This window comes from Sceloporus undulatus, chromosome 4 (genome assembly GCF_019175285.1).
Source record: "Sceloporus undulatus isolate JIND9_A2432 ecotype Alabama chromosome 4, SceUnd_v1.1, whole genome shotgun sequence".
In the NCBI taxonomy this organism is placed as follows: domain Eukaryota; kingdom Metazoa; phylum Chordata; class Lepidosauria; order Squamata; family Phrynosomatidae; genus Sceloporus; species Sceloporus undulatus.
This window is the reverse complement of record NC_056525.1, coordinates 71,142,580-71,214,668: the sequence shown is the minus strand read 5'-3', so window position 1 is coordinate 71,214,668 and position 72,089 is coordinate 71,142,580. Positions and strand designations below refer to the sequence as shown.

Genomic DNA, 72,089 nt, shown 5'->3' with positions numbered 1-72,089 from the left:
ACGTGCCATTGAAAGCTATGTAGTGCAAACAGATCATCCAGTTTGGGATGTACCAGTAATTTGGAGGCACACCCTCATACAAACTATTAAAATGCTTCATGGCTTTACATTTTGTGAACATAAAACAATTATGAGATTAATGAGTAGAAGAAATAATCCCAGCATTTATGTGATGCAATGAATATCCTCATTGTTTCAAAGACTGAACCAACAGGAAATCCAAAATAGCATATTAATTAATACATAACAAGCAGATTAGTTATATTTTTCCTGTCTATGCAGTTTCCTGTCTATTTTTACATGGAAGAGATTCCCTGAATGGTAAAAGAAACGGAGGATGAAAAAAATATACAAAGGCAAATGGGAAAGCTGAGACTGGGTTGGGTCAGCACCAAGAAAGCCTGGGACTTCTAGCACTCTAATATAGATCAGTGGACAGGCCTGGAAAGCGTTCTCCAGCAGGTATGCACAAACGGGGAGTACAAGTTAGAGAACTCCTTCTCAGACTTCTGGAAAGTATGCACAGATTTCTGGACTGCGCATGGAAAGGCACCAATATGGTCATAGCAAATTGTTAAAATGCAAGTTCTTAAGAATGTGCTTGTGTCTGGACTCAGGCTTGAAGCCTAAATATTGCTCACATAAGTGTGGTCCTTACTTCTCTATCCCCTTCTTCATCTCTCTGATTCCCCCAGTGTCAAACGTTTGACTGTAAGCTATTTAGGGAGAGCACTACACCTTGGTCTATTTAGAAGAGCTTTGGGGATAGCAATACCAGGCATGACAGAGGTTTCCAAGTGGCGACCCCATACCTTTAAAACTCCCCCCTCAAGGTGATAATATATGGCCCCACCTTTCCTAGTTAAGGAAAATAACACCTGAAGACATTTGTATTAGACTGTATTAAAAATAGTGGTCTGAATTCTGTTGCTAGTTCCAAGTAGAGTACACCCAATTAATTCATGGGATTTACAGCATGGTTTAGTGGTTTGACTGTTGGACTACAACTCTGGAGATCAGGGTTTGGATTCCCCACTTGAGCATAAAAACCCATTGGGTGACCTTGAGCAGGTCACACTCTCTCAGCCTCAGAGGATAGCAATAGCAACCCCACCTCTGAAAAAACGTGCAATGATAGGGTCACCATAAATAAAAAAATGACTTTTTGTCATTGTGTGGAGGCACACAACAACAAAATCATTTTGTTATCTCACCATTCAACAGTTGATGATTCAATGGGTTCACTTTCTTTTGGGCTAACAGGATTTAAGTCAATAATAATTGTGACTACTGGTGGTCTTAATTATATGGTTTAAATGTTGGCACAGTAATATAATATTCATATGTGTTCTGTACATTTTTGTAAATTATCTTGTGAGAACAGTATACCTGGAAACAGTGGTTCCCAAACTTTGCTTCTCCAGATGTTTTGCACTTCAGCTGCCATTATTCCTGACTATTGGCTAAGCTGACTAAAGCTTCTGAGAATTGAAGTCCAAAACATCCGGACAACCAAAGTTTGGAACCACTACTCTGAAATGTTCTTTAGACATTTTAAAATAAATAAATATTGATTATGTTGTAAAATGGCATGTACACTAATAACAGCGAATGAGTAAATAAAGCAGCCATCCATTATTAATGATGAAAAAACAGTAAATGACACACCAACACATCAAAACTGGCCATAGAGCAGTGGTCCATGGCTTCCATGCCATTAGTGATTAGTGAACCAAATCTGGGTTTTAGTTAATGTTAGCTATCTAAAGTGCTAGATCAAGGTAAGTAATAGTGCCACTCTATTCTGCTTTGGTCAGGCCTCACCTGGAATGCATTGTCTAGTTCTGGGCACCACAGTTCAAAAAGGATGTTGACAAGCTGGTATGTGTCCAGAGGAGGGCGACCAAAATGGTGAAGGGTCTTGAAACCATGCCTTATGAGGAAGGGAGATGGGTATGTTTAGTCTGGAGAAGAGATGTTTAAGAGGTGATATGATAGCCCTGTTTAAGTATTTGAAGGGGTGTCACACTGAGGATGGAGCAAGCTTGCTTTCTGTTGTTCCAGAGATTAGAACACAGAAGAATGGATGCAAGCTACAGGAAAAGAGATTCCACCGCAACATTGGGAGGAACCTCCTGACACTAAGAGCTGTTCGACAGTGGAGACCCTCTCTTCACAAAAAAAAAAAAAAAAAAAAAAAAAAAAAAAAAAAAACAAAAAAAAAAACCAAAAACAAAAAAAAAAAAAAAAAAAAAAAAAAAAAAAAAAAAAAAAAAAAAAAAAAAAAACAGTGTGGTGGAGTCTTTCTTTGGAGGTTTTAACAGAGATTGAATGCTTGATTGTGATTTCCTGCATGGCAGGGGGTTGGACTGGATGGCTCTTGTGGTCTCTTCCAATTCTATGGCCTGTTACAGACAGCCAAAATAAGCTCTTCGAGTCACAGTGGAGGTACGGTGTTTCAATGATGCATGCGTCCTAAGAGTCCCGAAGTCGCACCAAAGCCACGCTCCAGCCCTAGGACTGGAGCATGGCTTTGGTGTGGCTTCCAGACTCTTAGGACGCATGCATAATTGAAACACCGTACCTCCACTGTGACTCGAAGCAGCTTTATTTTGGCTGTGTGTTAACAGGCCTATGATTCTATCCTATTTCTAAAATAGATTTGCCAACTTGCACAGCTCCTTTAAAGTTCAGACTCAAACCCCAGAGCGCTTCACTACCTCACTGACATGCAAGCTTAAGCCCTACTGTTGTACTGTAAATGAGAAGAAAAGTTCTGTGTCTTGGAGGTCTGTGAGGTCCAAAGTTGGTACACTTCAGTCTCAGCCAAAGCAAAAATATCTACAAAGAGCATTTTTTTAAGTCTGTAACCCCCCTTTGATCCACCAGGAGAGGCGGGGAAACATAATAAATTTATATTTTATTATTATATATTATTATTATGTTAATACAGGATTTGGCCAGAACAGTAGCATTCATTGTACAGCTAGGCCCTAATCTCACTGATTCGTTGGACTGATTCGTTCTTGACTGATTTGTTTCCCATTGTTTGGGAATTGCTTTTAATGTTAATTTTAGGTGGGGGAGTGAGTGGGAATCTGGAGTCTAGTGTACTTTTATCTACCTTTTATTTTTGTTTTCTCTTTTATATTGCTGTTACCCGCCTTGATCCAACATAGAGAGAGGCGGGTTATAAATAAATTATTATTATTATTATTATTATTACTACTACTATTATTAGGTACTGGTTGGAGCATGAGTGTATTTCAAGACAATACACAGCTGCTTTACACATTGCATGATCAAAATGGCCTTTCAAATCAGATAAGGCTTACCAACAGTCTCTACTAAGAGCTTCTGGGTGCGAGTGGTGTGATTGCTAATGACTTCTAATACTTCAATGCTGAGTTCACTGAAGAGCTTGATGCTATGATGGTCATTGGAAAAGTTGCAGGCATGGCGTAAGCCTCCATCAACATGTCCAACTGAGGTCAGTGTACATTCTCTTTTCTCTCCTCTGTAAGAAAGAACAAAATAGGACGTGGATCATCATACAAAGTTGAGACATATTTCCATAGCAACCTCCTAATCCTGCCTTAGGGCCAGTTTTGCTCTTAGGCAGACATCTCAGCAGAAGATTTTAGTTATCATGAAAGATCAATAAATTATTAGCTATTAAATGTGTTACTATTGTGTTTTTACTGAGTGGGATAGGGAAAGGTGCTTGTGGCATTTCATGTACCAGAATCACTGGGCTGGCTTTGGTTATTATGCACTTTGGCTTGGGTATACTGACGGGGGCATTTACTATTCTGTATCAGACAGTAAAATATGTTATGCTGGCCAGTCCTGAAAAGGAAAGTTGGCTTCAAAGTTGTCTTTCTATTGGCCCCGTACAGACAGGCCAAAATAAAGCTGCTTCAAGTCACTTTGGAGGTATGCTGTTTAAATGATGCATGCATCCTAAGAGTCTGGATGCCATGCCAAAGCCACTCTCCAGTCCTAAGGATTGGAGCATGGCTTTGGTGCAGCTTCTGGACACTTAGGATGCATGTATCATTTAAACAGCATACCTCCAAAGTGATCCAAAGCAGCTTTATTTTGGCCTTTCTGTACGGGCCCTATTGTATGCTGCAAACAATGATTCCTTCCAGGCTCTTAAAATCATCTGGCCAGAAATAACAGTCATGCTGATGTTTTGCAAGGCCCTCCATCCCAAACAGCCTGAGCCATGATCCTGGCTAGAGGAAATAAGCCAAGAAGAACATTTTAGCAATGCAAGATCTATTTAAAAAGCAACAAACCAACTAGAATGTTGAGATCTACCAACCTGAGTCTGTTGCAAAAAGATCTATCAACCAGACCCTGGTACAAAAGTCACAGAATTAAAGAAATATGAGCCTAGGGGTGTTTTGAATATCAGAATAGAGTTCTTTTCATGCAGAAACCCATTCCTAACTACCTCAGCTTTCTTCTTTACAGCAATGTCATTTAGGTTGGGGTAAGGGTGAGTAATTTTGCTGTTTCTCTTGTTAAATAACTGGAAGCCAGAAACTAATGCAATCCACTACAAATCATACAGAGATATAACAGTGATCCAAATTTACTTTCTGACTACCCTAATAATATAAGGAATTATCTCCTACCCTTTATATGTATAGAAGAAACGATATGACTGTTTCGCATCTGCTGGTTCATCCCAGAAACAGATGAGATCCTCAAAGGTTCGGGAAAAGCAGGAGATGTTCTGAGCTGCTTCAGCCAATAAAGCAGCCTCTGTATGGGGATAGTTTAAGAAATACAAAGTGGAAAAGAATGAGACCCACAGCAGTGTTCTGGTTGAGGCAAACAACATCAGTAGGCACAATACTGAAACATCCGCAAATTACTTTGCGCTATGGGATGGGAAGCTAAGAAGCAAACAGGAAGGTGACACAAAGATGACTTTGTGTGTTTCAGTCTGTCACTGCAAACAAAAGTGTCAACTGTGTAAGGGTACTGAGAGTTTTCCATTATTTTTGTTTTGACTGTACTTGTACATTCATGGGTTTTCCTGCTCCAGTCCTTTCTTGAAACATTTCAGTTTTCCCTCCCTTCTTTGCCCTTCCTCCTCCTACTGATCGACCAAAATTGTATATGGCATAGCATAATGTATTAGTTCTGCATGCTGACCTACTATGGGTTGAGCCATTTAACCATCCCTCCGATTTACCATAGAACTTCTGAGTCCTCCACCCCACAAATGGCCATTCTGTGTCTCATGGGGAGCAAGCAGGATTGCAGAAGTATCTGGCTACATCTCCTGCACCCCTAAGCTCCATGAATGTGGAGGGCTGACTACCATGCCAGCTCACAGTGTGAATGATGGCAATAGCCTCAGGACTTTATCACACAAGGCAGGTACAGTAAATCGCAATTACATAATAATTACATAATCTTCAGCTGGGGCTTCTTGCTCCTCTTCTTTTGTTCTCCCAGTGGGAGACTGTTTGGAAAGCATTTCTTTTTATTAACACAAAAATCTGTTAATTACATCCTTTCCAGCTGAATAGCCCAGAGTCTCTCTCTGTTCCTCATTGTTTCTCACTCTCACTCTCATTCTCTCACACACACCTGGAAATATAAGTGGGAAAGAATCGTAGAGTTTAAAAAAGGATTTATTTCATTAACCCTGTTCTGTCTGTTCTTGTTGCTTAGAGCTTCAGACTTAATTAATTCATGGCAGATAAAAGCCAGCAGCTATCATAGTTCAGTCTGATAAGAAAGCTCCCTATCAGAAGGGGAAAAGGCACTTCTGATAAATACCTTTAAAGACATGAAAATATTTTCATTTATTTTCATATTTCTGTCTGTGAGTTTCTATATCCATATTCCATATTCAATCCGTGTGGTACAATATTAAAAAAAACTATTCTAATGAGGGAGGAGGGAATTGAGGGTGACCTTCAAGGAAATTAAACAAAATTAGGAAAAGGGGCAGGGATAGGAGGTGCTACGTGGGCAATCCCAAATCCTGTGTGTGATAAACTCTTAGCACAATCCTGAAATGGTTCCCAAAGGTGCACAAGAAAAAGGGAGCAATCCCAATTGCATAGCATGTTTAGATACAACACTATTTTTACAGGAGAAGAGCCTCGTGTGATAAAGTTAGATTAGATTAAATTTGCCCTGCTAGAGTAAACCCACTGAATCGATGAGTATTTGTGAAACCAACATTTATGTAAGTTTAATTGGTTCAATGGATCTCTTCTTATTTGAGACGAACAATTGGATTTAGGCTTATAAATTGTTCTGATGGATATATCTGCCTCTTCCATAGGACCAACATTTCTGTCTGGTAGAAAAGCCTGCCACCTGAAATACATTTGTAGCACGTCAGTTAGAAATTTATATCTCAAGAATATTAAATACACAGTAAGATTCCTTGCTCTCAGTAGATGGTGGTGGTTTAGAAGCTGACAAACTAGTTTCTTGGAGGGAAACTTTAGATGACACCAAATGCCAGCTGATCTCATAAAGAGAACAAAGAAAATGGGTTGACTTCATCTTCAAAGAAAAGGAGTGGGTGATATTCCAAAAGTTTCTCCCTATTTTCTCCAAATGTTGAGGATGGCTATGTTTACTCAGAGAGCACCTCCCTTAGAGTTACTCCTGCCTTGAGCTTTATGGGTAAACTAGATATTTGAGAGAAGTTCTGAAAATAAGGGGTAAACATCAGGTTGCATGGGTTCCATCAAAACAATATTCCTTGTATGGACAGCACAGCCTACACTGGTTCTGTTGTGATCATTCCACAGAGCTATCCAGGGGATCAGCACAGGTTCAAAGCATGAGTGTCTTGCAAGTTCGAATTTAAGACATCTGCACTAAAGGAAATGTTCTCTATGGACTTGCCTTTAGAGCTGAGTAAAGCACCCAGCACATCTTAAAAAGCACTCACTATTAAAATATATATTTCTTGGTGAGGGGTCAGGGCAGTAGTTGCTATGTATTAACATTTTGGGATCTCTTATCTTGGCTCTCTTTGGACTCTGCCTTTCAGATGTCCTTGGTTGCAACTCACAGCATTCCTCACCATTGGCTATGCTGGCCAGGGACTGGGATTTGCAGTCCAATGATATCTGGAAAACTGCATGATTCTTGTGCTCTTCTTACTTTGGATATAAAAACATGTTTGGTTCAGCAGTTTTGTGCATCACTATGGCTTAGGAGACATTTTGTTAAAGAAGGAAGACAATTACAGGTTGAGGCCCCCCCATCCAGAATTCCCAAATCCAAAATATTCCCAAACAAAAGAAAGCAAAAATTCATAGGTGGCTGAAATAGTGACATTCTTGCTCTCTGACGCTTCAGTGTACACAAACAGTTTCATGCGCAAAATTATTAAAACTATTGTGTATGAATATAAGGTATATATGAAATATAAATAGAATCCAATTAAACTTGGATTCCAACTGCAAGATATCTCTGTATGTATGTATATATGTATATGCAAATATAGATATCTCCCCCCCCCCCACCCAATGAAATCTAAAACACTTCTGGTCCCAAGCATTTTGGATAAGGGAGACTCAACCTGTATTAGTTGCCATAGTGCCTCCACTGTATCTGCTGCCAAAGATGTAGAGGACACTTTCCCCACAAACAAACATCTCAAAATAGCCATGTGGTTTTGTTGCCGGATCCTGTGGGAGGAAGAGAAAGTACCCAGGAGATAAAATTCCCAGTTGAGAGTGGGAGGAAGCAAGATAAGAGAGTAAACTACACATTACAGGCAAATGCATGCAATTAATTACTTTTAAAATGTAATTGCAATTAATGTACTTTGTAACCTTGGAAGTACAACTACATCTAGTTATTTTAAAGTAACTTCTCAAAGTCTCCTCTAGCTATCGTCTTCCACTTGCTTGGCATTTAGATTGTACACTTCTGAAGGCAGGGACTTATTTTTAATTTCTTGTTGTGCTCCTTCATGTCATTTTCAACTTGTGGCAACCCTAAAATGAACCTATCACAGGGTTTTCTGGTCCTGAGAGGGTGTGACTCACCCAAGGACACCCAGTGAGTTACCATGGCTAGTGTGGAATCAAACCCCAATTTCCAGAATTCTAGCCCTCTGCTCAAACTACTGTGACATGCTGGCTCTCTGTTTTTAGTTTATCAGGTCAATAACCCTACACAACTCCACCAGGTACATAGATATGGCTGTAGGAAAATTTGATCAAGGAGAAGACAGACTTATAAAGAGAATGCAAGTTTGGTGCCATCTATTTTTCTATACCAAGCTTAAGAAACCACCATAGGGGAGGGGAATATTCTCAGACACAAGTAGAAACTATTGGCCTTCCAATTTGTTTTAGACTTGAACTCCGAGAAACCCCAGCCAACATGGTCAAAGGTAAGGGAATATGGGTGGGCTAATGTCTGCCCACACAGAGGAGGGTAAAGTGTGGTCTTCCAGTTGTTAATAGACTGCAGCATCCAGCATTCTTTACCATTGGTTAATGGTAGTGTAGTGTAATGATTTGAACAGATATTCTGGAGATCAGGGTTCAATTCCCTGCTCAACCATGGAAACATGTCTTGGGCAAGTCCACACTCTCAGCCTCAGAAGAAGGCAAGTGCAAAATGCCTCTGAACAAATCTTGCCAAGAAAACGCCATGATAGGTTTGCCTTATGGTCATCATAATCGGACACAGTTTAAAGACACACAACAAAAAGAAAGACACATCCCCCACCCATGCTTTAACACAGAGGGGAACAGTGTTCATTTCAATACTCTGATGCTTCTCATTGTACAACTTTCATTCACAGAAATGTACCTTTCCCCAGCTCCAAGAATTATTGCCTTATCAAGTGCAAATCACACATAAGAATACTGAGTTGTACTTCTGCCCATCAATGTCTAACTTGCTGGTAGATGGTTATATGTGTAAATATATCTTTTGTTTCAACATTAGTCATGAGAGTCTTTCAAGGGAGAAGTCCAGATCGGATACGTGATGCCTCCTACCTGGGCACAGAGGTGTGTGATAAAATCCACATACTAAAGTTTACATCTCCTGCCTAGCTGAGGAGGAAAGGATGGGGAAGGGCAGTAACAACAATATGGATATGAATAATAATAAAAAGTAGAAATGATGACAATGATGCCATGCATTCAATTGCCTCTCACATTTTATTTTGTGTTGGAGCTATACTGTTATCAGGACTGTGTCAAAGGTCTGCTTCTGCAGGAATTAGCCTGTCTTTCTGATTTCATTCATCAACCCACTGGCCAAATTTAATTCAAGAAATAACAAATTGGATTACTCTGAGGTTGTTCAGTTTTTACACTGCACTTCTTCTGCAAACGTATACTTACTCTCCCAACCTTAGTTTGATCCTGCTGAGAACTCTTGGACAAATTAAGATGACATCTCTTCAAAAAGACAATTGCTAATGTAATCTCTAAATCAAACGATTGGTCGCCAAGAAACATATTCAAAGTTAGCCATGTTGACTGTGCAGCAAAATACAAGAAAATCCAAAATCCACAAAAAAATGATAGTTTTATTGGCCAACCAAAATGCACAAAATACATCATGGATTTTAAAGCTCCACTGGCTTCTTCATTGGGCAAAAGATATTTAAAAATTCATACAAGAGAAGAAAAGTGACAAATATTAGATTTATAGGCCTACATTTTGTATCATTGTTGTTTCTGTTGTTGTTCAGTTGGTTTTCCACCACCACCACCGTTATCTAGTATGCTGCCCCTTTGGACACCTATTTTGGTATTCTCCCCCCCCCCCCGCCCCTTTCCAGTGGAGTTGCTTCTTTTGTATGTGATTCCTCACTGGGAATTATATTATGGAAGCACAAAGGCAGACAACCAAATTTGGTACTATAAATCACTAAGGATGAGTGTAACCAATTTAGAGAGGTATCAATGTTTTCTTTAGTACAGTTGTCCCTCCATAATCGCTAGGGTTAGGGGAACAAGACCCCCATGAATATGGAAAAAACGCAAATAACAAAAACATCTCTAGGTCCTTCAGTGCAACTTTGTGGTCAATGTCCAACATACACTGACCATAGAATGGTACTGGAGTAACTACAAATGGTCTTTCAGTGCAACTTTTAGTTAAAGTTGACCATAGAGTTGCACTGGAGGACCTAGACAGTCCTAGAGAGAACATATTAATGAAATCCGTGAATAAACAAGGCCGCAAATATCAAAGCCACAAATATGGAGGGATGACTGTACACTGCCTTCACTCTAAATTGGCAGGTAGAAGGAACACCAGTTGGATATCAATTTGGGAATCAAAGGGGAGTGTAGCTGCTATTGTGGCTATTGGGTCCTAAGTAACTAGGGTGAAACTTTGCAACTTTGTTCAAAGCCCCTCCCAAACTGCTGAGTGTGTAGTAGGTCTTCATTTCATTGTCTGTAAACAGGTCTGTGACAACCTGACGTCTGTTTTGGTTTATCACTAATTATGACTGGCTTTTCTAGGAAAATCCTCCCAAAGAGATACAATCTAGTTTCATCCATAAGACCAAATGCCAGGGGGAAATTTACAAAGAAGATTGACATTAGTCCAAAATCACAGATTATGATGCAAGGAAATTTGTTTGATGGGAGAACAAAGAAATATACTGGGTCTACAACAAGTTAAAAAATAAAGTTTCATTAAAATGCAAGTATCGTTTTAGGACAAAGGGGATAGGTGAAATCTGGATGCTAAAGACAATAAGTAGTTTCAGGTATAACCCATGATAAATGATAATTTAAGACTGAGGGTGCATCTGCACTGTAGAAACAATGCAGTCTGACACCACTTTACGTGCTGTAGCCCCAGCCTATGGAATACTGGGATTTGTAGTTTTACAAGGTCTTTAGCCTTCTCTGCCAAAGAGTGCTGGGGCCTCACAAAACTACGAATCCCAGGATTCTGTAGGATGGAGCCATGACAGTTAAAGTGGTGTCAAACTGCATTATTTTTATAGTGTAGATGCACTCTGAGTTTCATGTTCAGAGGAAATTACTTAATCCTGATTTTTGTCTTTATTATATTCCTGACATTACAATAGCTAGCACCAAAATTAGAGCCCCCCCCCCCAAAGTAACATTTTTGGACTATATATAGTCTTTGGACTATATACTCTATTCATATAGTCAACTTTCCATGATTTAACAAAGATCTCACTGACAAAATGGCAGTTTGTGTCTCTGTATATAATACAGGAATTTTGAAAACTGAATAATCAGATTATTTATAGGTCACATTGCTGGAAGCCAGGCAATGTTTCTAAATGTTTCTATGGATTTACTACCGCAGTCCTGGCAGCACTGACTGGCCTGACCCCTGGGTAGTGATAGCATCTTGGTCTATTCCATGGATTTAAATGGAGTAAAAGGAATCTGTGATAGAGAATTTGACTCTAAAAGTAAGGAGGATAGACCAATAGTCTATGGAAAGGACAGCAAGAGTATATAAAACAAGCAAATCAACCCCCAACCTGGACAAGTTCCATTTGTCCCTAAACGACAATGGCACTGCAAGATGTTTTCACATTACAGAAATTTGAAAACTGATGTTAGGACAACACATTTTGTTTGCCAGATTCAGATGGCCAAAGAAATGTCACAGGTCACAGAGATACAAACCATCAGCTTATCTTCCATTCATACAGATTAGGGAGGGAATTTGTGTGACTCTTTAGATTGTGTTGGACCAGTACTCCTCACCACTGGCTTTGCTGTCCAGGGCTGCTGGGCGCTGCAGGCCAACAATTTCTGGAGGGCTACAACAATCCTCAACCCTGACTAGGGTTGCCAGTTCAGGATTGTCCCAGGTCCTGAGGTTTCCATGCCAAAACCTGAGATCTAGGAGTGATTCCTAGTGATACCATTAAGTGTTATGCCTTAAGTACCAATCACAGTGCTTCACAGCTTGTTTTTCAAATACACACACACACAAAGTGAGAGAGACAATATATTTTCCTGTTTGAAGATAAAGACCACAGTTTTAGCTAAGGGGCTGCTCCTAGCTCAAATTGAAGGAGGCATGATAAGAAATATTAAATCAAGCCTACTTGCTTTTATCAAGAAGGTGGATGAATTGCAGAGCAGAGGGTGAGCCCTGCTGTCATAATGATGATGACTAAAGAAGGAACCTAACTAATTAAATACACAGACCCCTCTGGACAGTCTTTGAAAGTTGCAGCAAATAATCAATTCCGCCTTGGAAGTGGTAGCAACCTGCTGCTCTACTAGCTGAGATTTGCACACAGCATTTTCTTTTTCTTGGAGACAAACCCAGCAAAACTGGACAATTTGCACCCTTGTCTCCCACCTGGAGATGACCCACAAAAACTGGAGAATCAGGGCCAGACTTGAGATATGACATGACAACACTATATCCCTGACACAGATATTCATGCTGCCATGTATTGACAAAAGGAATGGAACACAGAATAAGTAGAATTCAAGAAAACACTTCTGGACATGGCACATTCATTACTTATTATAACACCACTGCACAATCTGATGGATACCTCTTATTAACAGCTGTGGACTTTTGTCTTACTGTTTGTGTGTTTTTTAATTTGAAAGGGCTGCTTGGATAAAATGACTAATTATGTGCATATCAGGATAAAGAGAGATGTAATATAAAAAGAGAACTTGCAACGTTAGCTGCTGTGTGAGTGTACCATCATCACACACATCAGAAAAATGGAATTCTAGTTCAATTGTCAGTAATATATCACTCATCTCTTTGTGCCGTAAATGTCTTAAGAAAGAGCACTCCATATGCATATATCAATTTATCCATTCAGTCCTTATTTATTTAGACACAAGCCCCACTGAGTTTAATGGGGCATCCTTTACATGTACAAGTTGAGACTCCCTTATTTGGAATTCAGAAATTTGAAATACTCCAAAGAACAAAAACATTTTCCATGGATGGCTGAGATAATGACACCTTTGCTTTCTGACGGTTCAGTGTACACACACTTTGTTTCATACAGAAAATTATTAAAAATATTTTAACTTCAGGCTGTGTGTATAAGCTGTATATGCAACATAAATGAATGTTATGGTTAGGTTTGGATCCCATCTCCAAGGTATCCCATTATGTACATGTATGCAAATACAGGTATTCTAAAATAAATAAAATAATAATAATAAAAAAATCTGGTCCAAAGCATTTCAGATAAGGGAGACTCAATCTGTATGTAGAACTGGTAAATAAATAATATTTATCACTAGTAATAATAAATAAGAAGTATAATGTTAAGTATACCTCCTTGAGTTAATTGGTTGAACGGCAGGAAACAACAAACCAACAAACATATTTTAGCTATGTATTTCTTGTAGTCCCTTCCAGCTCTTAAGATTCTATTATCCTATTTCTAGCACTATGGAAAGGCAGCAAAAGCTGTTCCTCCTCTCCACAACTAAAGTCAGTGTAACAGTTTGTAATCTTACCTTCATCTGTGATGAAGACAAAGTTGTGCCCAGGGGAAAAGGTGAGCAGGACAAGCAAGGGAAGCAGCCTCACCCAGCACAAAAGGGCTGCCATTCTACTGGAGGCTGAATGGGGAGTACATCCAGCATGGGTCCCAGATCAACATCTTGTGCATTTAAACATTTAATCTAATGCTGGGCACTTGGAGGTACCACGGACTAGATTCTCACAAGCAGCCTTAGGTACCAGTGAAGGAGGCAATCAGCCAGCCCTCTGGGCCTTTGTTGCTGGACCTCTGCAAGGGAAAGTTATCTAGGATGTGTCAGCCCAGCTGTTCAGGAAACTTGAATGAAAAGCCTCCTCCAGCCCCAGCCCCACCACTTCCCCAGCTCCAAACCACCAGGCCATGGTCTGCAAGAGAGGGACCCCAGCCTGCTTCAATCAGATAGGCAGCATGTCCTGCCCTTGTGGTGGTTGCTGTCTAGGAAGACAGGGCAGGAAGCAAGCACCCCAAGCCCCTGTAGGGGGATGGCCAGGAGCTGCTCTTAAAATAGGAAATCCATCAATATTCTGAATGGCTGGTAGCCACCTTAATGAGAGGGAGAATGGGGCAGACAAGAAAGATACTCTTTCTCCATTCCTTAATATACTGATCTTTTCAGATTGTTCTAGGGAATTTAAATGGTGGGGTGAGGCAGGGAGGCTTCTATGCTTGTACCAGCTGTGTAGATAAATTGGAATCATGGTCATGGCCAGAAAACTAAAAAAATTACTCTGAGAGCATATGGCCAGCATCTTCTTAGTGGCATGTGCTGACATGACACACACATGACATATGGACTTTTTTTGGACATAGGTCATTCTGGACATTGTGCAGATACAAAATCACAGGGTTGGAGGGGGCCTGCAAGTGAAGCGCCATCTATTCATTGAGAATGGGACCAAGGAGCAGCATTATCTTGCAGATACATGCTGTTCCTTCATCCCTGGATGCTCAAGAGCAGCCAGATTATGCCTGAGTACCAAGATTGCCAGGATTGGCAGCCAGGAAGATGGAGCTGCATCTGAGAATCTCCCAGTTATAGTTCTGCGAGCAGGGTAAGCAATGGAGGAGAGAGAGCCACTTCTCCCTGACTCTAGTTGGTACATTTCAGAATTCTACTGAAAAATAAAGTAGGTCCCATAAACCTGAAGACACTTGCTGGCAGAGATGGGTGTTGGGAGGTTATCCACACCTTGAGGGTACACTTACAAAGGGGAAAATGAGGACATTGTCCTCCTTAAATAAGAGTTCTGCCCACCAATGAAATTTTCCTTCACACTCCAAATTGCTGCCATTCCAGAGTGAAACAGTGAAAACTGTGCACACCTGGAACTGTTATGTTTGCTATGTTCATATTTCCTTGGTAACCCTGCCTGCCCTTTTCTTTGGATCCCGAGATTGTATTTCTAAATACTCAGCTGAGGTTTTCAATTACTGCAATGTTAGGAATTTGAGTAGTCAGAAAAAAATTCATTGGATGTGAGTAGGGCAAAATTCTTATCTGGTGGGTCATTGACCCCGTTTTGCCCATCTGCCGCTGCCCCCTGCCCTCCACAATAAGTGACTCCAGGGCCAGATGGCCATGGCTTTTCCAAAGCCTTTTTGAGCAGAGATTCAAGCTATAGGTAGCATTTGCTTCTCTCAACTAAAGTAAAATTAGTAGGACACACTCTTAGAAGCTCATAACTCATATCCTCTACTCAGGGTAAAGTCCACTTGGCTGTTGCCATAGTAGGATTGCCTGGACAATTATTGCTAAGGTAGAAAGTAAAGAAAGGACTCTAGTTGCACTATCATTAACTATAGAGCCAAAGTTAACAAACTATAGAGGTCAAACCTGGGAGGTCCAATGTAAACAACACTAACAATGGCGAAAATGAGATACAGAAGTAGTATTTCCAATCAAGTTTCCCAGGTATGAGTAAGTGTGTGATTGAATGATATTGATTCAAAGGCTGACGACACTGTAGAAGATTCAAAACTAAACTAGACAAAAAAGAATAATAATAATAATAATAAGAAGAAGAAGACTATTTAAGAACAACCACAGTTTAAAAAGTGCCTGATCTTAGAGGTGATAACACTTGGTGGTAGAGTTGTAGAGTTGCCAAAACTGGGGGAAAAAACTGGACAGGGGTTCTGTCCCTCTAATGCAGGGGTAGGCAACCTTTTTGAGCCGGGGGCCAGGTTGCTGTCCCTCAGACAACTGGGGGGCTGAAGCCAAAAAATAAATAATTAAATAATTTAAAAAAAAAATAAATAAATAAACCAGGACAAATGTAGGACAAAATTTTCAAATGGAGGACACTTTTTAAAAAATGGAGGACATGCAAAAAATTTGCTGATTTTTAAAAAAACGTTAATATAAATGCATGTTTCTGAGGCTTCTATAGACAATTGCCCCCCTTACCCGCCGCTTGCCCCCACTTGCCTGCCTCCTCCTGTTAGGCCAAAGGCCCCCGCCCTCACGCAAGAGGCCAAAGGCTCCGGCGGCAATCGGTGGCAGGACCAGGCTTGGGCTGGTCCCAAGGCCTTGCTGGGCCGCATCCGGCCCGCGGGCCGTAGGTTGCCTACCCCTGCTCTAATGTTTGCTCTGAAGGGAGAATTTCAGCAATTCTTGCTTATCATGTCACCATGTAAGAAGGAACACTTGCTGAAATGCCTTCTATAGCAATTATTAATGTTACAGGAGCCCTCTTCAGTTTATACTCTGGCAATTATACTTGGTGGTGTCATCAACATTCCTGGCACTGGATCAGTAACAGGCAGTGAACTTGGTTTTGTAATGTAATGAGGAGTTCTCTGGGCTCATCCATCTTACCAAAATGTAAACATATGCAAACAACCCAGAATGGTGGAAGCAGTGATGATACTGTGATAGGTATGGAGAGGCAGAGCTGTGGGCCTGAATGATGACATGGTTTTAAGCTAGGCTGTAGCATGAAGGCAAACTGTTGAATACATCCTAGGTCCCATTCCCACTGAGTTATAAATCGAATCAAGAATCGGATTATAGAAATATCGTTCCCATTTGAAATCGTGTTCGATCCAACTTTGATCGATTTCTCTAGCTAAAACCTGAATCAGCAGTGGATAACTTGGGTTATCCTGACACCACTTTTCCAGAGGTTTTTTTTTTTTTTTTTGCAACTGCCGTATCGGATCTGCGGCAAACTAATGGGAACGACAAGGGTGTCTGACTCGGGGGAGGAACAATGTTCAAGGGGCTGTCCTGGAGGTGTCACCACCTTTGTTCTCTTTCGTGGCATTCCCGGTGCCATTTTCCCCCATTCGCGTAGCCTTTTCCCAGTGTTGTGTAAAACTTTTTTTTAAAAAAGAAGAAAGTTAAACTGGTTTTTTTGGAGAAGGAGGGAAAAAGAAAGGAAAGAAGAGAAGGGATTTGGAGAAAGGGAGGCTGGCGAAAACTTTTTGTGAGTGGAAAGGAAAAAGAGAGAGAGAGAAAAAAACCAAAACCCTGAACGTGGCTCCTGCATCCAGCCTTGTTTCCTTTTTTGAGACAGAAAAAGGGTGACGGGCTGCTGCATATTGGGGTAGTTTGCTCAGGAGGAGGCCTATGGAGGCCAGGAGCCTCCTCACTCAGGCTCTCCTCAGCTTTGCGGGGGCTTACTGGGAAGGAAATGCCTTCCTCCAAATACTCGTGAGGCAGGAATGCTGGACCTGAGGCTTTTGCTCGCGAGGAGCCCCATTGGGTTGCAAGTTGGTGCCTCTTTCTGCCTTGGAAAACCCCGAGGCTCCCAACTGTAATAAAAAGGCCTTAGGCTGCCTAAGCACCTCCCCTCCAAAAAAAAATTAAAGGGAGGAACGCCAAGAAATACAACTTGCTCTCTCTTTATGTACCTATCCAACCCCTCAACTTTTTTTCTCTTCAAATTCCCCACAGAGCCATCCTTTTCTCCCTCTCTTTGCAAATAATAATAATAATAATAATAATAATAATAATAATAAATATTTGAGTGTGTAAAACTTTTTTTTTAAAAAAAGAAGAATGTTAAACTGGGTTTTGGGGAGAGGGAAGGGGAAAGAAAGGAAAGAGGAGAAGGGATGTGGAGAAAGTGAAACTGGCGAAACCTTTTGTGTGAGTGGAAAGGAAAAAGAGAGGAAAAAAAACCCAAAGACCTGAACATAGTTCCTGCATCCAGCCTTGTTTTCTTTTTTGAGACAGAAAAGGGGTGGCTGGCTGCTGCATATTGGGGTGGTTTGAAGAAGAAGGGGGGGGATAAGAAGAAGAAGGGGGGATTAGATGTCACTGTGACGTCTAATCGCCTAAGTGCTTGATTGACAGCTTTAAAAAAACGGTTCCAGAAAGGCAATGGGAACAGGGAACAAAAATACCCATGTCAAAATACAACGGAGAAATATCAATGGGAACAAGAACATGGGTCAAGAAAAACCGAGTCTGTTTGCTTCCTTTTGTAATGGGAACGATGGACCTGATTCGAATAGGACTTGGAAACTTGATCCGATCCAGACTTGCAGTGATTTACGTCGCTTTATATGTCCAATGAGAATGGGGCCCAACTGGACATCCTACAGGACACTTCTTTGTACAAGCATATAAAAAAAATGCAACTGCCTATGTAACCTTGAATAACACTGGTGAAACGCCCCAGGGGAATTTTGCCCCTGTTAGTCTTATCTTTTGAAATTAAGAACAAAGTATTTTTTTTTAAAATGTGGGTACATTCATTGGAGCGATAACTGTTCTACATTTGACAAACAATTATAAATGAATACATAGAGGCTTGTCTCTTTGATATGTACAAAGAAGTATGATGGATCTCCAGCTTAATTGGAGATAGACTTATGAATCAGCACTTGGAGGGTGCATTTCTGAGCAGAAAAACAAAATGAAAGTTCTTACTCTCCCTTCTCCATCTGCCATTTCTTTTCTTCAGCCACCTCTTCCCTGGGGCATATCAAAGCATGGGTAAACATAAATCTTAGACAACCAAGACAATGTTTACAACAACTTTCCCCTGATATTTCTGGGGAAATCTGCTATCTGTTCTCCTACATCCTGGCTGGACTTTGCACTTCACAAAGTTTTAATTAACTAGAATTTAACTTTCCTGCAATATATTGCATTGTCTCTGACTGCAGAAAGGAATATTGGTCCAGTTCTCCTTGGTTCAGTTTGCCTCCAGCTTCACAATCCCTCCCCAAACTGGGTACTCATGAGCAGAACATTCTGATCTGTAGCATTGAATCTATTTGTTCTATGGAGATAACACTGCCCAATATGGCTTTGCATTTTCCAGGCTAGAAATTGCCTAACCAGAATGATGCGGTTAGACATCCTTAATTATAAAAGAGTAAGTGCACAGGATAGCTAGTTACAAATGAGATCACTTTGTGAGATATGTCATAAAACAACCATAATTATCTCAGAGTCCAAAGTCAAATGGTGCTATGGGTTTACTCATCAGGTATGCCAGCTCCACATGTATAGTGGCCCTGATAGGTCACTCTCTGGAACCTAAAGCTAGGGGATTATTTTCCTAAAGGAGAAAGTCTCATGGATCCATACTGTTTCTAATATGGAGCATCCTCTATTTGAAGGTGGCCATTCTTCTGTTTGAAAGTGCCATCTGCTCAGAGGGCTGTCCTCTCCAAGGGCTTTACTGCATGAGCCTAATCTCACAGCAATCACGTGAATAAAAAAAATATCATGCGACTAGAGCTGCCACCGCCATCGTGCTCTTCATGAGTCCCTTTTAACCCTGCTACAGTGATGTAAGTGGGGAAATATAAGAAAAGTAATTAAAGGCAATCAGCCTGCTAGGGAATAGCAAGGGAGAGGGACAGGGGAGGAGGCGGTGGATTGATACCACACAACCAATGACATTTCCTGGGAGTTATGTCTCACATCTGGGGACTTGCGCTATTGAGAGCTCATTGATGGGTTTCCCTCAACAGTGAAAAGGTTGGGGGTGAGATATGCAGCAGCTATGGGACAGAGGCATCATTTTGCAATATGTATCGTCAAAGCCACTTTTTTTTCTGGGTGTAATGGGGTTTAGAAGCCATGTGTCTAGTTCTATAAGAAGAGATTGATAGCAGGGGCTTTGAGGTTGACCATCAGCAATGAATATTCAGGCAGTAGGGTGAGCAAGCATACAGGTCAGCAAGTCACAGTATTCTTGCCTATGGCAAGATGTGTTTCTATTTAAATTGTGGCAATTATTTTATATTTTGCTTCTATACATACAAATTAGCATAAGCTGTGTTGTTTGGACTTTATCACATCAGCCTGCTGGCCTGCCACAATCATACTAGTTTTAGAAGCAACGCAGTTTGGCATCATTTCTTATCACACTTTTCCCCACAATAGCCCTTCAGCGATCCATGGTTGCATGATCTGTTTTCCACACTGACAAAGTCCACCTTGTGGGAGGAAGGGGAGGGGGACAAGTGAACATGGCCACCAACAGCCTCTTGAAGCCGGCTGCTGTGTGAATGTGTGGCAGCCACAATTGTTGTGAGAGGGAAAATCAACCACTTACACCACGTGACTGGAACTGCATCAGAAGTGGCCTCTCACATGAAGGCAGTAATGGAATAGCAGCAACACTGAGAGCCTATTGATGAGTTTTGTCCATTGGTGAAAAGGTGTGCTATATTAATATTAATAAACGGAATACAAGGCAGCAGCAGCAACAGCAGTAGCAGCAGAACAACCACAGTATTGTGTGATAAGTCCAAAGACACTTTTATCCTGTTAAAATTCTGCTTTTTAGCCTCATGTGATCAAATCCTTTATCTTCAAGAATGAGCAGTTGGGTTCATAAATGATGGCAGCTAGAGAACACCTCTGAAACTCTGTTGCAACAAAAATGATGGTGGGTGCGGTGCTGGCAGCACTATAAAATAGTGCAGCCCACGCTTTGTTATAACTTTGGGGAGCTGTAAGTTTTGTTGTCTTACCTCATTTTACAACATCTGCCTTGTATACATCATTTATTAGGTATAAATCTGAGGCAGAGACAACATGGAATTGCTAGAGGCATAAACAGTCACATACTGTCATTTTTTCATCTCATTGTTGCATGTGTTTCTTAGGGTGAGTTTACTTCCCAGCAAAATCCTGTTGCAGCAGACAGTGCTTACAAGAGAGAAAGTGCACCTTGTTGTAGCTTTACACCCCTTGATACAGTACTCTCTCCCTTAGAGACCAAGCAATGTCCAAAGCATGGATGTTATGGTACTCCCCCCCCCCCCACCCAGTTTAGCTCCAATTCATTTCTGACAACCTATTTTCTTTCTCTCTCAGTGACTATTCACATTTGTACAGCATCAGCCTTGAACAACTTGCTGGTTACAGACCATTGTTTATCCCACAATACTGTGTGGGTTATTGTGGGCATTTGTCTGCCTGCCTCCAAAGGTCGATTCTGTCCACACTGTTTGGGTAGGGGGTGGGGATACACCAACTGTGCAAAAGCCTCCCTATATTCACAAAAAGCTGTCTTGCACTCATCAGATTATTAGTCCAATATTGTCCTGTATTCCTTCTCTGGCAGCAGCTTTCAGAGCTTCACCCCATATCATTTACCAGATGACCCTTTTAACTGGAAGTACCAGTGAATGATCCTGACACCCTTCACATAGATTCACAGAATCTTGGAGTTGGAACGGACCACAAGGGTCAACCTCCTGCCATAGAGGAATACACAACCAAAGGACTTTTGAAAGGTGCCCATCCAACCGCTGGAGTTTATCAGACAAGGGGAATTGGAAGTATAATCTGATAGCTATCTGAAAGCAATCATGGGGTTTAACGTTATTGCATGATAACCCACTACACACAAATTCGGGCAATGGGAAGTCAGTCCAAATGCAATCATGTGGTTTTACGTTATTGCGTGATAGACTGCCACATGAAAATTCAGGCAATGGCATGCTATTTTCAGCCAATGGGAAGCCAGTTTGAATGCAATGCGTATTCACGTAATTGCACTAAACTAGCGACTTTAAGTGAATGCATTCTGGCCCCACTTTATTTTCATTTGAATTTAAGAGAAATTCCTCCCGTTTGTTAAACTCATCTGTTTAAAGACATCCAAAGAAGGACCATCCGCCAAGGCCATCTATTCTACTGAACAATTCTTCCAGTGAAAAAGTGTTCCTTGATGTTTAGTTGCTTAAGCATGTGCTCTACCACTGAGTGGTGGTCCCTTCTGTCACATAATATGACTGCGAATGTTCTCATGTACTTGAGGATCCAAGAATCCTGATGGATTAAATCACAGGCTCATTTACTCCAGCTGACTGCTTCTTTTGTTTTAAGATATTCAACCAGTTTTTAAAACAGGTTTCAACACACATATCACCCTCTAGCAACAGGGGGAGCAGCAAGATGAGCCTGTGAAAAGTGGGAAAAACAGAGAAACAGAAGAGGGGAGTTTGCTCCTTGAGCAGAAGTACACTCAAAGGTATTACAGGTCAGAGCAATGGAGTGGCTGCTCTTTCGAAAGCTTTGTGCAGTAATGCCCTTTAAAGAGAAAAAACAAGTCCTGAACAAGAACATGGCAAAAGACAGGTAGACATGAAATACAGTGCAGTGAGCACAGGCCAGTCCTGCAAGATTTTGTCCACCAAGCCCAGCACTGTCTACTATGTCTGGCAGCTGTTTTCAAGGAACGGTTCTCAGCAATGGCAGTGACTGTGGCAGCTTTGCAGATCACACGTGAAGAGATACTGTTCTCTGCCCAGTGGCTGGGCACAGGGAATGGCTAACATCTTTACATTCCTGCCTTCTCCCACATAAAGGAAGCCTGGAGGGAGTAGGAAAGGGGGTGTGAGTGACCTTTATTCCTTTGCTTCCAAAAGATTGCCAGGCAGGCTGCAGGTAAATTCTGGCTAAGATTTGTATGGCAGGACCATAGGCAGTTCTGACCCAAGGTATTTTCCTGCCTGTTGTGAAGGATAAAATGACATATCCCATTCCTTCAATGTTCGGAGCTAACGGGAGTGGTAGTTGAACCTTTTCTCAACCCTGGGACTGGCACAGCAAACCTTTGGGGGCAACAGGCCAACTTGGAGTGTACAGTATAGACTACATAGCCCATACTACTCTCTAATCCTACCCCCTTGCAACCACTTGCTGCCTCCTGAAGTAGACACCTCCCTCTGCCTACGAGAACAGCTGCAGCCTGTCTACAGTTTGTACATGCATATAGAGGACAAGGGATCTCCTGTTTCATTGATTCCACCATGTTTTCTTTGGTCCTTCTCTCTTCATCTCCATGTGGATTTTGAAACCATCAGTATCTTTGCAGAGGTGTCTGCAGCTGCTGAAGGCTGCTCCACATCTAGCCTATTTCCTCTTTCAGAGAACATATTTCACATTATCCAACATACAGGTAGGCTGGAAATTGCATAGGAAGCTCCATCCAGTTCAGTGTGTGGAAATGGCAGTATGAGCTATTGACAAAGATGAGCCACTGGCACATTTTTTTACAGCTCTGTGTTCTCCTCATGAGTTCTATGACTTGTTGTTTTATGGAGTCTTGATTATTTGTGATGTGTGCTGCACAGGCATCTGTGGCAAAGGAAAGAGAAGTTGGCATGTTGGCTGGGTCTGTGCAATATCCTCTAGACTAGCTGTGTCCAAATATGCTCTGTGCCCAGCACAGTCTGCATAACAAGATGGCGGGTTGGCCATGAGGTATATATACATAAGGATCCGATTTCATGTGTATCCTCTTTCTGTATAGAAGTGGAAGAGCCAGAGCTCAGTTCAATTATGCCTCTTCAGCTGTTGCATCGATCCCTGCATAAGTGAAGTTCTCAAACAAAGCCATGTTCACATAGGCCTGTCAAAACAGAAGCAGAATAAAGTTGGAGATGTAGGCTCTATTTTGCTCCTTCCCTCTCCCTTTCTTTTGTAAATACATTTCCCCTCCTAATTTCAAGAGGAAAAGACAAGGTAATACAAGCCCATATTTCAGTTAACCACTGAATTCCTGCTGAGATCAGGCTCCATTCTAATATCTTAGGATAAATGCGTAATGTAGGGCCCAGTACTCTGTAATCTCTAAGGAGCACCTGCATCCTGCCTTGGTGAGGAAACCAAAACTCTACGTCCAGCAATATATCCTTCTCAGCTGAAAGACAGAACAAAGACATTTGGGGTACCCTAGTGGTGGCACTGGGCTATGTCATCTGGCTAAAAATGATCTAGGCTGCGTTCCCACTATGATTTAAAGTGGATCGGGTTATATGACCATCATTCCCATTTGAAACTAGTTCTGATCCTACTTGATTGGTTTCAATCTCAATGAAGCAATGCAAATGCAACCTCCCACCTGTGCTTTTTCCTGACACTAGTTCTTTGGCAGTTCTTTTGAAAAAAATTGATTCTGAAGCGTGTTCAACAAGTGGGAACTATGGATCTGAATCGCATCATTTTGGAGGGGAGGGACTAATGGCGGGGGGGTGTGTGGTTACCATTCCCCCCCCCTTTTTTGTTTTTGCACCCCCTCCCCTCCCCCCCCCCCCCCCAGTGCTGCCTTTGTGCTTGTGGTGTGATCTATGGGTGCATGTTTTTTTTTTTTTAAAAAAACTGATAGAAGATTTGATTAATTGATTTTGCAACTACTTGCAATTACTCTGGCGGCAAGCTGGGCTATCAGCAGCCCAGTGAGGCAAGTAGTTGCAAAATAAATGAATAGACTTTTCTATCATTTTTTAAAATTATAGTTCCCAAGCTGGGCTGCCGCTTACATCACCGATGACATGCAGATGATTGATATGCATTTTGAAGTGGTGCAAACAAGTGAGGACGACAATCGTGCCAAAAAAGATAAGGTGATAATGAAAAGATCCGCTTTCACAGTGGGAACGACGGACCTTTTGGAATTGATTCGCTGACACGGAGTGAAGATGAATCACAAACCAGTTTAAATATAAGTAGGAGTGGGGTCCTAAGAAGAACAGAGTGCATATTTAGAGTGCAGCAAGAATGGCCCCAATACCTTCCTAGCTTCTAGCATGCGGATGAGCTGCACTGAGATCTGAGCAAAAGGTGGACGTTCATATGGCCGGTCCCGCCAGCACTGTCGCATCAGCTCATACCTGAAGAAAGAGGTGAGAAATGACTGTGAAGCAAACATGTGAATGAAGGGGAATTCTCAAGATATTGGGAGATTGGTCTACTTGTGCATTTCTTTCTAGCTGCTCCCGTAGTGTGAAGAGTGCAGGAATAAAAGGAAGTGCATCTTCATACTGTATGTAGTACATGAAGCAGAGAGAGAGCATGCAAATTAACATCACTGGGAGACAAGTGAATATACATAGTGTGCGAGTGTGTATTCTAGGGATAGGAGATTCTACTTACACCTCATCATCACAATTGAGGGGCTTCTCCATGCGGTATCCTTGGGGCAGCTTTTCATAGAGCTCAGCACATGTCATGCCACAGTATGGTGTCCCTCCTAAATAAGTGGGAAGATTAGACTAGACTAGACAGTACTTTTACTAGCATCCTGATACAAGCCAAACCACACTTCACATGTCTCTCTGGATGTTGCTGGAGCAAAACCAGAATACTGCAGTTCTCTTCCTAAATCACCTACCTTAGATCACTACATTTCCCCTCTCCCCCACAGTAAAAAGATGAAAAATGCTAGGAAAAGTTATTGTTTGGACTACATCTCCTCAGATCCTTCAACCAACACAACCACTGGCCTGGAAAAGATTTTCCCAAAATCTGGAAAAGTATTGCTACATTGAAAGGGAATGGTAACAAGAATGAAACAGGGAGAATAGGCTGTGTAGGTTGCTAGGATTTTCCAAATTCTGTTGTGCCCATAACATTATCAACTCCACCTGAAGAAAGAGCTGTTAATCTAAGGCACATCAACCCTTTGTACTCCTCAAGTGAAGGTTTTTATTCTTGATAGCCAGCGGGGGAGACATATGGTTGTTTCCACTTGCTTAAACCAAAATGATTCTAAGGTGGGTTCTACACCGCCCAAAAGTATGTGCTCGGCACGTACTAGGATTAGGACGCCCCTAACCCTAGTATGCACCGAGCACATACAAAATGGCAATGCCCATTCTACATGGGTGCTGCCATTTTGACGTAGCAGATGCTAAGCGTCCGCACATCTTGGCACCATTATGATGCCGCAAGTGCGCCAATGGCGCTTTGCGGCATCATAATGGTGCCGCAAAAAGAAGCCACTTTTTGCGGCTTCTTTTTGCTGCGTGGAGGAGTCGCGTGGTTTGGCCGCTGAGGCTCCTCCGTGCAGCAAATGAGGGCGCCAGCAGACCGCCCTTTTGGGCGGTCTGTAAAGCTCCTAAGACACCCTGGCCTAAATCCCATCCATAAAACCATTTGAATCAATTGCTGAATTGTTGCTCAAAGATACTATGGGTGGGAATAATGCAGCTCTCCATATCTTGTAGTACTGTAACTCCTAGCATTCCTCAAAGTTGGCTATGCTTGTTGGGGCTGCTAGAACTTGAAATCCAACAAGCTCAATGATTCCCACCTCTGACATACATAAATCCCATTGCTAGTCCCATTCAATTGCTGAATTGTAAATCAACATTTACAGTTTATAAATTCAGTTACTTCAATAACTCTACTGTAGTTGGGGCTAGCAAGTGCTTTTAGACTTCTGGTGCTGCTGACATATGACAGAGGATATGGAATAAATGAGAAGAACAAGTTGTACAGAACAGTTTGGGGCCCCAATGGGATACAAAGTGATGAAAGAGTGGGGACAAAAAGGCCAGACTGTTCCCATTAGATAGGAACTCACCCAGGCTGACAATTTCCCACAAGAGGACCCCAAATGACCACCTGCAACAGAAAGATAAATTAGGATGTGGGCTGAGATCCATCAGCATAATCAGCTCTGCTACAGACCATGATGATTTTTTAAAAGCTATTTTGGTTGTGTCCTGTTACTTTTGTACACAACAAAAAGGGAAATATTCAAGCCAGTAGGTTCTGTTTATTAATTGCAAGTTATCTCATGCTTCCTTTGTATTTTAAAAAACAAAAACAAACAAACAAATCCCCAACATAACAACAAACCCACAGGTTTCTTTTGCTTTGTTTTGTTTTGCAATATTCATATGTTTTTTAAGGACTGATTCAACAGGAAAAAGGAAAAAGATTAATCAGCTAAACATTCTCCTACTCCATGGGCATTTTTCTTATGATAGTTTCTACTTCTCCCAACCAGCAAAGGAGCAAGGGGTTGGAGTTTGAAAACATCACCAGCTATATGATCATTGGAAACCCTGTAAACTAAACTTCAATCTATGATAGACCTTGTTCCCCAACCCACAAGCCCCTTTTATAAATCACTTACACATCACTCTTGGTTGTGTATACACTGTAATTCAAGGATTCGATGGCCATCCAGCGAACTGGCAAACGGCCCTGCAAAAACAAGCATCATTGTGGGAGCAGAAGCCCCACTTTAGATAAGGAGAAGGAAAGAAGATGGAAGACCATTCTCCCCAGAACAGAAGAAAAGCCCGAGTAATAGGGGTTGGTGAGTGGGGAGGGGTCTTCAGAGTGGTGTTCTTCTGTGTGTGTGTGTGCGCGCATGTATGCACGCATGTGTTCAAGACAACTTTACAGCAACCACATGAATTTCATAGAGTTTTCTTAGGCAAGGAATGCTCAAGAGGTGGTTTTGCCAGTTCCTTCCTCTGAAATATATGATGCTAATTCCACTCTGAAGTGGTACTATATCTAGACTTACCATCGTCTTCTTTACATAAACTTCCTCCCCTCGGGACAAGCCAAAATCAGCAATCTTGGAAGTCAGGTTTTCCCCTACTAGGATGTTTCTGGCAGCCAAGTCTCTATGAATAAACTAGAAGTGAAAGACAACCACATGGAGTCTGCTTTCTTAATTAAGGAAGCTAATTTTTACAAAGAGAAATACACTGACCCCATGCGCACAACCAATTCCCTGGGTTGCCTGTTTCCCTAGAAAGCAATCACACTAAGGAACTTATCACACTAGATGAATCCTGGGCAGAAATGGGATAAAAAAGTAGAAAACCCCCACAAATACAGGATATTTTTCAGACGCTGTTTCTTCCAAAGTGCAATAACATGAAAATAAAGCGAATGGAAAGTTGACAAAAATGACAACTTTTTACTTTTGGGAAGTTCCCGAAAGAAAAAAGGTATTGTTTTTGTTGACTTTCCATTCACTTTATTTTCGCATTATTGCTTTTTGGCGCAAACATGTCTGAAAAACATCCCACATTTGTGTTGTTTTTTTTTCTACTTTAAAAATCCGGTTTCTGTGCAGGATTTGTCTAGTGTGATGAGGTCCTAGGTCTGCTTTCTTAAAGAAAACGAATACATGTTGAGTCTCCCTTATCCAAAATGTTTGGGACCAGAGGTGTTTCAGATTTTGGATTTTATTTAAAATTTTGGAATATTCCCATATACATAATGAGATATCTTGGAAATGGAACCCAAGACAAAATTCATTTATATTTCATATACACCTTATACACACAGAGTGGAGGTATTTTTATATAATATTTTCCAATCATCTTGTGCATAAAACAAAGTTTGTGCACCTTGAACCATCAGAAAGCAAAGGTGTCACTATCTCAGCCACCCATGAGAAATGTTTTGGATTTTGGAGCATTTCAGATTTTTGGACAAGGGATATTCAACCTGTATTTATGAAGATAAATATATGAGACAGACCTGTTTTTCACTTAAGTATTGCATGCCTTTGGCTACATCAGATGCAAACTGCAAGAGCTGCTGGGATGTGAGGGTCGAGGCTGTTCCATGCTCTCTTGCAAAGGCAGGATCTGTCTCCAGGACTCGGCTCTTGCGTAGGAAGTCTAGCAAGTTCCCATAAGGTGCATATTCAATAGCAATATATAGGTATCCTGGAATATAAAATGAGATACAATCAGGTGGTCCAAAAGCCACATGTATCAGTGAGCTGTGTTTCAGAAGCTGGCCAGAAAAAGGAAACAAGATAGATTGTAATGTAATAATGTTTGTAATTTTATATTGTTTGTATGTGATGTTTTAATTGTTTTATTGTAATAAGTTTTTAAAGTTTTTATTGTGAGTCTCCTTGGGTCCCTTTCTGGGAGAAAGGAGGCATAGAAATTAAATAAATTGGTGGAGTCTAGGACCTGTAGTCCAAAAAGGGTCTTTTCCAAGCCCTGGTGAGATAAGATACAAGATGCTGGTCCTCTGTATATCATGTTAGGAAGAGTGAAAAAAAAATTGCTATACAAGGGTTCAGACAGGGCAAATGTATTGGGAGTTTGTGATATTTACAGCTGTAGTTCTTGAGTTGTTAAAAATATCCAAGTTATGTTTCTATTGTAACAAACTATTTTCTGGCAATTCCAAGCACCATCTGCAACATTTTATTCCCACCCTCAAGTAGGTTTCCTTTTAAAGGCAAGACAGATCAGAACAAAAACTCTCCTTATCTTCTCCTTTTTTAAAATCAGAAAATCATAATTATAGTATTATAGTCCATCATTAAAATGGTACTTTTGCACTTTAACATTGTAATTCCAATTATTTTAAAAATCAATAATAATAATAATAATAATAATATAGTTATATCTTGCCTTTCTCCCAAACCTGGGACTCAAGGTGGCATACAATTAAAAGGAACAATATAACTAAAAACTAAAGCAAAAAGTGAACATTAAAATGCAGTTAAACTAGTAACTGTATTAAACTAATTAAAACCTACATTTAAAAGGATAACATTGCAATTAAAAAGATAAAAAGCCATTTAAAACAGTTCAGCTTAAAACAATACAGCACTCATATCCTGTTCTTTAAAAAACATCAGTCAGAATAAAGAAGGGTTGCCTGATGACAGAAGGATTGAATGGCAGGGCAATTCTGGCTTCCCTCAGAAGGGAGTGCCAGAGTCTAGGGGTAGCCACCAAGAAAAATGGAAATTTTGTCCTGTTGTTGTTAGCTGTCCTTGAGTTGGTCCCAACTCGTGGTAACCTGTGGATGAGACATCTCCAACACTCCCTATCGTCCTCTGATCTGCTGAGCTTCTACAGATTCAGGCCTGTGATCTACCTAATTGGGTCTAGCCACTTGGCATGGAGTCTTCCTCTCACTCTACTTGCCTCCGTCTTTCCTAACATTATTGTCTTCACTAATGAGTTATGCCTTCTCATGATATGGCCAAAGTACATTTTGTACTACAAATGGGCTATTTGTCCTTCAAACCATAGGACTGTTTTAGCAACCTGCACTCCAATCAATGGACACAGAGGTAACAACAACTGGCAAAACTACAAGAAATTGGGCTTCTTTAGACTGTTGTTGTGTGCCTTCAAGTCGTTTCCAACCTATGGTGACCCTAAGGCAAACCTATCACAGCATTTTCTTGGCATGCTTTTTTCAAAGGTTTGACACTGCCATCATCTGAGGCTGAGAGTGTGTGACTTGCCCACTGTCACCTAGTGGATTTCATGGCTGAACGGGAAATTCGAACCCTGTTCTCCAGAATCATAGTCCAACACTCAAACCACTACACCATGGTGGATCTGCTCTGGAAGAAACCCAAAAGGGGATCTCAGAAATGTAATGCTTTAGGTCACTTCTGTCACTAGATGGTGCCAGCACTATGACAGAAACTCTGGAGCAGGAAGCAAAATGTTTTGGGTGGGGGAGTAGAATGCTGGAGAAAGAGGCAGGATTATCATGCACCATGCAAAGCAGCTCACCCTTGTTCTCACAGGCTCCCAGCAGGTTGATGATATTAGGATGGTGGCCCAGCTTGCAAAGAACTTCCAGCTCTCCAGCAAAGTCCCGATGGTCATTCTCAGAGGCAAATTCTGAAACACAGATGCAGATGCCACAACTGTAGCACTGGGGAGAGGGTGTTCAAAGGTAGGAGCCCGACAGAAAACCTCCTCTGAACAGAGAAATGGGAAATGTGCTGTCTGTACTCCATAAGGTGGCAAACCCATGCTGCCCACTATCCTACATGTCATGTGAATTTGTGATCAATCTCAGTATTTAGGAATGTGGGCTACATGTATGTTACTTGCATCAACATATTCAATGTGTTTGGAAACACAAATTGCTGCATGCATGTGCTCTTGTTTTACAGGTACATAAGCAAGGTGCTGTTTGAATGTTTATTGCTGCTGTTGTGTGCCTTCAAGACATTACTGACTTATGGCAACCCTAAGGCTACCCTATTATGGTTTTTTTTGGCAAGATTTGGTCAGAGTGGTTTTGTCTTTGCCTTCATCTGTGGCTGGGAGAGTATGAGTTGCCCAAGATTGACCAGCGGGTTTCTATGGCTGAGCAGTGATTCAAACCATGATCTCCAGAGCATCAAATACCAGTTCAGCACTCAAGCCACTACATCACGCTGGTACATACTTGGAGGTACCCATAACAAAAATAAATGGCTCTTCCTTTGCAAACCCACTTTATGGGCACAAACGTATTGCTTTCATACTATGTCATAGTTTCCTACTATTCAAAGAACCCTCAGAATTGTAGTTTAAGTGCTGAAAAATTTGGTAAAGATATCTACCACAGTGCCATCTGGGGACAGGAAACTGCTGTGAAACTAGTTTAACCTGTGTAAGGTTGTTGGGCAGATGTGCTGTGAAGTATCTATGATTTTGTGCTGGAGTGTTGCTCTTTGGCTTATTATTTGGGGAGCATCAATTTTAACATTAAGCAGGGATGTGTATATGTACTAGTCTGTGCAGTCTCCACCATCATCAAGAAGGCAGGGAACAGGGCTGGTCTGCTAATTATTTAAACCCTAAGCAAGGCCAGAAAGAGAAAAGAGACCATCTGCCTGTGAACAGCCTCAGAGTTATGTAGGTCAAGGTCCTCACACTTGGGCACTGAAATGTCAGCTCCCAGCCAACATGGCCAATGATGAGGAAACCTGAGAATTGCAGTAGTCCAACAACATTTGAGACTTTAAAGGTTTTGAACCACTTGCTCAGTGGCACAAATCTCACCTTTCAGCATCTTAATGGCTGCGTTCATTCTCAAACCGTCTTTCTTGATCATGGCCCGGATGACTTGCCCAAAGTTCCCTTCCCCTATCATGTCCTCAAACTTGATGTCTTCCCACTCCAGGATGGGATAACTAAGAGGTTCAGGCTGTGGCTTGGGCCGGCGTGTCAGGGTCAATGTGCCTGAATTGAACTGCAGGATGGTCTCTTCCCCCTGAGAGAGAATGAGGTTTGGTGGAAAGGACAGTTGGTATGAGCATTACACACCAACATACCCTCCATCATTTCACAGATAAAAATCAGGATACATGTGGTCAAGTAACAGACTTTGATCAAGAGGGCAAACCTTATTAACAAGGAACAACACACAAGCTAGAATAGGCTGCAGCAATTTGTTATCAGTTGAGCCTACTGGGAAAGACCAGATTCCACCCACTCCTCTCCTCTCACTAACTGAGTGCAACTTACTTTTGTGCTTTGAACTCCATTTGCAGCAATTGAGGTAAGCTGAAAATAAAGGAGGAAGAAAGTGGAAGGAGGAGAGAGAAAGCGGGACATTTTAAAAGTAGCTGGAAAAGTGGGATGACAGAGGATTAACTGGGACTGTCCTGGCCAAACTGGGAAGGTTGGAGGGCAAGCACCAAGCAGTCAAGTGGCTTGTTGGCATGATCCTCTGGGGGTAGAGAGCAGAGAGGAGAGGTGAAGCAGGGTCAGTGGGTATTTCAAAAGCATCATCACTCACAGAGCCTGACTGGTAGGTGAATGTCCGGCGCCGGTGGAAGAAGTTCTTCTTGATGAGGAAAAGGGCCAGAAGAGCAAATAAGATGGTCAGGCAGGTGACAGAGACAGAGCCTACAATGGCAAACAGCAGCTGCTGGTCCACGTTGGAAGGAGGCAAGTTCTTGCTCTCCAGGGTGGGTTCTTGGCTCAGTGCTCCTGGGGAAAGAACACATTAATTTCCCTAATGTAGTATTCCCTTTTTGTCATATATTCCTTAATTTGACTTCCCACCAAATGTGATGAGTTTACCAGCTAGATTTTTCTTATTTTTCCTCCTTGCCTTAACGAGTTAATTACTTACTATATTACCTTCTAAATCTATTATTTCCTTTCCCTGTCATCCTGATTATTCTTTTCTCTTTTTCCCTTCCTCTTCTATTTGTTCACATTTTTATTCCTTCTATGATAAATGTATATTTTACCTTCTTTTCCTTTTATTTTGTTTGTTTAGTTATTTAAACAGGATTATATTTTCTCCCCATTTCTCCTTCCATAACAATTTCACTCCTTCTCAATCTTGTTTGCATTGATTAATAGATTTAACATTTAATGCTTATATTAATAAGTCCATATCATATATCTCAAACAATTTGAATAGCCACTCTTCAATTTTTCATGTCTCTTTTTGTTTTCAATTTTTTACTATCACCAATCTTGCTGCTGTAATTCTATATACTATAATACTATTCTTCAAAGATTTTTGTTAAATTGTTTATTTTCACTAGGTACCATGTTTAGTAAATATATTTCTGGATTCCTGGGGTAATTTGAACACTTTGGTTACTTTCATATGTATATTCTTCCATTTTTAAAAACTTTTGTACAATGCTACTACATAGGATATAGGGTACCTCTTGCTTTTTTCTTTGACATTTTAGCCATTTTTACTGGTGTCATGTAACACCTAAAATATATTTTAAAGAAGTTTTCTTTCAAGATGTAGCTATTTGAGAATTTGATGTATTTAGTCCAAGTCTTTTCCCAATCTTCTAATTTAATTGGATGTCCAATGTCCTGTGTCCACTTGATCATGTCATCCATTACTACTTCTTGTTCCAAATCTACTTTTAACAAAATCTTATACAATTTATTTATTATTTTCTAGGTAGTACTAGTTCCTTGAATTCCAAATTATCTTCTTCAAATCCTTCTAATTTAAAATCAATTTTAAATCTTTCTGTCTATGTGGAAAGCAATGGCACATTATCCCTTCTGACATTAATTCTTCCCTTGATTTTATTTGATGTTGGCACCCATCATATTTTAATAATTCTTTATAAGTTATCCATTCACCTGTCATTAAACAATATTTCTTCAAAAAATGCCTCATGAATTGAGATCCTTGATCCATTCATTACATATTGTGGGGCCCCAGAAAACAATGTCATTAATGTCTAGCCCTCTGGTGTGAGTACACTGTGGCATCTGTTTTTCTCCCAAGGTTTGGAAGCATTATTATTATGTTTTTTGTTCTTGTTCTTTTACTATAGCTCCAGGAATTACCACTGGTCATTCTGAGTGAGGGTATTCTGGAAGTTATAGTCCAAAAAACAACAACTCTTAACAGAAAAAAAAAACTGTTAAGGAGGAAAAGATGCAACAGGTCTGGAATGATTTTGAATTGGCCACACTAAGTAAGAGCCAACTGTCTGGCATCAGTGAGCTCTTGAGATGTTCCACCTTCTGGATAGGTTGGTACTGCAGGTGTTGCTATCTGCCAGGAGCAGCCATGACTATATCCTGCCTGGCCCATGTTGTGTGTAACTGAGGTGTGCTGCAAGTTTGACAAGGCCTTACTTATGCCAACACTTCTGCCCTTTCTGCTTGGTCCCCATCCACTGGGGGTGTATCCACACTGACATTTTTATGGCATTTTGATCCCACTCTAACTGTAATTGTTCCGTCCTCTGGAATCCTCTGATTTTTAGTTTGGGGAAGTGCTCTCTACTGAACTACAGTACTAGAACTCTCTAACAGAGAACTCCAAGTATTTCCATCACACTACAAATGGTACATGGAAGTTAAAAGTAAGATCAAAGTGCTATAAACCATGCAGTGTGGATATACCCTGGGTCAACCAACCCAACTAACCCATTCATCCACTCACCATCACCCAAGATCTCAGCTCTCACAGGTTTGCTCCACTCGCCTGGTACGTAAGAGTTGGCTCGCACTCGGAACTGATACAACGTGCTGGTGTTGAGCCCCGTGATGAGCTTTGTGGTCTCCCAGCCATTTTCTGTGTCCACCCATTGTGGTTCGTTGGTACCCCCCAGCTGTTGCACCTCTACAATGTATTTGTTGATGCCACCATTGGGGTATTCCGGGGGCAGCCATGTGAGCTTGACACTGCTGTCAGCGAGGGGCTCCACCATGAGAGACTGTGGGGATGAGGGGCCTGGGAGGAGGAGAAAGTGGTACAGCTATTAGCTCCGCAGTCTCCACCAGGAATGTAAGCCATGTCAAAGTAGACAGGGCACTTGGGGACCTCTAAAACATGGGGGATTCTGAGAGGGAACTGATTAGCAGGGTTTTCATTATGGCTGGCCCTACCATTGGGTGGAGTGAGGTAGCAGATAAAGAAAAGCAGCAAATTTTTATTTAACAATTTACTGTCAGGGACAGAGAGAGGTACTTTTGTGAGATTTTCTTGGCTCATGTGTTAAAATAACTTGATTGGCCTTAGATGCTTTGCACCTTGACTTTGAGGTGGTTGGGATGCCAAATGTCTTGGTCTAGCCCTGATTACTATGGTGCTGGAAAACAATGTTTGGTTGAAGGTGAATATCTCCAAGTTGGTACTTGGCATCTTGCCTGGCAATACACATTGCTCATCTTCATTGGGAGCTCACAGAAGTCAGTGTGGTGGAGCCAGAGCTCACAGGGTCAAAGCACCAACACTTTTTGATTAGCAGGGACACTGTATTCATCCTGAGGTTTTAAACTGTTCACTCTGAGCTTAGCTGCAATCTTTGCAGTAGCAGATGAGGGTAGCAGATTTCCCCAGTAACAATATGTTGTTATAAATTATCTCTGTTGTTTTGAACAAGCAAATTGGACCTATTAAGTCTACAAATGACCTGCTCCATGTAGAGATGGAAACAGCTAGAATAGTTTACTGACATCTTTGGACTCTTTTTGTGGAGTGGGGTGTAACTACAGGGATGATCATGCTGACTGCTTGGTCTTCAAAATTACCAGTACTATACAGAGAAGTTAGAACAAATATTATTTAATATTACACAGTGGGATACTGATTTAGATGTTTGAGACCCATCAATCACACAGCAGTGGACCAATCAGAGACTGGTACAGCACTGCAGAGGCCTGATCCATTTGAGACATTTCTGACAAGGTAGTTATTATGCAAATAAAACCATGCTGATCACCCCCCATCTCAGATGATAATGGTATATCCTACTTCCCACCTTTGCTGTTGATCTTGACTTTGTAGGGTTCAGATGGTGGTCCCAGGCTGGCACAATGATACACTAATACTTCCAGGTTATACTCCTTGTTGAATTTAAGGTTTGGGATACAGGCAGACTGCACAGTCATGGAAGTAATGTTCTTCTTACGTACAAGTTCTTTGGGTGAGTCATAGAGCTGGACAAGGTATCCAGAGCCCACAGTGTCACTCTTGGGCAAATTCCAGTTTACACAAAGATTGTGGCTCTCTTCAAAGAACGAACTTTTAATCACAGGCTTGGCTGTTGGCTCTGTGTGGGATAGAGAGGTCAAAAACCTATCAGTCTGATTTTGTTCCTGCCTAACAGCACCTGGGAGCAAGCGGTCCCAGGGCATTTATCTTTAGCTACAGCCATAGGCCATTCCCACTACACAACTTCCATTACTAGTGTTGCTTTTTCTTGGTAAGGGGTTGAGATCTTAAATAGTACACTGGGAGTGTAACTGTGCACATTCAACTCCTTGTCTTCTCTCCCTCTGGGCTGCTACAAGGCCCTATGACTGATGCTATGGCAGTTAAACAGCTCTGGAGCGGGAGGAAACTGGGCAGCAGGACCACAATGCCATTCCTATGCCTCTTTCTCCACTGAACTGCAGGGGGATGAGAGGCTGCCCAGTTGCCTCCTTCCTCTCTCCTCTTCTGCCATAACAATGGCTACACAGCCATTGTCAGATGCTGGTGAGGGAGGCTTTGGATAGGGAGCAACTAGAGGATAGTCCCTGTGCAAAATAGGACACACACGGCACACATATGTTACTGATGATTGTCAGCAATGCACCAGATACTGCTGGGAGAAACAGACGTCAGACTTGTTAGAACTGGAACCTGTTATGAAATAATTACTTAGGCAGAAGACATTCAGTATGCATTAAGGATGTGCCTCTTAGCAAACAGATGGCATAAATACCCTTAAGGTAATAAATCACATCTGATCTTGGAAGCTAAGCAGGGTCAGTCCTGTTTAGTATAGGATGGATGAGTACCAGGTGCTGTAGCCGATATTTCAGAGGAAGAAACTGGCAAAACCACCTCTGAGTATTCCTTGTCAAAGAAAATCCTATGAAACTCATGGGGTTGTCATAAGCCAAAAGGTAACTGAAGGCACACACACACACACACACACACACACCAGACACTTGAGCATAGAATTTGTGATCAGAATCAAGCTCATAAGTCCTTTCACACAAAAATCCACTCTTGATTTTCTCCCAGCAACTATAAATTTTGGAGAATCTTTCTTTGTTGTTATTGTTGTGGTGGTAGTTATGTGCCTTCAAGTCATTTTGACTTAGGGTGACCCAAAGGTGGACTTATCATGGGAACTTCTGAGGCTGAGAATGTGTGACTCACCCAAGGTCACCTAATGGGTTTCCATGGAAGAGTGGGTAATTGAACCTGATCTCCAGAGCCATAGTCCAATACTGAAACCACTAACCATTGTTACTCTACAGTCACACAATCCAGTAGTGTGTTGTGTATTGACAGGGTGGGAACTGTATGGTCTTCAGATATTGCTTGACTGCAGCTCTCATCAACCTCATCTAGCACAGAAAATGGTAAGGAATGCTGGGAATTGCAGTCCAATATCTGGAGGGGCACACAGCCTGTACCCCAAATCTAGAATCAGATCCTGGTGAACTGTTAAAACATCACTAATTTAGAGATAAATGCCTTTTTGCCCTCCACTCACTTGTGGATGTGGTGGGAAAATACAGGCTAGTCATGTGTGGAGACAGAGGTTGCAGTAGGTAAGGTGACCCATCCAGACATGAATATCTATAAACAAGGACTCAGACTTCCTTGTATGCAGGCACACACACACACCTGTCCCAGTCATGTGCATAATCGTACAAGTCATTCACCATATCTAACATTTAACAAGCTTGTTGTTGTTGCTGTTGTTGAAAAAGCCTTTAACATATGACCTTCTTTCCATCATTACTACTAATAATAGCTACCTTCAAGCCACCGACTGACTTACAGCAACCCCATGAGTTTGATACTAACAGAAGGCAAATAATTTTGCAAAATAAAAATATTTGTGCAGACTCACTTCATATGCACAATTTATAGATCATCTGAACATTAAATGTTTATGCTTCCAGAGAGAAAGAGAATGAGAAGCACAAAAGATTTACAGCTTTGAGTATGTCTTCTCTGTCTGGAAGGATGGCCAACATAACCCCATGTCCTGGTTGAATCCAAGCCATAATAAACAGTCCCATTTCCTTCTTCACATCCTGGAAGCAGCTGCTTCTAAACCCAAACTGTAGGATTTACAATATTCTAATAGCAAATAATACCAAGCGCTGATGCTCACCATGGATCCTTTTCCCTCCCCATCTCTTTTTGGGTATTTCTCATCTGAGTTCACTAGGTTCACTAATCATCAGATACTGACCTTGGCACTCTGTTACCATGATAGCCACAGGGCCAGGTGCTCCCTCTCCTCCAACTTCAGGGCGTGTGAGCTGAACTTTAACAAGGTAAGTAGTGACAGGTAGCAGGTTCGTCAAGGTGACGTTCTGGACATTGTCAACTGTTGATCAGATTAGTTGTCATTAGTGCAAGAGGTTCAAAGAATCATAGAATTGGAAGAGCCTCATGGGCCATGAAACACAACTGCAAGCTCAGTGCAAGATCTCCAGCTAGACGCCGTAATTTCCAAACTCTGGTCTTCCAGGTGTTTTGGACTTCAACTTCTAGAATCCCAGACCATTGGCCAAGATGGCTGAGGCTTCTGGGAGCTGAAGTTGAAAACACCTGGAGGACCAGAGATTGGGAATCACTGAGCTAGAGTATCTCCATCAGATAGCTGTCCAACCTCTTTTTGAAGGCACCCAGATGAGGAGATTCCACACCACCTCTCTAGGCAATGGTTTCCATTGCTGAACCACTCTCACTGTCAAGAAGTTCCTTTTAATGTTCAATCAAAATCTATTCTCCTGTAACTTAAAACCATTAGATCTTGTGCTACTCACTCATGCAGCAGAGAACAAGCCTGCACTCTCCTCTCTGTGACAGTCCTTTAGGTATTTAAAGAGGGCAATTGTGTCACCCTTCAGTCTTCTCTACACCAAACTGAAGATGCCCAGCTCCCTCATACATTTTGTTGCCCAAATCTCTCATCATCCTCATTGCCCTTCTATGAACTCGCTCCAACTTGTCTAAGGACCCATATCACACTAGTAAAATCCCATTCAGAAATGGGATTTAAACTAGATTTAAAATTTTAAAAACCCGCAAATGACGACATTCCTGCAAACATGAAAAAAGAGAAAAACAGCAGCTTTTTACTTTCTGAACTTCCCGAAAGTAAAAAGCTGCCATTTATCTATGTTTTACCTTCGGTTTATTTTCATGTTATTTCATGTTTGCAGGAATATAGTGTGATAAATTTCCTGCATTTGCGGGTTTTTTTGTTTGTTTTTTTACTATGATCCTATTAATGCAGGCTAAGATAGCATTTGCTGCAGCATCACACTGCTGGCTTATGTTCAGTTTATGACCAAAATAATCCCCATGTCCTTTTCACATGTAGTACTGTGCCATGTATCTGAACTGAACCTGCTGCAAATCTTTGCATTTGGTATTTGTGGCATATATGTAGAATTTTGTATTTGTCCCTGCTGAATTTTATTAGTATCAGCTCAGTTTTCTAGTTTATTAAGTTCTTTTTAAATTCTGTTCCTTTCTTCCAGTATGTTAGCCACCCCTACCAATTTCACATTATCTGCAGATCTGATATGGATTCCCTCCATTCCATCATCATGCTAAGGTCTCTGTTCCACATGTTGCCTGCTGCAAAATGCCCACTGATCTTTCTACTGGAATTTCTGCAGCATTTCCATCCTGATCCATAGTGATCCAAAGGCAGGCAAAGTGCAGCTCTCCACTTCTTGCTAGATTGCAACTCCCAGCATTCCTCATCATCAGTTATGGCTGCTAGGGCTGGTGGGAATTGCAGTCCAACAAAATCAAAGGGCCACAGATTGGCCCCTCCTGCATGAATTCCTCTTCTAAGAACTACTATTGATCACTTGTAGTCTTTCTGGAGTGCCATGCCTAACTTTGGGGACTAGGACATGCCAGTCACACTTTCCATGCCTGTTTCAGCTGTGCAGAAAATGGCCAAAGAAAGCTTGTGACTTCATGGTTGCCTGTGCTGTAAACATTTTGCTACCTCCACATCCCAGCTCCCATTTGTATGGGTCAAAAAAAGAATAGAAGCCACAGGTGACAGATTGCCATTTGATGGAGTTTCACTTGTGCTGGAAAAAGGGAGAAGGCAAATCACCTTCGTAGTTCTTCCTCCCCCTTGCATTCCTCCATGTTTTCCAAAAAAAGTTGCTTTGGAGAACTGGAGGGCAGCAGGGAATGGCAGCTTCAGGGAGGAACTGCATGTATGTAGGGGTGGGATGAGAGTTTTACCCCCAATTAATAATTTTGCCCATCCTAATTAAAATTTTCTTCATTCCTCACATTTCTGGCTTTGCAGAGAGTGTGCCATTAACACCTACTACTCTCACACTTGCTGTGTTTGCATTCCCTTGGTATCTTTGCCTGCCCCTTTTCTTTGGATGCCTAAAATGTATCTCTAAATGAAATTTTAAAGTTGCTGCAATGCTAGAAATTCAGGCACTGGAGGAAAATTCCATGGAGGGGGAGACAGAATTCTTATTTGGGGTTTGGGGGTCAGTACCCCAATTTTGACCTTCTTGTACCTACACCCTTGGGTAATCCTCTTGCTTTACTTCCATTGGAAAACCTTCACTGGGGTCTTACAACCTTCTGCAAATGCAAAAAGACCCTTTGTTCAGGGAATGGCCATTCCTGATCGAGTACAAAAAACAGTGCAGACTAAGCTCTGTTGTGGAAACCCAACTTCAGCCAGACCCAGCAATCCCCTTACCTACAATGAATGACCAGGGAGATGTGCCAGTTTGGGGCTTGTAGAGAACCTTGATGGAGATGATGGGTCCATCCCCTGAAATGTGCCCCACAGGAGATATTACGAGCTGCCGACTCTTCTTGGCCAGGAGCATGGGAGGGCTTAGTGGCATGGGAGGCACTAGAGGAAGCAACAGTGTTAACATTGAAAAATCTTTCTCAGATAAGACAAAGAGGAAAGTAGATAAGGGGCATGCAGATTTCTCTTTTATCCTTAGAAGAAAGATTATTTGGACAATGAAAACAGGTCTTCATCAATTATTTATGGGATACTCCCCCAAAATAGTAAAACTGTTCCATCTCCCATCTTTGATCCACTTTGATCAGTACCAGTTTACAGAAAAGACAGCCCCATTCACAAATAGTTTTGGCCATGACAGTTCACTATCTTCTCACCTTTCACTGTGACCTTGAACTTGCCACTATCTTGCCCCCCAGTAGTTGAGACTCGGCATTCCCAGAGGCATGTGTCAGAGAGGGTTAGTGGTGGAACTTGAAATTCACAGGTTGTCATATCCTTTTCCATTATGGCTTTTGTAGGCTGCACAGAACGAAAGAGCACAGTCAACTGCACTCTTCATCTCACCATCTGATAGAGGCAATACACAGCCATTCTGACTGGCAACCATTGATTACCATAGCCTCTATGAATTCCTCTTTTAAATCTACCCAGGTTGGCAGTATCTCTACAGCTTTATGTGAGCTTGAGAAGCAGAGGGAAGGTAACACAGGGTCTGGTAACAGGATAAGGTCTGATCCAAGATCTGAAGGTACGTTACCATGATCACTGTTCCATCAGCCTTGCGCAGTTCAATGCTGTCACGCACAGGGGGTGGGTTGCCTGTTGCTATGCAGGTAACTACAGGCTGAGAGCCTACATTAAACTCCAGATGAGAAGGCAAGTTGATGATCTGAGGTATCCGGTCTTAGCATAGAACATCACAATAAAGACAAAATGTTATTACATGGTAATGAGAAAGCACATTTAAATGTGTGAAATTTTGTGAAGTTTATCTGGTGCCCCCCTTCCACCCTAGGGAGTGAACAATGGACAATATGCTAACTAAGAAGCTGGGCTTCAACATTTGATGTGATCCATTTTTGGAATTTCTCCAGCATTGTGCCTAGCTCCTGAGTCTTCATAATGTACTTTCAGCCAAGGTGCTGTTACCTGACTTTTCACAGTGCTGTCCATGCCACCCAGATGGGCAAATGCAACCACTAAACCGATTACAGGTGCCTCCATTCTCACAACGACATTCCAGAGCACAGTTGGGGCCATACTTCTCAGAGGAACAGGCTGGAAGAAGAAGACAACAAATGGAAGTCAGCTTCTTCTGACCATGTCCCAAAGACTGAATTGCTAGAACAGTATCTGAACAGACTTCACTTGTCCTAAACCTATCTAATGTGATGGAGTGGCAGGTCATTTTAACCCCATTGTGATAGAGAACTGCACCATATTTGTGCCCAGTGACGATAACTGTTTCTTTCCTGAAAACTCATCACAAACCAGCGGCCAATGACTCACAGCATGTTATCACTTCATGGACCATCACTTTGAGAAACTCTGACATAAACGTAGCAAAACCCTCACCAATGCATCAATGCAGAAAACATTCAGGGGTAGCTGTGTTGGCCATTTAACAAATACAAACAAAAATCTATCAGTGATACCTTTATAGAATATACTTGTTGCAAGCTTTTGAACCTCCATAGGCTTCTTCATCAGGCAAGATGTTACAAACCAAACAGAAGTCAGCATCAATGAAGCTGACTGACTTTTCTGTGACTTAAGTTTCACTGGAGATCATGAAAGGTGAGGTAGGTAAGTGACAATTAAGGAAATGGCTGTGGGCCAAACTTGAAGAATATCTATTTAGCTCTGAGGCTACTCACAGGCAGGAATTACAGCATCCATGATCAACAGATACAGAAATAGTTTCTTCATTGCAAGAAGGTGTAAGCATGGTGCGTTTGAAGGAGGACATGATTTGTGAATGATGATAACAACCCAGAACAGAAACAAAGGGAAATCTTCAAGAGATGACTGAAATGCTCTAAACGGCATGTATGAATTTGATCTTACAGGCCAAAGATAGTTGTGAGGACGAAGCAGACATTGAAACCAGGGAAAGAAATTGCACCCCACCATTTAAAGTTGTTTGAGAAAAGCTTTGTATGTATTTGTATGTGTGATACACAAAATATGAGTTCAGGGCTACAAGGTATTATTATTATTATTATTATTATTAAACTTTATTTCTAAAGTGCTGTAATTATACACAGCGCTGTACAAAGTCGGTAAAATTAAAGAGTAAATAAAAGCCTGCCCAAGGCGTACACTCTAAGATAATAACAATTAAAAAGAGGAATAGATAAAATTACCATATAGAAAAGAAAAAACAAATTAAAAACATCAAATATAAAACAAATCACATCACATCAAATATTATCAGACAGCCAAATGACAATCACAAATTCCCTGAGAACGCTTCCCTAAACAATATGGTTTTCAGCTCAGCCTTAAAGCTGGTTAAGGAAGTGATGAGCCGTGCATGCAGAGGAAGAAGGTTCCAGGAATGAGGGGCAGCAAGAGAGAAGGGATGGATCCGGGATGGGGCAGAGAAGATTCTGGGTTGAGAGAGGAGACTTTGGCTACCAGAGCGGAGAGTGCGAGTAGGGATGTAGGGAGAGAGAAGATCGGTTAAATAAAGAGGGGCCAGCCCATACAGGGCTTTAAAGGTGAGTAGCAAAAGTTTGTACCTGATGCGGAAAGGAAAAGGGAGCCAGTGAAGGGAGGACAACAGAGGGGAGACATGATCATAACGGTGAGCGAGTGAAATAATGCGTGCAGCTGAATGCTGAACAGAAATTAATGGGTAGAGATGAGAGAGGGGAAGCCCTGCCAAGAGGAGATTACAGTAGTCTAGTCGTGAGATCACTAGGGCATGGACCAGTGTCTTAGCGGTAGAAGCTGAGAGATATGGACGGATTTTGGTGATATTATAGAGAAAAAAATCTACAGACTTTGGCTGTAGTCTGGATCTGAGGGATAAATGACAAAGAGGAGTCAAAGATGAAACCAAGACTGTGGGCTTCCTGGACCGGCTGGATAGAGACGTTATTGACAGAAATAGAAAAGGAGTAGTGAAGGGTGGGCTTAGGAGGGAAAACAAGAAGCTCAGTCTTGGACATATTGAGCTTCAGACGCCGATGGTGCATCCAGTGGGAGACAGCTGTTAAACAGGATGACACTTGCTGCTCTAGCTCTGGCGAAAGATTAGGGGTGGAAAGGTACAGTTGGGTATCATCGGCGTACAGATGGTAGGAGAAACCAAAAGAACTGATAAGTTTGCCAAGGGAGAGTGTGTATAAAGAGAACAGAAGAGGACCCAAAACAGAGCCCTGAGGAACTCCAACAGATAAGGGGACAGAAGACGAGGTCTGACCACCCAAGACCACTGAAAAAGATCGATCTGACAAGTAAGATGTGAACCAATTGAGAACAAGGCCCGAGAAACCAAGGTCAGAGAGTACGTCTGTTAGGAGACAGTGGTCCACGGTGTCGAAGGCCGCAGACAGATCGAGTAGGACAAGGATAGAATAAAGGCCATTCGCCTTGGCCCGCAAAAGATCATTCGAAATCTTAGTAAGGGCCGTCTCTGTGGAGCGCCGTGGGCGAAAACCAGACTGGAAGGGATCCAGAATGGAGTTGGTTTCAAGAAACTCAAGACAGCGTGAATAGACAACTCGTTCCAACACCTTAGAGAGAAAAGGAAGAAGGGAGATTGGACGATAGCTAGCCAAGGAAGAGGGGTCGAGAGAGGGTTTTTTCAGGATAGGGGAAATTAAGGCATGTTTGAAGACTGAGGGGAAGGAACCCGAAGAGAGAGAGAGAGATTCAAGATATAGAGGAGGGAGGGTAACAGAGAGGGGGCTATAGAGATTAGAAGACGAGAAGGAAGTGGGTCAAGAGAGCAGGTGGTGGGTTTTGATGAGTTCAGCAGCGAAGAGAGTTCTTCCAAAGAAACAGGAGGAAACACAGAGAGTTTATTAGTAGGAGGGGTGGGGAGATTAATGGTGGGAGTCAAATCATGAGGAATTAACTCAGAACGAATGGTAGTGATCTTTGTAATGAAGTAATTGGCGAAGTCAGAGGGAGAAAATAATGGAGAGACGGAAGGAGGAGAGGGTTTTAACAGTGTGTTGAAACAGGAGAACAAGCGCTGCGGGCGCCTCTCGTTGGCGCAGATCAATGATTTAAAGTAGTCTTGTTTTGCCATCGACAGGGCGCGTGAAAAGGATAAAAGAATGAACTTAAAATGGATAAAGTCAGCCCACTCCCTGGACTTTCTCCAGAGACGTTTGGCTGCTCGGGAGCAGGACCGGAGAAATCTAACAGTGGGAGTGATCCAGGGCTGAGGCCTAGTCATAGAGGAAGAGGAGGACACGCACGTAGATAGTGGGGCAAAGCTGTCAAGAGTTGAAGAGAGAGAGGAATTCAGTAAAGACATAGCTCAGTCAGCAGAGTCCCCAAGATTGAGAGAAGCGAAGGATGAGTCCAAGGTAACTTTACATGGTTCCCTTCAGAATATTCCCCCCTCCACAAACAATCATAGACAAGGATTATGTAGGGAAAGGGGAAGGCCAGAATCAAATGGCAGAGACAGGAAAGGGCTTCTTTTAAGATTCTCCTTACTGTGGAGCTTCCTGCACACAAGGATAATTTTTTCTGTTGGAAAGCTGGGGCCAAGCAGGAGGGAAACAATTCTAAAGAAACAAAGGGAGGAAGCTACTCTCTCCTGGCTATTAGCCAGGCAGACTCCCAACAGAGAGCAACCAAGGCTGCATAGAAGCACTACGCAAGACTGTGTGTGTCTGAGATGGAGGCAGAATTCTTGTGCTTTTTTCTCCTCACAACATATTTCCCAGAAGCCATGTGACTACTGTGTCAGTAATGACTATGAAATTCCAAGTTTACATGAAAATGTAAATGATTCAACCTGGTGAAATTTGTTTTCCATGATGCCATTTCAATATCCGTTGTTCCCAACTCCTCTGCTCAAGAACAAATTCTCTTCCAAATCTCCTTTGTCACTGGAAGATGATATGACTCAATTCTCATATTAGCTACAGTTTTAAAAGATTCTCTAAGGAACGTGTTTGTTTGTTTTAATTATTCTTTGTGGGCTCTGGATGTTTTTCACACTTGCAACAATTAGGACAGAAATATCACCTTGTGGTAACTTTGTGGTATCAAAAATGCAAAGTTACAATCAGATCCCAATTGCTGCCACATTGCCTCTATATCTCCCTGTGACTGCTTTGCATCCATTCAAGCAGACTGAAGCTTTACTCTGTGAAGAAACTATCTGGACAGAGAATGACAGAGCCTTTATAAAGCAAGGCCAGAGCTTGGAAAAGTTACTTTTTTGGACTGCTATTGGCAGACTATCTCAGCCAGCATGGCTAGTGGCCCTGCTGGCTGGGAGATTCTGGAAGTTGCATTCCAAAAAGTAGTTGTTTACCCATTCTCTTTTGTTGGTGTAGATTCTTCCCAAAGATTCATAAGGTTTTTTTTATATATAATAGCAAATAGTACATGCAAGGGGGAAAATTGAAGTAAAGGTCTGCTTTGGGCCAGAAAATCATAGCTTTCCATGTTGCTCCCTTTAAGTGGGTCAGGGCTACCAAGGGTTAGTTTTATTTAAAGGACTGTGCTCTACCTTATGAACCATCCCTTGCTCTGAGATCTGCTGAGGAGGCCTTTTTCTCTGTCCCACCACTCTCACAGTTAGATCTGGTGGGAACAGGAGAGAGGGCCTTGTCAGGCTCTCAGAGCTGCTCTCAGGCTCTGGAATTACCTTCCCAGAGAAGTTAGACTGGCACCCTTCCCACTTTCGTTTTGCAGACAAGCAAATACTTTTCTATTTTGACAAACATTTGATGAAATATGATATAAGGCACATCTTACACAGTGCACTGGATATTGCAAAGCACTGAGCTAGTGTGTGTGCGTGTATGTGTGTTTTCATATATGCTTTTAACTTGGTTTTTGTTTTTTTATTATTGTTTAATTGTTTTCTAATGTTTGTGTTTTGTAGATTCTTAACAATGTTTTGTAATTGTTGTAAGCTGCTTTGAGTCCCAATCTGGAAAAAAAGTGTTACATAAACAAACAAACAAACAAACAAACAAACTGTTTGGACAGACTGGGTGACACCCTGCCCACCTAACCTCCCCACCAGCAGTGGGGTACAAAGTATATTTAGATTTTACAAGAGAGGAAGCTGGGTATCAGCCTTCACTGGGCCCACTCCTAGATGCCATATAGTATGCCCATGTACAAAGGTTTTGCAGTACTGGGGGGAAAGAAATACCTGAATCACACTGTAGCCCACTCCATCCAGTGGCACAAGAACAACCATATGGGTCAGGCAGGCAAAAGGCCAGACCTCTGCAGCCCTGCTCATTACGACACTTCTCCTGGCAGTTTCGGCCAAACATGCCTTCTTTACAAGCTGCAAGGCAAGAAAACTCCAGTTACAGATCTTCTGTTGTTTCTGCTATCCAGCCATCGGTGAGTAACTGATGCACTGCTCCTTCATGAACCTCATTTTCCATAGAGTTGTGTGTCAAACTAATTCTCAAGGTAAATTATTCCACTTTGCTTTGATGTCACATTTGCATCTGTGACTTTTGGCTTTAAGCCCAAGTCAATGTAGCTTCATTACTATAAAGCACCAACAGAATCATCTCCAGGGTTTCAGACCATCCTCCTACAACCCCATCCATTGCTGGGGAGTTCTCTGTGCCTCAGAGAACTTAGAAAGTTAGAATTCTCTGCTACAGAGGTCTCTTCAGTACCCGTGGTGGCTGGGGACTTCCATTAATCTTCTCTGAGCTTTCAAGTCTTGCCCTTTCCTTGTGCTCATAGGATAAAGCAAAAAGATCTTGGGAAAAAAATCCTTTTTTGGACCACAATTCCTAGAATTACCCAGTCTGCAATTGTGGTCCAAAATTCAAGCTCACAATCAAAATAGAAACTAGCACTTCTCTCATCTCTAATGACACACCTATAATGTGAAGTTTTTTTAACACTATGATGCACAGACATCATGTGTTTGTCCTCTGCTGGTCCCTTCTCTTCTGGGCAAAGCACATGAAACATGGAATTGGCCATGTAATTTTCAGATCTGGATCTCCAGTTTTAGAGGAGAGGAAAGTTGGCCTTTATGACTGAAGAGCTTTCCACATGAGCTTTACATGCTTCAAATACCGTGCATATAATATTAAATGGATAGCATGAAAACTTGTGTGGAAGACATGCCCTAAAGATAAGGAACTGTTTCAGCACCCTGGAATTTTCTCCCTGTAAAGGGAAGTTTAAATCACTTGAGATGCTGCCCTGAATATGGTCAGAAGCCTCAGGTAGAGTTTTGTTGGTGGCGTTACATGCCTCCAAGTTGTTCCCAACTTATGGCAACCCTAACATTGAACCCATCACAGGGTTTTCTTGACAGAATTCATTCAGAGAGGGTTCACCTTTGTCTTCTTCTGAGACTGAGACGGTGTGATTTGCCCAAGGTCACTCAGAGGATTTTCATGACCAAATGGGGATTTGAACCCTGTTCTCCAGTGTAACAGTGCAACCATTACACTGGGCTGGCTCTCAGTTCAGGCAGGGGTTTACAAAGTGATAATGTGGACCTTAGATTATGTATAACCCAGAGCTTCAGTCCAGTATCCAGCTAGTTGCCATGAAGGCAGGAGACTGTGTCCAGTCCATCCCAGCTACTCTCAGCCTATGGAGCAGAGGCATCCTTCCTCCACTGAATCCAGCTATATGGTTCTCTAACCTTTCTCACAGCGGGTGCCCATAAAACCTGGTGGACAGATGCATTCTCCCACAATATGGTGGCAAACACCGCCATTCAGGCAGTCAGGGCAGTCTTTGTCACAAGTGGATCCCCATTTCTTGGCTACACAGCCTGGAGAAGGAAAAAGTCAGAGACAGAGCGTTACAGATGGCCTTTCCAGATTGGTCTAAAAAAGCATTAATTCTCACAATAAAGCTCCTTGAGTTCTGCTGGATTTCACTTCCACATTCACTTATTCCATTCTTTTGGAGACTGTAGCAATTTTTTGGATGTGCACTCGCTTTCTTAGAAAACACACACACACACACACAAACACACTATATACTGGGCTGTGGTTTGCTGAGATGGTCCTATGATATGATGGGCAAATATTATCCTTTCAGAATTTTTTAAAAAATTAATTGAATTTCACTGATGCACTATAACACTATATTTCTTAATTTAAAAAAAAAGATAAGAAGAGAAGGGAAGAAGACATAGTATTCTCATATGTCTCAGGATTAAAATAAATCCACTTGAGGGTGGGAATAAAATGTAGTTGGTGCTGGGTATTACCAGAATATAGTTCACAACAACAGAAATATCATTTGGATATTTTTTTTAAAATCCAACAGCTAAAGCAACAAAGGCTGTAGCCTCACAATAAATGTGCCTCATTGGGAGAAGCCCAGGAGTACCCATGCAGCATCATGGCACTAAGACCAAGACAAAGTGACCTCCAACTCCAGTAGTCATTACTCTCAGAGCATGTTCACACATTGTGAGTGTCATGGATGTTCACATATGGTGTGTGTGAAGGGATATTAAATAGGCACCACAAGGCCCCTACCATTAAGCAGACAGTAAGGCAGCTGCCTCAAGCAACAGATCTGAGGTGGCATGTCATCTGATGAAAGGGCATCAGATGGTTAGTTACTTAATTATTTGGATTTTTACTACTAGTGATCAAGAAAGGAACTTATGGAATTTTCTGCCTCGTGTGCAAAAAAAAAAAAGCTTGCCTGGGTTTGGGAACCAGGTGCCTCAATATTTTTAGACTGTGACTGGGGCCCTCTACACATTTTTGGACTGTCTTACCATTGTTTATGCTGGCCAGACTTGATGACAATGCAGGCAAAAATATCTAGAGGGCCACATTTGTTCATCTCTGTCCTATAAAGAGCAGTGGTGGCTGGTGGCTTTATGTCAGTGTGGTAGCAAATCAACTCTGGATTTTATTTTGAACTTTAAAACTGTTGAAAGTATATTGGGTTACTCTTGTAAAGTTCAGACTGAAACCCAGAGTGGACTGACCACCCCATGGACATGAGGCCACCACCCATTTCTGAAGAATAGATGTTTAGGGCACATAGTATATCCATGACAGTGGGGATGAAGCTGTCGCCTCAGCTCTCCAGCACAATCTCACCTCGCACAATCAGTCTGAAGAAGGCACTTGACAGGGGGCTGTCCCCTATGAATGTGGCACTATAGATCCCACTGTCAGCTGGGCTAACAGTTGGCAAGGTCAGCGTGGACTGACCCTCCTTCACTTCTCCCTGGTCCATGATGTCATGGTAGGTCCCTGCAGGGGAAACAGACAAAGGCAAAGAAATGCAAGGAATGAGAGCTAAAGTCCAAAGCCACTGAAGATGGGGAGCCCAATCCACTCCAGCCTAGGAATGTGACTGGCATATACAGGAGGTTACAGACTCATGTCTGCAGGCTAGAGATTGCTATTGGAAGAGTAGTTGGGAAGTACAAGGCATCCCCTTTCAACAAAGTGCAGAAAAGTTACATTTGGACCAAAAGTCCCATAATCCTCATCCAGGGGATAATTGAAGCTGTAGTCCAAAAATCACTTTACTAAGTAGAGCATTTATTGATGGGCCAGGATTCATGGATCTCTGTTGATGGAACGACAACTCCATTTGTTGCAGGAGTGCTGCACTTCTATTATTAGGAGTGTCAGTCTTCTAGGAGAAGACAGAGCTTGGAAAGGGTGTATCATTTTGGACTTCAAGTCCTTTCTGGCTTTCTGGGAATATGACAAATAATTGTCCCATATTCTGGGATAGAGGAGGCTTCTGGAGCAAGGATAAACTTCACCAGAGCCATGAAGTTGGGGGGGAAGATCACTTGCCATTCCTTTTCCACAAGATGTCGGCATTCTTCCTGTACTTTATCTTGGCAACAAGTACAGCTGTTTGGTCGAGGCTGACTGTTTGGGTCACCTTTTCTGGGATTAGGTTGGCTGTAGATTCAAAGGAAAATTAGAGATAAATTAGATAAGAAGACTTCAACATATTTTGATTCTTACTCAGCAGAGGGTCATGACCAGTTACTTGTGATTTCTTTTCTTTTTAAAAAATATTATTTTGGACCTGAAACAGATTCACAGGGAAGATCAAAATAGCTCTAAACTGTAGATTCCACCCACTTCCTGAAGGTCCTGGGACACTATTTACCATTTTCCAGGTATCCTTGTAAAGTGTGAGAATTGACAGGCTTAGGGGTGGAGGAATCACAAAGGCCACACTTTGCCCTCCTTGATTTTCATCCTTGATTTTCAATGGAGTCTTTCTCTTATTTCACCCAAATCAATATCCTCTATATACTTTGCACAACAAGACACGGAGTTCTCTTTCCTTTTAGTTATATTCCTGAGTTCACTGGTGGCGCAGTGGTTAAATGCCTGTACTGCAGCCATTCACTCAAAACCACAAGGTTGCGAGTTCAAGACCAGCAAAAGGGCCCAGGCTCGACTCAGGCTTGCATCCTTCCGAGGTCGCTAAAATGAGTACCCAGACTGTTGGGGGGCAAATTAGCTTACTTGCTAATTAGCTTACTTGCTGTTCACTGCTACGATCTTTGGAATAGCGGTATATAAATAAAACAAATTATTATTATTATTATTATTATTATTATTATTATTATTATTATTATTTAGATTACCTGACTTGTGCCTCTATTCTGATAAGTTTTTGAGAACTAAAGATTTTTAAAGAAAAGGGCTACAATCCAGGTGGGGACTTACATCTTTGTAAGTGAATTTATGTACATGGGAATTAGAACTGCAGAGTTACATAATGTCCACATTCAGTAAAGGGCTGCTGTTATGTTACTATGTATGTTACTTGAATGCTATTGTGAGAGAAAAGTGGGATATAAATCCTTGAAATAAACAAATAAACAAGTAGCAGAGCTGGCAGGATGTCCATTGTGTAATAAGACCAATGCACAACACTCTTGCTGGTGTTCTGTTACTCATCTTTGCAATTCAGTAAAGGGGTTAATTAGCACCTCTACTACATAGCTAGGTAAATGTAAAGTTACATAAGGTAACAGGTCATACAAGATTCCAGTGATGATTATTAAGAGGATACTGTTTAAATTGTACTTTTTTTTACAAACAACAATAACACTGCTTTCTATAATTTTAATTGTATGTTTAGTTGTTTTTAGGGTTGCCAATAGTTTAATTCCATTTTAATGCTGATCTTTTGTGCATCTTAACAACATCGCATTTATTTTAATTTGTTAAGTCACCTAAAGTTCTGGTTTTGGGGAAAATGTAGGGTGGAATATAAATAAAAATGAAGATTATGATGATAAGGGAATTATCCATTTGCCTAATGAATGGATACGATTCATAGAAGAAGGATAGGCAACTGTGCTTCTCCTTTAATCCCTCTTCTTTGGCTATGTTGGTTAGGGCTGATGGGACAGGCAATTCAGCCACATCTACAGAGTCAGTTAACTATTCTTGTTATAGGGCCACAGAACCTGCTTCACAGAAATACCCACAACACAAGCAGGGAAAATTGCATCTTTAGATCTCCCATTTTCAGTCTGTCTAATTCTGTTTATCTGTGACAGATTTCCCCTACATGACACCCTCCAGGAATCTGGTGCAACAGGTTTCAGGTATGCAATGCACTGTTCAAGGAGTTAAAGAGCAGAGTATTTAAAGCAGAGGTGGACTGTCCTTTTTGTAGCAAAAGGGAGTGAATTACCTTTCCTGGAAGTCTGCAGGAGTTGTGATTATCTATTACATAGTTGACAGCTTTCCAATGTTTAACATTTTTCAAAAAATTACCATTTTTCAGTACTGGACATCCAGCTACTTCTTGGGTTTTGCTTTGGTTTTTTGGGTGTGTGTGTGTGTGTGTGTGTTGACAGTTCATACAACACCTGAAGGATCCTAGGGACAGTGGCTCACCAAAGTCAACTACCCTGATTTAAAGTTCCAACATCCTATTTAAAGAGCAGGGTATTGAAATTTTAAAATGCCTTTAAAAGGCACTCAAGATAAGTTCGCTCTGCTTAGCAGTGGAGAGCCTCCTTCCCAACTATGAGCTGGATTCTAGAGCTACACATAGCACTGGTCTTCCTCGCCCTCTCAGCTGAGAAGAGCATATGGGTGTCAGGGGAAAGTGGATGATGCTAGGCAACCTATAGTTAAGGGCCACATACAGCTTGTAAATCAGGGGTGGTCAAAAGCTTCTAGATCCAGTAAGGAAGTAACAGTACTGCATGTGGCCAGAAGAATTTTTAGCAGGGGACTCAAGAGTTGCAAACACAGATCTGTAGCCTGCTTAGCTTCCAGGATCAGATGGGATCTGGTGCCTTTAGGGTATTTAGGCCCTTAAAAGTGAACAATAAGAGCCAGTGTGGTGTAGTGGTTTGAGTGTTGGACTACAACCCTGGAGATCAGGATTCGATTTCTACTCAGTCAGTCCCAGAAAATCCCATGACAGAGTAGCCTTAGGGTTGTCAAAAGAAACAACTTGAAGACACACAATAACAACAACAAGTGAATAATACCCCAAGATTAAAGATTAACTGATATATGTGAAGTTGAAGGCTTTCATGGCTAGCATCCATAGTTTTTTTGTGGGTTTTTCGGGCTATGTGATCATGTTCTAGAAGAGTTTGTTTCTGCTGTTTCACCAGCATCTGTAGCTGGCATCTTCACTCACTTTCATGCCAGCATTCTCTGAAGATGTCAGTCAGAGATGGTGGCGAAATATCAGAAACAAACTCTTCTAGAACATGGCCACATAGCCCAAAATATCCACAAAAAATATTTAACTGATATACTGTATGTTCTCACTTCTTCCTTGTTCTGGTATGTAAATAGCTATTATTGGGTTTGTGGAGAAACAGGAAAACAACTCCATTACATCAGCCCTCATCTTACCACAGTGAGATAGGGATCAAGTACTGAGACATATTAACTTCAAAATATCCATCCCCCTGTTACTCATAAACCAGAGAAGTTTGGTTTCAGATACCCCATATCTGTGTATCTTTTCAATGGGTAATGTCCATCTCTTTTTAAAATGCTTACCATTCATGTTGTTGTGTACATACACCACCCTGGTTTGCTCTGACTGGGTTTTCCCCAAGCAGTAGATGATGCCCACCAGGTCTGCCCGGGAGAATCCTCGCATCTGCACCTCATGGCTGGTGTTCCTGTACATCTGGGACTTGGATTTGGGATGTGTCATGACAATTTTGTTGTCTCTGTCAATCTGTAGGCTGGCATTCCGCTCACCCGTCACACATGAGAGATAGAAGCTAGTGTATGAGGGACTCTGAACATTGGCCATTAGAGTGATATCCAGAATTGCTCCTATATTAAAAAAACCAAAGAAGGGTGGGGATAAGTCATAGGATCATAGAGTTGGAAGAGACTACAAAGGACATCTAGTCCAATCCATTGCCATGTAGGAATTGCAACTAAATTATGTCTGTTCAAAGAACTGCAAAGAAGGAGAGTCTACAGCCATCAATTCCACTGTTAAACAGTGCTTACCATCAAGAGATTCTTTCTAATATTCAGATAGAATCTTTTTCTTGTATTTTGAAGCTACTGGTTTGTGTCCTAATCTCTAAAGCAACAGAAAACAAACTTGCTCCACATTCTACATAACATCCAGTCAAAGGATTAAAATATTTTAAAATGGCCATCATATCACTTCTCAGTCTTCTCTTTTCCTGGCCAAATATACCCGGTTCCCAAAGCCAATTCTGATAGGGTCTGGCATGCAATCTTTTTACCATTTTGGTTGCTCTCCTTGCACACATTCCTGCTTGTCAATATCCTTCTTGAGCTGTGGTGCCCAGAATTGGACATTATATTCTAGGTAAGGTCTGATCAAACCTGAATAGATCTGTACTATTGTTTGCCACACTCTGGACACTATACTCCTTTTGAGGCAGCCTAGACTTGCATTGGCTATTTTGGCTACCATATCACACTGTTGACTCATACTTAACTGGTGGTCTACTAAGCCCCTTAGATCTTTTTCATATGTATAGGTGTCTAATTTAACAAAGTAGATGTGTTTCTGGGCATTACTTCTCTCAACAAATCAACAAATCTGGAACCAGATGCAGAAATAACATGGAAAGAATAGGAATGGGTTCAGTTCAACATGTTTCTACAGTTCAATTGAAACAGTTCAACATGTTTCAGAAATGTTTTAATTCAAAACTAATAATATGCAACGTTACATGAAATAACCAGGACAAGGCTTGTGTAAGTCCTGGATACACTCTAGAACTCAGGAAGAAGACATAATCCAGAACCAAAAAAAGAAAAAAAAGAAAAAAGAAAAAAGAATTTCTGTTCCATTTTAAAAACTGGTCCCCAGAAAAGTACTGACCTTGGGCCTATTACCTACAGATGTGGAGAAGGAGAGGCAAGCGGACTAGGAAGGAATTAGTTAAAGTTCTTTCCACAAAATCCTTGCAAGTGCCATGTCAGAGGTTAATAGGGAAGGAGGAGGTAAGTATATTCTTCCATTCAACCTAAATAGTGACCAATTGCTTCTATTTCCCAGGGACATAGTCCCTATCTTCTGGTATCTTCTGGTACACATAGCACCCCAACACTCCAAAACAAAACTACCGTATGGGTGTGTGTGTGAGAGGGAGGGGGGGGAGAGGGAGAGGGAGAGGGAGGGAGAGAGAGAGAGAAAGACATGCAGGGTCTTCATGTACATAATTTGGGTGTTGGACTAGGATTCCAGGAGATGAGGATGTGAATCCCTACTCAGCCATGGAAACCCACTGGGTGATCTTGGGCAAATCAGTCTCAGAGGTAAGGTATGACAAACCTTCTCTGAATAAATCCTGCCAAGAAAACTCTATGATGAGTTGCCATAAGTCAGAGTCAACTTGGAGGCAAATAACAACATCAAAATGCTACTAATAGGAAGAATAACAGGAGACACAACTCACTTTATGTGTGGCCTCCATTTGCACACACATAGGCAGTTATTACTCTGTTTTCTGTTTAGTAGGTTGGAACCAGGGAAACCAAAACTAAAAGACGTAGCCATAAAAATAATCTCTATCGACTGTTTCTACCATTCCTGATTTTCAAGCTTCCTAAGCCATGCAGAGTTTTGTATTTTGATCTCTTGATCATTGTTATATTGTGTTAAAGTATTATTACTATTACTGAAATGCAGCTGCAGATAGCAGTTAATTTGCTTATACAAACCTAAAGTGAAATTGTTTAATATTTTCTTTTGTGTCATTTCCCCATCTCAGCCCCACCATTAGCTGGGTAGAACAAGAAGAATATATGTAACAACAGCCAGGTGGTGAAAGGCATTTAGACTGGAGGATGTAGTGCCAAGAGAAAGCATCACTGTTGCTAAAAAATTGGCAGCTCTGTAATTCCCATCTTATATTTACATTCAAACATTTCCCATCAGACTGTCACAATAAAACTCCTTCACCTAGTTCCCATTTGCATATGAATATGCAATACAAAGCAGGAATGCATATTTTGAAACATTAAGGGACCTATAGTATTATGTCTCCAACACAGCACATTCATTACTACTTTCAACGTATATGCTTTCTAATATTATAAATATTATTAATTCTGATGGTGAATGTCCCACAACCAGAAAACTCGATGCTACTACCAGCATGTCTACTGTTCCTGTTAACGTCCATTATCTCTAAACTCTCAGTTTCTTAAAAAGCAAAAATCTCAGACCTGTTGTTGTAATTGTTGTTAATGTGCATGGCCCTCTACAGTGGACAATTCCCTGCCACAAAGAAATTACAGTCTAAAATCTATGGCAGTTTATAGGAAATAATCGATTTCTCCTACTGCATTATATTGGTTTTATAGTATTCTGAATATTGCATCTAACTATTATCCTCTAAACTGAAATACAGTATTATTAGCTTACAGTTGTAAACCACTAAGACACTGCTTAGGCGATATGAAGTGGTATATAAATGAAGCTTGTTTGTTTGTTTGTTTGTTTGTATTATGTCCAAAGCTGTGGAGAAAACTTCATTCAGAATAACTTTACACAAAAATGGTAATTTTTGCGGCATTTTGTACTGATAAATGCCATTACAGTATTTGATCATATACCTTGTTTTCTCCAGTCTGAATTAATCAAGTAATTGAATGTATATTACAGTTTTATATAATATATACAGTACTGACTATCAAATGTGTTGGGCAATATTTTTCATTTTGTACTTTTGTATTGTTTGTATTATTATTATTATTATTATTATTATTACATATTTTTAAAATAGCTGTTAATACAAATAAATATGTGCCAGATAGTGCTTGGTATGTTGTTTTTTCCCTAGTACAGGAGGAAGTCCTTATCTAATACATAAAAACCAATATTATTCTTCTGTCTACTCATTCAATATAGTTTGTGAGGAAAATAACTAACCTACATATTTATCCTTGTACAGTATTTGTCTGAATTTAGAAAGAAAACTGGAGATAGTTTTAATGACCAGAGAATTCATTAATAGCCTTTGAGCTTCTTCAAATGTGATAACATTTCCCCCCCATTTTCTGATCATTTGGTTGAGGATTAGGTTGAGTATCCCTAATCTAATGCAAAAATTCTGAAATGCTCCAAAATTCAAAACTTTTTTCATGTGTGGCTGAAATAAGGACACTTTTAGTTATGCATTAAGTTCAAGTACGTAAGTAGAGACTGAGGCGGGCAATGTTATTTTGGAATTTGAGGCAGAAAATTCCATCAATGCCACTTCCTGGGAATAAAAAATATAACAACAAATCTAAAACTGCTAACCATCTGTTGCTCTTTCAAGTCTCCCAAATCAAATGCCTGAAGTAGCTGCTTTGCTTTACTTTATGGTAGGATTGCTCCTGATCCTATGACAGAGTTAAGAGAATGTACCTTCTCTGTCCCTAATCCCCCCCCAAAGCTGCAACTGTGAGGTAGAGGAGTTGGGTTTTCCTTCCATGCTCCTATTGTGTTATTAGTAAAAACATGTATAGGTACACAGGGCTGAGTAAAGTGTAAATTTCAAATCCACCTTTCTAGCTAGGGCAGGTCTAGAAATTACACATTTGTGTCCTGTTTGGAATGGGAAATCTACCCCCCCCCAACACACAATGCTTTGGTGTGCTATAAAATAGACATTATTGCTTATGTTATGTATATCTATGGCATTATCTTCATTGGAATAGGGGATGTGCCAGGAACTATGTAGAGTGACAAAAACCCGGAACAACCAATTGACCTTAAAAAGAGAAATACGTGTATGCAAGCATACATCAAAGGCTACCATGTCTCTCTTTTTCATCTCTCTTAAAACTGATATCCAACATGGCAGCTCTTCCTTTCACTCAAACATGTGTTTGATTTGCATCACAAATGGTTGTTGAAATCATCTCAGAACGCCTGAGTTGACTACTATGAAGGAGGCTGTCCCCCCCTCCCTCCGGCCTTTATGCATGGTACTCCATGTCTGACTAGTATGATTCAGTCTTTGTGAATTCTGGTATGACCCAAACTGATCAGTATCTTCAGAACTAAAGGAGAGATCAGGAACTACCAACATTTGCAATTTCCGAATGTGCCAGGGAAGTCACTGACTCAATGATCACATAGAAATTCTGCTTAGAAATACATATTTTCAGAAAAAATATTTTCAAACAGAGAAATCTGTATTTAAACATATATTTCTATGAAGGTTTTTCAGAAGGGCAGGTTAATATGGAAATGGGACAGAACTGCTTTATGAGAAAACAGATGTGAGATTGGAAACAGAATTATGTATGCATCTATGCAGAGGATATGGTAGAAACAGAATGTTAGGATATATATTCCAGGCTGAGTCTACCATGTCCAAAATACTGAAATTTGTATTCCAAAATGATCCACATGGGTGGCCGAGATAGTAACCCCTTTGCTTTCATGCACAAAAATATTTAAAATATTGCGTATAAAATTGCCTTCAGGATATGTCTGTAAAGTATATAAGAAACCTAAATGAGTTTAGACTTGGGTCCCATTTCCAAAATATCTCATTACGTATATGCAAATATTCCAAAATCTGAAAAATTCCAAAATCTGAAACACTTCTGGTCCCAAGCATTTTGGATAAGGGAACTCAGCCTGGTATAGGCCTCTCTGATAATGTTTTAAAATCAGTTTCAACTCATCCAATGTTTAACAGATGAAAACTGGGGCACGTGATTTCAACCAAATTGCAGTGTAGTCATTATGGGAAAAGTTATTAATGAGGAAGAACACAGGCTAGGGATGGCTGCAGCAGTTTGCTTTGGCCTGAGACTACTGGGAAGGGAAGACTCCACCACCTCTTATTCTCTCCCATTGCTAAGTTAACTGAGTGCAAACTACTTCTCAATTTGCAGCAACTGGGGCAAGGAGGAAAAGGGGGGCTGGGTGATTAGAAAAAGACTTTGTTAAAAGAAGCTTTTTTTGTCAGAGGCTTGTTAACTGAAGTATGTCTTACTATAGTTGTTATCATTATCTTAATTTTATATTTGCAGCTATCATTGTCTTAATTTTATATCTGGAAATGCCAAATTAGCATCAGCTATAGGGCATTAAAAACATAAAGTCAATAAAAAGTAAATAAACAAACAAATAAGAAAGGGCTTTACCTGCCAGTTGCAAGAAGAGGCTGAGAAGGCAAATCTTGTCCACTCCCATCTTCCAGAATGCACTGTCAGGAGAACTCAGGCATCACTGATCCAGAATAGGCAAATGTTAACAGGGAATAATTGTCATTTTTCATTCACAACATCCGTTTTCTACATCTGGAATCCCTGCGTCCCCCAGAGCTTCACACCAGACTGGGGAGGGGGGGTTGTTGAGTTTCTCTTCCCTGATTTAAGACTAAATATTCTTGGCTTGCTCCCTTAGAGATCTCCACACAATGTCTTCTCTGAGCTCCAGGGAGAGAATCTCAGGAAAACTAGCTCCACTCTAGCCAGTCAGAAGTGATGGGTTTCTGTCCAAGGAAATCCAATTGCTCAGGAATTCAGAATGGCACTTTAGAAAGACCCTTCCATCTTTCAAAACCCTACCTTTGCTGCCATGTGTAGCTTCAGATGGGATTTGGCCCTGCTGTTTCTTCCACGCAAACTGGGGGGCAACAGGATGGACACAAAAGGAAAACTCTGGACATTACAGGAATGGATCAAGAGTAGGAACTGACTGGGCAGGACATGAGCTGGAAAAGCCTTCTTGGCTGAAGTTCAACCAGGGCGAGAATGGAGGCTGTTGGGGGAGGAAGGTCTAGAGGCCCTCGCCAACAGCATTGCAATGACATGAAATCCTGTTTCCCATGCAGTGTTTCCTGCTCTCCACCCATTGTTCCTTGCATATCTCTGGCTCCTGCAGGAGGGAACAGCTTAATGAGAAGTAACTGGTCTGAGATACCAACTAGGAGAGAGGGCTGGAATGAAAGAAGAGCACAGAGTTGTGATTTTCCAGACTTAAGGCTGAGAGACAACTATAAGAGACAAGTTGTTTACTGTGAAGAGTCTCCGTCTCTAAATCAAGGGCTGCCAGGGATTAGCTCATAGCCCCATCTTGCATTACAGTTCTCCTCTGTATCCACGGATTCAAGCACCCATGGCTTGAAAATATTTTAAAAATAAATAATTTCCGAAAAGCAAACATTGGTTTGGCCATTTTTATGTAAAGGACACCATTTTACTATTCATTGTATTTAATGGGATTTGAACAGCCATGGATTTTGATATCCATGCAGAGTCCTGGAACCAAACCCCAGCAGATACCAAGGACCAACTGTATTCAGCTGACATGCGGTAACTTGGGTTGTAAATTAATCAGCCATAGGGTTCTCTTTGTGTCATCTTTCCTCATCAGTTTTAAACAGATGAGTTGGAATAATAGAATCATAGAGTTGGAAGAGGCCACAGTGACCATCCAATCCAACTCTCTGCCATGCAGGATTACACAACCAAAGCACTCCTGATAGATGACCATATAGCCTGTGTTTAGAAATTTCCAAAGAATCCTTATTTGGACTGATGGCCATTCAGTTTAAAACTTATGAGGAAAGACGACAGAACCCTACCGCTGATTAACATACAATCCAAGGGCCTGTTACTGCATATCAGCTGAACAATGCAGGATGGGCCTATATGAAGCAGTAACCTAACTGCTTCTATGTGGTCACAAAGCTGTACATATACATAGATGGCTGTGTGTCAAATGATGTATGAATGAAGCTGCATCCACATAAGGGTTTGTGTGGAACCTTATTTTGGGCCTGTGTAACTGGCCCTTGGCACTCAGGTTTGCGATAGAGCTGCTTACTTGTGTTCACTCTCTTAGTATAAGAAAAGACAATTGCTTTGTGAAACCCTGATTTGTCTAGAATGATGTACACTGGATCAAGCTCAGGGAGGGGCTTTGTAGAAAACAATAGCAGTTGCCTGTTTGGGTAAACATGTTTGGGAGGAAGTGTAATGCAATTGCCAAACCATCTATGCTTAACCAGTTTTCACTTCCACACTCCTATAAACTGCATACAAATAATCAGTGCAGTTACAACATTTTTTTGTTTGAACTGCAGCATACAATAGATAATGCCCCTTCTTGGGCACAGCATTGCAAATATTGCATATTTCCTTTGGCTCGCAAAAGTTTGGGAACCAAGCACCAACTTACATGTTCTGACAGTGAGGTCAGAAATTGCACAAATCCTACCTTCATATCATCACACCTTCCTTAGCAGGGTTTATATGCTAAGGAATTTTGTGAACAAGGGAAGTGTTGCTATAGTTTTTTGTGGGTTTTTTGGGCTATGTGGCCATGTTCTACCACATAGCCCATAAAACCCACAAAAAACTATGGATGCCAGCCATGAAAGCCTTCGACTTTACAAAGTGTTGCTAATTTGCAATGCATCAGCTGCTTGTTAATTCTAATAGGTATCAAAGATGCCTCTTTAGTGATTTCAGCCTAGATATGAGTTCAGCCCAAAGAGCACAACCATCATTCAGATCAGTTTCCAGGTGAACTTTAGGGCCACTGGGAAGAAATTCAGACATGGACTGGGTGGCCTGGCACAGTATGAGACCACATTATCCCCCTGAAAATCTAAAGCAAGCACAGGCAGGAAAGGGAAATTCGTTCATTGTTTCCGACTATTGACAGAGAACTCAGGAAATCAGGTGCCCATGTCAAGCAGTGGCATGGGTAAAATACAACAAGCCCAGGCTCCATCTCACCACTGCCAGTTCTGCCATTTGCTTGCCATCACCAGCTCTGTCATGATAACGCACTGTCTGGTGGAGCATCAAACAGCACTGTGTGCTCTTAAAGGAGATTCCCCCTTTCCCATCCTGTTGCACCAAGCATCTGCCCTAAAACAGAAAAGCAAGTGGGAACAGATACTTTTAAAAAGTAATTCAAACCCACAATTTTTTGTGTGTTTTTAAAAGGAATTATTTTCCACTACTCAATCCATTTTTTAAAAGTAGCTTTTTGTGTTTCTTGATTTTTAAATAACTTTGGCCCCATACAGACAAGCCAAAATAAAGCTGCTTCGGGTTACTTTGGAAGTATGCTGTTTAAATGATGCATGCGTCCTAAGAGTCTGGAAACTGCGCCAAAGCTGCGCTCCAGTCCTCCAGGCCTTCCATCAGATTTCATCAGCTATTGCACTTGCTAGGAGGGTTATGAGTGGTCAAATATGTTCTTATCTTATTGTTGATGGAAATGCAAATATTTTCATCTCTTTGCTCATATTTGCGTGAGTTTTCTGTCTGGCATTAGCCTGACTGTTTGTTTCCAGTTATATATACACACACATTGTAATAAACATAACTTTCTACATTATATCTTGTATTCTGTATATTATACTCTACAGTTTATACTTTGTACTCTAAATATATGTTTCCACACCTCAAAGTTGGCAGCCTAAATAAGCCTGGCCTGTAACAATCACATTGATAAAATAACTTTGTTCTAACTTGTTATGTTGTCGTTGGAATGTAATGTGTTACATCTTTTTTATCTGAGGGTAGGAGGAGATAACTAATTACAGGTAGAACCATACTTCCAAGCTTTATTTTGTTGTTGTTAAATGCCATCAAATTGACTTCGACTTCTGGCAACTCTGTGAATGAGAGACCTCCAACTCATACTGTCACTAATAGCCCTGCTCAGGTCTTTCACACTCATGGTCATGGCTTCCTTGAGTGAGGACTTAATCACACAAGCCTGCCAAAGTGGAATTACAGCTGGATAGTGGTGTCTCTGGCCGTACCTTATCATATGACGCTATGTCTCTCCTGTAGCTGATTTATCCTCCATCCATTCCTGGAGTGTTCCTTTCCATTGATAGGTAAAACTTGTCAGTACCTCCCAGTTGGTCGCTTTGCCACTTCATGTGTGATAAGGGCCCGCTGCAGTTCTGATATGCAGGCAGTTTCATGGTGCAAGTGAGCATGATCATGCTCCTCTGCTCCTCCCCCTTGCGATTCACAAGCAGGCTGTTTTACTTTTCTCTCTCCCCTCCCCCAATTTCTTTTCTTTTACTTAATCAATTGCTGTGACGGCACAAGTGAAATTAAATTAAAAAAAAAAAAACCAGACCAAAAGGCAGGCATATGGCAGGAAACTAGAGTTAATAAAGAAGACAGAGGCCAGGACTATAGCAGCACAATGGCCTTTTCTGCACTAACACCATTTTGGCATCTTAGCAGCCTGGTGAGATAAACTCCTGAGTCTAACCATTTGTAATCTCGTCTTCCCCTTTTCCGACTGCCTGCTCCCTGACCATGCATTATTGTCTTTTCTAGGAAAGCATGCCTTCTCCAAAGTATGTCCAAAGTATGACAGCCTCACTTTAGTCATCTTGGCTTGTAGAGAGAGTTTAGACTTGTTTTGCTGTAGGGCATATTCATTTGTCTTTTTTGTAGGCCAGGTTATCTGCAGAGCTCTCCTCCAACACCACATTTCAAATAAGATTATTCTCTTCTTATGAGTTTGTTTTCACTCTCTAGATTTCACAATCATAGGTCCGATACAGAACGCCAGGAAGCGGTGTCCTGGTGGCGATAGTAGGGCTCAGGACTGTGCACCAACTGCATGGTCACGAGCCCTACTATGTGCAGGTGGTGCCATTATTGCACGGCACCACCCACACAAGGGGCGTGTTGATGACATGGAAGCGGTGTCATAAGGGTTGCAACGCAGCTCTTACGACGTCGCAAAAAGGAGCCGTTCTAGGCAGCTCCTTTTTTGCTGCACAGTGGTGCCTCGTGGTTTCGTTGCTGTGGCAATGCTACGCAGCAAAAAGGGTCGGCATCTGTACTGTGCCATAGATAGAAATTGGAAATACAGTGGCATGGACAATACTGATTTTGACATGCAGTGATATACCTTTACACTTGATGATCTTGTCTAGTTTCTTCATAACTAAACGAACTCTCCATGCCTTGCATGTGCCACGAAAACCTATATGATGTATAATTAACTATACTGGAGGACTGATTGGCTTGATATCTTAGGTGGACATCATAATGATGAAAGGAAAGTCCAAAGTTGGTCAACACATATTATAGGAACTGTTTTTCATTGTTCTCACCCTGGAACACTGTTGGAACACTTTGAGGTCAGAATGGGAACTCGATGGGATCCATACTGTGCAGTAAACTTCACTATGCTCCGTTTTCATTCGGTTCCTGTGTGATAAAGTTCTTAGTCTGATCTCTCAGCAAAAGCCTACCAGAAGCACTGCTGATATCAGCATACCTTCTTGCCTCAATTGTGCCAATTCCCAGAACCTGTGGGACTGAGAAAGGGACAGGCAGCCTGAAATATTATGTTGAATGCCAGGGATGTGATGAACCTATATAAGAATATCAGTCTAGATGAAAGAGTACAAAGCTCTTAACTAGTCTCATGACTCTTGGAGACTTTCAAGACGAGAAATTGACATTTTGGACTATTTTTGCGCTGTCACACCAAAATAAAATGAACCTATTACTGAATTCTTTGGTCTGTATGTTGACAACCACTAATATCTGGAAGAATTCCAGGGATGTAAGGTCTTTTGAGAACAGAACTTGAACCTGGTCATCAGGCCAGACGTCTGTACACCATCTGTCTTGCTAATACAAAACCAGACCATGACTGCCTGGAACATTGGAGTGGACCCGCATATCTGCCTCTTGGAGAAGAGTGTCCCTTTGAAACAAAGCCTAGCTCACAACAATGTACTGTACTGTCAACTTCCTCTCTCCTGCTTCTGCAAGGAGTGCAACTCAGCTCAGAAAGCACAAAAGAGAAGATTACATAACTGTCTTGGCTAATTAAGAAGTGGACATTCTTCTACCCCAGGTGTCCTAGATCTACAACGACACTACCCTTAAGCCCTTTGGCCCTTTGTGTGAGGAACTACATAAAATGCATTTTCACACCAGGGGATTAAATTGGGTTGTTGTTATTGTTGCTGCTGCTGCTGTTTTCTCATGCCTGTGAATACAAAACCAATCATTTGTTTGTTTTGTCTTCCATGTTTTATCCCATGATAACAAACATTTTGAGAAACAGCCAATAAACTTTTCAGCTCATGTGCAAAAATGCTCAAAAAAGAGTTGGCTGTACTGGCATGTCTCAAGTTATTCCCACAAGCACCACTCCTTTCTTTTCCTCTTTAGACAAGACTTCTGTGTAAACACTGGGGCAGCTGCCTTGAAAAGGGAACCTTGTAAAACCTGATGGCAATCTCACAATAGCAATAGCAAAAGCAGGAACTGACCTCTCCTTGACCTAATTCTCCATTAAGACAGAAGAGGAACCTCCAACTCTCTCTGGAGGAGCACTTACATTTGCCTGCACATCTGAAGACTAAACCCCAAGGAATAAATGCACAGGAATTACTTCAGAGCATCCAGAAGGTGGCTGTAAAAATAATAAAGCATAAACCAAAATATCTTGCTTGACTGATTGTGAGGCATGGCCATAGTAACATAGTAGTAAGAATAAGGAAACAAAGACGGGGATAGGGAGGTTTGCTGAATGCTGAAATGGAATGCTTTGCATCTCTCCAGGTTGTAGCATTCCTAGCTATTTCCTACTAAGCCAGATTGGTTGATGGCCCAGGTCAGCTTAGCTGCCTTGCCTCATTCACAAATCACCATAAAACATTACTGGGAAGCCCAGGTGATGTCACCAGCATCATCCTCAAACTTCTTGAGTTTTTCCAGCACTGTGTATTACCAGCCTTTGAGTCAACTTTGGCCCCATTTCCACTGGCTTATAAAGCAGATCAAGACTCGGATTATGGGAGCATCGTTCCCATTTGAGCGCGCATTCGATCCTCATTACACCGATTTCATTCCCATTGGAATTTGGATCTGATCCCCACATAATCGATTTTTTCCAGGGAAAACTCGAATCAAGGGGGGAGGGTCGAACCCGGGTTAATTTGACTGCACTTTTCTGGAGGTTTTTCTTGCACCTCCCATGTCTGATCCGGGGCAAATGAATGGGAACAACATGGGTGTCCGATTCAGGAATTTGGGGATCGGAGGAGCAGTGCTCAAGGGGCTGGCCTGAGGAAGTCACCCGCTTGTTCTCTTTCCTGCATTACTGGCACCATTCCCCCTCCATTCGCATAGCCTTTCCCCCAGTGGAGTGGGAAGCAAGGTAAGGTGATCGCATGTGTACACAAATTTATTTTTTTTTAAATTAAGCTTTCGATCGCCTAGGCGCTCTGTCCGGTGTCCAAACATAGCAAATTGCTACATTGACCTCCAAACGCGGTAAATACATTACCCCCCCTCCCCCCAACCTCCTCCATGCATCTGGATCATAGATCGGCATGTGAGGAGAGCCAATGAACACCATTTTTAAACTATTATTTTTTCTTTTTTTTACATGCCTGCTTGATCGCCCCCCAGATAGCCCAGGCAGCAATGGGGGAGGCAAAGGGACTTGTGGCGATGGAGGCTCCTTCTCCTTTTCCCAGAGGGGCTCTGGGATGACACAGGACAGCTTGGGAGGCAAAGAGACTTGGGGGGATGGAGGCTCCTTGCCCCTTTCCCAGAGGGGAAAAGTGCCTAAGCAATTGATTGCTTAAAAAAACAAAACAGAAAAACAAGTTTGAAAGATGCAAATGGGAACGGGGAACAAAAATAGCTCGTGTCAAAATGCATCGAAGCAACTGATGTCACTGTGACGTCAAGCACCTAGGCGCTTGATTGACAGCTGCTTAAAAAAAAAAGAGGTTCCAGAAGGGCAATGGGAATGGGGAGCAAAAAAGTCAGTTTCAAATTACAATGGAGAAAATTTCAATGGGAACGAGAATATGGGTCAAAAAACCCAAGTCTATTTGCACTCTTTCATAATGGAATGAGGAACCAGATTCGAATATGACTTGGAAAAAAGATCCGAGTCAGAATCGCAGCAAAAATACATCGCTTTATATGCCCAGTGGGAATGAGGCCTTTGACTCCTGACGACCCCATGAATGAGACACCTCTAAGCTCCCCCTCCCCAAATATGCCACTATTCTGCTCAGGTTCTGCAAGCTCAGGGCGATGGCCTCCTTGATTGAGTCTATCCATCTGGTATGAAGACTTCCTCTCTTCCTACTGCTCTCCACCTTTCCAGTATTATGGTTTTTTCTAATAAGTCCTGCCTTTTCATGATGTGGCCAAAGTACAACTTCAGTTTAGTCATCTTCTAGGGAGAGGTCTGGCTTGATTTGTTCTGAGATCCGTTTTGTCTTTTTGGCCATCCACTGTATTCTCAGTACTCTTCTCTAGCACCATGTCTCAAATAAGTTGATTTTCTTCTGCTTTCTTCACTGTCCAGCTCTCACATCCATACAAGGTAATAGGAAATACAATGGCTTGGACAATCCTAACTTTAGTGTTCACTTGTATATCTTTGCACCTTAGGATCTTGTCTAGCAATTTCACATCCTTCCAAGTCCTAGTTTTCTTCTTATGTTTTGACTGCAGTCTCGATCAGCAATTGACCAAAGGTATGGGAAGTCCTTAACTATTTCAATTTCCTCGTCACCTAGGTTGAATTTATGTAACTTTTTTGTGGTCATTATTTTTGTTTTCCTAATGTTCAAGAGTGAGACAGTTTCTTCTTTGACTTTCTTTAGCAATTGTTGCAAGTCTTTGTTGTTTTCTTTTAGTAGTATGGTGCAGTCTGCTTATCTTAGTTTGCTGATGTTCCTTCCTCTGATGTTTACTCCTCCTTCCTTCGAGTCTAAATCTGCTCTGTGTATGATGTTTTCTGCATAAATGTTGAACAAATATGGTGAAATTATGCAGCCTTGTCTGACCCCCCCTTTCCAATTGGGAATCAAGCAAAAGTACCTCAACTTTTTTTTCTTTCCACAAAAACACATACATTGCAAAAATAAAGACAGACTGGGTGCATGGTAACATTTTGATGGATAGTACTTGCAGAGAAGCCTCCTTCATCAATCATTTCTAGGGATGCCAAAATGAATATAGGACAGAGTTCTTGTATCTCTAACACTCAACAGATCCTGGAGCAGGAAGATGTATGATACAGTTCCTCCAGGAAGAACTATGCAACATATCCTTTTTCACTTCACCCTGAAAACCCACAGCCATTTACTCTTCCATTAGCTGGATGCAGTACAGTGATGAAATATATCAGTGTTGTGCAGTAGCTTGCATCCACTTACAGGACACCCACATGCACTATCCACCAGCCATTAAATGGCCACATTGGGAGAGACGTGAACCTGCTAAAAGATGGATTGAGGCATGAGGGAAGAGATATTGCAGAACCTTACGCTATACTGGCAGAACTTTACACTATATCTTTCTGTTACAAGATCTGCTAACTATTAAAGGCTGCTGTCATACTGCAGAATTAATGCAGCTTGACTTTGCTTTAATTGTTGTGGCTCCATCCTATGGAATCCTGCGATCTGTAGTTGTGCCACCAGAGTGCTCTGACAGAGAAGGCCAAATATCTCACAAAACTACAGATCACAGAATTCCATAGCATTTAGTCAAGGCAGTTAAAGTGGCATCAAACTGCATTAATTCTGCAGTGTGATGCAGTCCTGTATTCAACCTGACAGTCCTAATCACTGCTAAACTCTTTGAAAGCAAGCTGGATGCCAGATCTAAGGCTGATCCATTTTGTCCAGTGTAGTTATGGATCCCTCCAGTGGTGAGAATTAGAACTGCCAAATGAAAGACAGCACTTGCATTTTTATCATGCAACTATCTCAAGGGTGAGAAAAGAACAGTTCCAAGACTACATGTGGCCTCCAAGACTACTTTTGTAGCCTCTGAATCACCCTTTCTGGGGGGAAACTGCCTCTCCTGAATGCCGCCAGGAGATTTTCCTTTTAAATAGGCCACACACACATTTACAATGAATACTATTCCCCCTGGACATGGGCCAACAACCATTTCTGTTTTTGTTCCCTCTCCCACTCTTTGGTATTTTTTTACAGTCCAGGTGGCTTCTTAAAGATCTCTAGGTAATAAATTAGCCCCTAGATCGGTCATAATTGCTCACCTCTGCCCTAAGTTTTGGCATTTTAAAACAAATCACCTGTTGTAGAACATCACATTTAACCTTCCTGTTTGTGCCCACCACTTCTTTCATCATTTTTTCCTGTACAGAAAAGAGGATGAAAAGTAAGAATGGTTGCACAGTATTTGTCTAGAAACACCAATTATACTACCACTCTTTGGGAGAAGGAGTTAAAACCAACAAAGTGAAATCAATAACTTCCAGTAGATGATCAGGTAGCTGACCAAATAAGGCAAGAACCACTGAAGAAGTGTGAAGGTGAGCTCCAGGAAGACCAATGGCACTGGAGATAGACTGGAAGAGAACTGAGCAAAAAGACCAGAGTAATTCTGCACAGAAATTCCTAGTGGGAGAGCTCTCTAAGAAAACGAATCCCTCCTGAAGCATTGCATACCCATTTTGAAAGTATATGTTTATTTTTATTTTTTAAATGACTTTTAGATTTTACAATCATACTTTCTAGAATTGGAGTGAAAATTCTCCTTCTTTAAAACCAAAACAACCCAAAATTTAATACTCTAAAGGCACCAGATCCTGTCTGATCTTGAAAGCTAAGCAGAGTCAGCCCTGGGTGTATGAGAGGCTGCCAATGAATACCAGATGCAGTAGGCTGTATTTTAGAGGAAGGAACTGGCAAAACCACCTCTGAGTATCCCTTGCCTAAGAAAATCCTATGAAATTCATGGGTTGCCATAAGTTAGCAGGCAACTTGGAGGCATACATACACATGAAAACATAGGTAGAATATGAAGCAAGCACACACACAATTCTTCTGCTTGTGAACAGGTAGAATGGCCATCCCTCTTTTAACAGTGGGCCACCCCACCTCTATCAATTGCAAGGGACTGGAAATTTTATTGTTATTCTACTGGCCTTACTTTAGGTCTAGCAAGTGGGGTGTGTGTGTGTGTGTGTGTGTGTGTGTGTGTGTATTTCAAATGCTCCCTCGTTATCTTGTTTCCAACATTTTTTTCTGGCAAGTAGCAGCTGTACAACAAGCAAAAAGTGATCAGGTGGCACTTGTCATCACAGCATGTAAAGTCCTAAAAGGCCCAGGGATAATATTGGGACTGGCTTCTGCTGTACAGTCTCTCTCTATAACCAGGATATACTGTAGAATCTTTAGTACAGTACTCCAGAAGTTTTTGACTCCAATTCTTGGAAGGCATAGTTAGGCGAGGAGCTGTGAAAGTTCTAGTCTAAAATATTTGGAGGATTAAAGGTTCCCCATTCATGGAGTTGGAAAAATGCAGACCTCCAGATGTTGCTAGACTGCAAATCCCAGTATTTCTCACTGGCTAGGGCTTGAATTCAGGAAAACAGAGTGGTTCCCAATAGGCAAAGTGATCAGGCAAGGCGGCATCCTATCACCCTACTTCTTTAACTTATATGCTGAAAACACCATAAGAAAAGTAGAATTAGAATCAGAAAAAGGAGGAGTGAAGATAAGAGGAAGCAACATTAACAACCTAAGCTATGCAGACGACACCATAATATTAGCAGAAGACATTCAGGGATTGGAACAGTTAATAAGGAAGGTCAAAGATGAAAGTGCTGAACAAAACGAAAACAAAAACAATGACCACAAAAGAAATACACAAATTTAATCTAGACAACAAGGAAATTGAAATAGTTAAAGAATTCCCATATCCAGGATCAAACATTAACCAGAATGGAGACTGCAGTCAAGAAATTAGGAATGGGAAGGGCAGCTATGAAAGAACTGGAAAAGATACTGAAGAGCAAAGACATACAACTGAACACTAAAGTCAAAATCATTCAGGCCATTGTATTCCCAATGATCATGTATGGATGTGAGCTGGACACAGAAAGAAAATCAGCTCATTTGAAAAGTGGTGCTGGAGAAGAGTACTTACGATACCATGGACAGCCAAGAAGACAAACAAATGGGTTGTAGAACAGCTCAGACCAGGGCTCTCCTGGGAAGCAAAGATGATCAAGCTGAGACTATCGTACTTTGGCCACATAATGAGAAGGCATGGATCACTAGAAAAAACAATAATGCTAGAAAAGGTAGAGGGTAGAAGAAAGAGAGGAAGATCACAAACCAGATGGATAGACACAATCAGGGGGGGTTGTGGGCAAGGTCTTGCAGGATCTGGGCAAAGCAATAGAGGATAGGGATTCTTGGAGATGTCTCGTCCACAGGATCACCATGAGTCGGAACTGACTTTGAGGGCAGCTAACAACAACAACAAGAAGGGCTTGAATTCCAAAGACCCCTGAAAAAGCACTCAATACATCGGCTGTGTACTCTGATCTTCAAAGAAGGCTATGATTCAATGTTTGAGATTAGGTGGCTGGATCATGTTCTTCTCAGTGGTACCATCATCCTTTTTATATCTTCCTAAGAAAGCCTTCTGATTTAATACTCCTTTGATCTTCTAGAAACAAATGAGTAGGATTCTATTGCTCCATGGCTAGAGATCACTGAAGAATGCTCTCTATACTACTTTAAATTCCACCACAGAGAAAAGGCAGATTACAAATGAAAAAACAAAAAAACTCAATGTTGAATTCTATTATCTCTTATTTGAAATTGTTTTAATTTCAGTAAATTTATTAGCTGGCCAAAGGGCAAATCAATTCTGAAGCATTACATGCTGAACAAATGAGTATTTCTAGTTTTT

The 72,089-nt window shown here is 41.4% G+C and overlaps 2 protein-coding genes across 5 annotated transcripts in view; both read right to left on the bottom strand.

The window, feature by feature from the left end:
* MPL (MPL proto-oncogene, thrombopoietin receptor) overlaps positions 1 to 13,739 on the bottom strand; it is a 27,647-nt gene extending 13,908 nt beyond the window's left edge. For both annotated transcript variants that reach the window (XM_042465759.1, XM_042465758.1), the window contains exons 1-3: positions 13,479 to 13,739; positions 4,647 to 4,776; positions 3,336 to 3,517 (exon numbers count right to left, since the gene is read on the bottom strand). In XM_042465759.1, coding sequence (XP_042321693.1) covers positions 3,336 to 3,517; positions 4,647 to 4,776; positions 13,479 to 13,572 — 406 coding nt within the window. In that variant the 5' untranslated portion in view covers positions 13,573 to 13,739. The remainder of the gene's footprint in view (positions 1 to 3,335; positions 3,518 to 4,646; positions 4,777 to 13,478) is intronic.
* An 8,042-nt stretch (positions 13,740 to 21,781) lies between these two features.
* Positions 21,782 to 60,099, bottom strand: TIE1 (tyrosine kinase with immunoglobulin like and EGF like domains 1). Of its 3 annotated transcripts, XM_042464187.1 has the most exons (24): positions 59,511 to 60,099; positions 53,919 to 54,203; positions 50,709 to 50,819; positions 49,995 to 50,150; positions 48,566 to 48,697; positions 47,087 to 47,227; positions 41,875 to 42,003; positions 41,483 to 41,628; positions 41,100 to 41,244; positions 40,666 to 40,824; positions 38,155 to 38,292; positions 35,713 to 36,003; positions 34,392 to 34,682; positions 32,247 to 32,440; positions 31,973 to 32,011; positions 31,508 to 31,718; positions 30,242 to 30,352; positions 28,221 to 28,411; positions 27,250 to 27,363; positions 26,851 to 26,921; positions 26,293 to 26,333; positions 24,861 to 24,957; positions 24,499 to 24,598; positions 21,782 to 23,337 (listed from the first exon to the last, which is right to left on the bottom strand). In XM_042464187.1, the coding sequence occupies exons 1-24, from the start codon at positions 59,557 to 59,559 to the stop codon at positions 23,266 to 23,268; spliced, it is 3,414 nt and encodes a 1,137-aa protein (XP_042320121.1). In that variant the 5' UTR covers positions 59,560 to 60,099; the 3' UTR covers positions 21,782 to 23,265. The 3 variants fall into 3 exon arrangements, with proteins under 3 accessions (XP_042320121.1, XP_042320122.1, XP_042320123.1); XM_042464188.1 differs by lacking the exon at positions 31,973 to 32,011; XM_042464189.1 differs by lacking the exon at positions 34,392 to 34,682.
* Between the last annotated feature and the right edge of the window lie 11,990 nt (positions 60,100 to 72,089).

What these genes read in the sequence shown, in the direction of transcription:
- TIE1 (XM_042464187.1), bottom strand. Translation starts at nt 59,559, where the DNA reads ATGGGAGTGGACAAGATTTGCCTTCTCAGCCTCTTCTTGCAACTGGCA. An exon ending in TCACCTACCAGTCAGGCTCT is followed by an intron (nt 32,012 to 32,246) that starts GTGAGTGATGAT and finishes CTTTATTTTCAG; the next exon opens with CTTACCTCAATTGCTGCAAA. An exon ending in GCATGCTAGAAGCTAGGAAG is followed by an intron (nt 23,338 to 24,498) that starts GTATTGGGGCCA and finishes CTGTTTTGACAG; the next exon opens with GCCTATGTGAACATGGCTTT.